This window comes from Choloepus didactylus, chromosome 1 (genome assembly GCF_015220235.1).
Source record: "Choloepus didactylus isolate mChoDid1 chromosome 1, mChoDid1.pri, whole genome shotgun sequence".
In the NCBI taxonomy this organism is placed as follows: domain Eukaryota; kingdom Metazoa; phylum Chordata; class Mammalia; order Pilosa; family Megalonychidae; genus Choloepus; species Choloepus didactylus.
The window spans coordinates 194,638,643-194,705,657 of NC_051307.1; the positions used below are offsets into that span (position 1 = coordinate 194,638,643).

At 42.5% G+C, this 67,015-nt stretch overlaps 1 protein-coding gene and 1 pseudogene across 3 annotated transcripts; one reads left to right on the forward strand and one right to left on the reverse strand.

The window, feature by feature from the left end:
* Positions 1-35,449: 35,449 nt before the first annotated feature.
* Positions 35,450-53,912, reverse strand: LYZL4 (lysozyme like 4). 3 transcript variants are annotated; one of them, XM_037828858.1, is made up of 6 exons: positions 53,817-53,912; positions 50,569-50,655; positions 44,202-44,421; positions 43,938-44,087; positions 40,927-41,005; positions 35,450-35,692 (listed from the first exon to the last, which is right to left on the reverse strand). In XM_037828858.1, exons 3-6 carry the CDS (start codon positions 44,338-44,340, stop codon positions 35,623-35,625), a joined length of 438 nt encoding a protein of 145 aa, XP_037684786.1. In that variant the 5' UTR covers positions 44,341-44,421; positions 50,569-50,655; positions 53,817-53,912; the 3' UTR covers positions 35,450-35,622. The 3 variants fall into 3 exon arrangements, with proteins under 3 accessions (XP_037684786.1, XP_037684788.1, XP_037684787.1); XM_037828860.1 differs by lacking the exons at positions 50,569-50,655; positions 53,817-53,912 and adding an exon at positions 46,079-46,189; XM_037828859.1 differs by lacking the exons at positions 50,569-50,655; positions 53,817-53,912 and adding an exon at positions 45,805-46,040.
* Positions 48,932-49,409, forward strand: LOC119526622 (annotated as a pseudogene).
* Positions 53,913-67,015: the final 13,103 nt, after the last annotated feature.

Here is a 67,015-nt window from a genome sequence, read left to right on the forward strand (position 1 = left end):
GAAAGTACAAATGCTGGAGGGGATGTGGAGAAATTGGGACTCTTATTCATTGTTGGTGGGACTGTATAATGGTTCAGCCACTCTGGAAGTCAGTCTGGCAGTTCCTTAGAAAACTAGATATAGAGCTACCATTCGATCCAGCGATTGCACTTCTCGGTATATACCCGGAAGATCGGAAAGCAGTGACAAGAACAGATATCTGCACGCCAATGTTCATAGCAGCATTATTCACAATTGCCAAGAGATGGAAACAACCCAAATGTCCTTCAACAGATGAGTGGATAAATAAAATGTGGTATATACACACGATGGAATACTACGCGGCAGTAAGAAGGAACGATCTCGTGAAACATATGACAACATGGATGAACCTTGAAGACATAATGCTGAGCGAAATAAGCCAGGCACAAAAAGAGAAATATTATATGCTACCACTAATGTGAACTTTGAAAAATGTAAAACAAATGGCTTATAATGTAGAATGTAGGGGAACTAGCAATAGAGAGCAATTAAGGAAGGGGGAACAATAATCCAAGAAGAACAGATAAGCTATTTAACGTTCTGGGGATGCCCAGGAATGACTATAGTCTGTTAATTTCTGATGGATATAGTAGGAGCAAGTTCACAGAAATGTTGCTATATTAGGTAACTTTCTTGGGGTAAAGTAGGAACATGTTGGAAGTTAAGCAGTTATCTTAGGTTAGTTGTCTTTTTCTTACTCCCTTGTTATGGTCTCTTTGAAATGTTCTTTTATTGTATGTTTGTTTTCTTTTTAACTTTTTTTTCATACAGTTGATTTAAAAAAGAAGGGAAGGTTAAAAAAAAAAAGAAAAACAAAAAGAAAAACAAAAAAAAAACAAAAAAAAACAAAAAAAAAAAAGAAAAGGAATGATAAACCATTTCACAATTCCGAATGTAATAACCATTATTCTCGGATGTTTAAACCGTTAGATGAAAGGCTGTTAGAGAACACGTATTCACACAGTGCCAAAGAATCACTCCATAGATTACTTACTACTCACAGAGGAAACATGTACTTGTACAAGGGGAGAATCTGATAGTCACAAACTTAACTAAGTGATCAACTGTAGCATTTCTTTCATGGGACCACCTGACATTATGTGTCTCCTGAAAAGATGCGAAACAAAGGATACAGCACACCCATGAATGCCCAAATGTTTAACTTGAACCCAACCAAGCATCTGGACAAAATTTCAATCCAGAGGAAATCCAGGGAGGTAGAAGAACAAGTAAGCCATGAAGAAGCAATCAGACTAATCCAGGATGTGAGACATTCAACTAGACAGCTAGCCTAGTCTCCTCAAAAATCAATGCTTTGAGAAAAAAGTAAAGGATTATTCTAGATTAAACTAGAGACATAGACAAATGTAATACGTGAAATCTGATTTCTAATTTAAAAAAACAGTTATTAAAGGCATTTTGGAAATTGAATTGGGACCAAATATTGTATGACTTTAGGGATTATTGTTAATTATTTTAGGGCATTGTGTTTATGTAGCAAAATATCCTTATTCTTAGGATATGAATGCTGAAATAATTAGGGGTTAAATGGCATCAAATCTACAATTTACTTTCAGCAAAAATAAAATAACTATACACAGAGATAAAGCAAATACAGTAAAAGTTGACAGTTGTTAAATCTGAGTGGTGGGTATAGGAGTATTGATAGTACTATTCTTCCAACTTTTTTGTATATTTGAAAATTGTCATAATAAAAAGTTGAAAAGTGCAGTTGTGAAAATCAAGCATTTATCCCACATTTTCAGTAGGAACTTTATTTCAGAAGAACCAAAGAGCCTCGGTTGCTGAGGGAAAGCTCTACATCACAGAAGAATGCCAGCTAGCAGATGTAGGAGTGGCAGATGGAAAATCACCACTTTGCCAGTGCTATTAAAGTGGTTGATTCAGGCACGCATTATTGCTATTTCAATCATCAGATGAACGGTTGACAGGAAACGGACATTCATAGAATGCCTTAGGACTGTCTTGCAGATTATTTCAGTGGAAGCTTCAGATCATCATCACCCTCATTCAACAAAGTAGGACCACTCGAGAGGGCTTAGGGACAGCTCCACCATGGTGCCATGGAGAGCCTTCTGTGTCCACACAGCCAAAGGCTTGATCCGTAGCTAATTTGAGTCTCGGCAGAGTGGTGAGACCCTCCCAGAACACAAGAGGCTGGGATGCTTGCAAGTCGCTGCTCTGAGGCCGGCTCCCACTCACCTCCCTGCGTCCCCTGGGAGCCTGTCATGAAAGAGTTTCTCATGGCCTCCCTGATTCTGACAAGGGATGGGACTTCCTCCTCCATTCCACATCCCTACCTCCACCTCAGAATAGAGTTGCAGAGTATAAAACCACTTAGCCACAGCCTAAGTGGGGCCCCATGTCAGTGACTTACAGTGCTGTCATCTGGACCCTTTTGTTCCAGAGTCATCGTTTTTGACACGTGGCAAGTATCATGAGAAACATCACCTTTGACTTCTTTTTACTGTCTAGGTAAGTAATCAGCTGTCTAAATCTAAAAATGGCCCATTGTATCTTTACTGGTAAAATTGATCAGGCCTTAGCCTTGGCCATGCCTTGTCTTCTATGTGAGAGCTTGACAGAGGGTCATCCAGACATTACAGGCTTCCAAGTGATGAACTATGAAGCATATAGCATCATCTCTGATGTGATGTAGCCAGTGTCATACAAAAGGAGACTACACTAGATTAAAAGAGATTTAAGGACATAACCAGATACAATGTAAGATCCTTGGTTGGAAACTAGTTAGAACAAATCAGCTGTAAAGGATATTTTTGGGTCAATTTTTGTAATATTGAAAATCACTGACTGAAAAAAACTGTACAGTGTGATTTTCATTTGCTTTTTAAAAAAACCATGTACAGCAAATGCTCTTGAGGAGTGTATCAGCCATCTATTGACACAATAATGCTGTGTAACAATATAATCCCAAAATTCAATGGCATGCAACAATAACCATTTATTTCTTGCTCTCTCATATTCAGATCAGCTGGAGTTTCAGGTGTGTGGCCTGGGCTTGTCTGGGCTGCAGGTTGGACCCAGGTTGGCTCCATGGGTCTCCCATCCTCCTTGGACCAGCACCTAACTGAGGCATGTTCTCCTCTTTGCAAGTGGGCGGGCCCAACCTGGTGAGCACAATCCAAGCCTCTGCTTGCATCACATCTGCCAAACTTGCATCAGCCAAAGTGTGTCACATAGACAGACCTGAAATCAAAGAGCAGTGTGGTTTAGTCCACCCACTATGAGGTCATGACAAGGTGTGGGTATAAACTACTACTACAGAGGACCAATAATTTAATCCATCACAAAGGGTGCACTCTAGACCAGAGTTAAAATAGTAATCTTTAAGTGGTAGAAATGTGATGTTTTTAGTTTTCTGTTTCTATTTGTGATATGTTCTGATTTTCTAAAATATACATAAACTGTGGGTTGAAATAATGAAAAAGTTAATTCAAAAATAGTAATAAGCAAACAAATACTCAGAAATCTCACTCTACCCCTCCAGTCTACCACGACTACCCCTCGCCCACCTCCAATTTCTGTGTCAGCTAGAAAGGTTTCATTCCATTTAATTTTTAAAAATCTTCTCTTTTGGAGGCTGTCCTGTGCCATGCACTTGGGGGAGTAGATGCATTGTGAGAGAGTGGAAGAGGAGGAATAAAGGAAGGAGATTCAGCAACTTTCTCTGTCTCCAAGCTCCTTGGTCAAGGGTCCCGTTTGTCCACACTGGGAGGGGCGATGGGAGGAATGATGCCCCCTTCCCTGGGGGCTTGACTCAGGACCTGGAGGAAGTGCTTCTGAACTGGGGGCCCACATGTGTGTCTCACCCTTTTCAAATCCACCTTGTGAGATTCCAGCCTTGGAAGCCACTGTCATTTGCCCTGACTCGGTGAGCAGAGCAGCAAGCCCTGAGCCAGCCTGGGGTGGTCTCTGCTACCAGGAACTCCCCGAGTAGGGGGTGGTGGGGGCGACCCCAGGCAGAGGCTCGGCTCTCGCTGCTCTGGGTCTCTCTCTCCTCAACAGGCCTGACACTCCGTGACTTTGTTCATGCTGTTCCCACTGCCGTGACCCTTCTCTTCCTCCTTAAGTGTCAGTCTCCAGGTGGAATACTCTCCAATACCCTTCAGCCAAACTGGCCCTTCTGGGCTCTCCCTGCTCCCCAAGCCCATGTGGTTCACACCTCCATCCCAGCAGCCACAGGGACTGTGCAAGAGCCTGTCTCCCCCAAGGGGCTCAGACCTCCCCTGCTGATCCTCCTGCTTCTAGCTCCCGGTGCAGGGCTGTATTTACAGTAGGTGCTTGCTCATCAGTGGCTGAGTAAACAAGTGACTGGGCAATGGCATGTTGTGCATAACTTGAGTGTGTGTATAATGGCCTTGCGGCCTTGGACTCATTGTGTCAGCCTCTTCTATTTAGCTGTTCACTCTCAAAATAGTCATTGCTGAAGCCCCGACTGCCTCAGTAACCCCAAAGGTGCCCTCTCACACACCCCTCGGGGGCGGCCAGCTGCCCACCTGAACCCTTTCCGGGACCCCTGACCTTCTGACAAAGGTGGTGTAAGCTGAGTGTTCAACTCCATTCCCAAGGAATGTAATAAGAACAGTTGTTAAGCCCCATGAAGCAGATGTTCAGGTCAGCAAGCATTCATTAAGCACCCCCCGAAGGTCAGGGACCCGGGAAAGCAGGATGAAACTCATGCAGCTTTTGCCCCCAGGAAGCACGCAGTCTGGGTGGGTGGGCCAGGGAGGGGACAGTGAGCAGATTCAGAAATGGAACACTTCAGGAAGTAAAGTAGAGGCTATCGTGGGAGTGTGGTAGGCAGAACAATGCCTTCCCGTCCCCCATGGATACCCACATCCTACTCCCCCGAGCCTGTGGAATATGTTCTGATCCATGGCAAAGGGGAATTAACGTGGCTAAGCAGCTGATCGTAAACAGAGAGCTTATCCTGGATTATCTGGGTGAGCCCAATGTAATTAAAGAGGTCTTTATAAAGTGAAAGAGGGAGGCAGGAGAGACCAAGTCAGAGGGATAAGATGTGAGAGAGACTTGAATGGCCATTGCTGGTTTTGAAGCCAATTTTATCATTCCAAGTTTTCTCTCTTCAACTCTTGTAATGCTCTTTACCTCCAAGTCTGCCTTGCCTGTGACTGGTACAGCAGCACAGCTTTCTTTCACTTAGTTTCGACACAGTGCCTCTTGCTATACTCTTTTACTTTCACCCTCTCTGAAGGGAGGTGAGCCACCAGCCAAGAAATGCAGGCAGCCTCTGGAAGCTGAAAAAGCAAGAAAACGGATTCTCCCCTTAAGCCTCCAGAAGGCACACAGCCTTGGTTTTGGCCCAGGAGAGACCCATTTCGACTTCTGGCCAAATAGGCATGTAAGATAATGAATTTGTGTTGTTTAAACCACTAAGTTTGTGGTAATTTGTTTCAGGAGTGATAAGAAAGTATTACGGGGTGGGGGAGGATGGGAACACAGAGTTCAGCCCCCTACCTCAGCAAGATTTGGGAGGGGGCACAAGAAGTCTGGAACAGGGCCTGAGACTAACTGGGCAAAGGAGGGGGAGGGGTGCGCCCACAGAGGTGACAGCCTGAGCAAACAATAATAATAAAAGAAAGTGAAACATGTTTATTGCCTACTATTTAGAAAATGCAGGAGAGCATAAGTTAAAAATAAGTCACCTACAGTTCCCTGCAGAAGTTAGCCATGATTAATCTCTGCTGAGCTAACTCTAAGAGCCAGGCACAAGGTGTTTCACTGGCCTCACAAGAACCCTAAGAGGTAGGTGCTAGTATTATCCCCATTTTATAGATGAGGAAACTGAGGCACAGAGAAGATAAACAGTTTGTACAGGGTCGCTCTTTAGGATGTGAGAGAGTCCACATTCAAACACAGGCAGACTGGTTCCAGAACCTCTTTCTTAACCACTGTCACCGTTTTGGTTTATGGCTGTTGTACTGGTTTGAATCTGTTATGTACCCCAGATAAGAATATGTTCTTTTAATCCGATCTTATGGGGGCAGATCTGTTGTGGGTGGGGACTTTTGATTAGGTTGTTTCCATGGAGATGTGACCCCACCCATTCAAGGTGGGTCTTAGTCCCCTTGCTGGAGTCTTCTATGAGAGGATAAAAGGCAGAGACATTGTGAAGAGCCTTGAGAGAAGTTAAGTATTCCAGAGTTTGCCCTTGGGAGAAGTTAAGAGAGAAGCTAAGACAGAAGCCCAGAGACATTTTGGAGAAAACCACAGAAACCAGAAGATAAACCCGGGAGAGGCCCAGCAGACTCTGGCCATGTGCCTTCCCATGTGACAGAGGAACCCCAGATGCCATTGGCCTTTCTTCAGAGAAGGTGTTGTCCTGTTGCCTTAATTTGGACATTTTCATGGCCTTAGAACTGTAAATTTGTAACCCAATAAATTTCCATTGGAAAAGCCAATCCATTTCTGATATATTATATTTCGGCAGCTTTAGCAAACCAAAACAGCTGTGATTCCCAAATCATAGTGCCACCGTGTCCCCATAGGCTGCAGTAAACTCTGAGGGACACAATGGGGTATTTTAGATATTCAGTGGAAACAGAGCAATGTCTGTTGAACACGGTGCAAACTACTTCTATTAAGTTGTTTGGACCTAGCTACTTAATAAACAAAACTGTTGGATTTTTTTTGGGGGGGGAGAGGGGCTAGGGGCTCCGTGAAAAATTATTGAGATATAAGGGTTCTATGAACCAAGAAAGTTTGGGAACCTCTAGTTTATGGTCTCTGTGCAGGAATATACAATTTTTCTTTTTGTTTTATAAAAATGTATTCATAGTGTATATGTAATTTTGTAACCTGCTTTTTTCCTTTCACAACCTTGAGAATACTTTTGCATAAAAATCAAATGATTTTTTAACTTAATACCCTATTGTTGGATAGGCAGTTTTCAAATTTCTCTCTTTTTATAAATAATCCTGCATAACTGTCTTTGTAAATAAGGGTACCACATTGCTGGGCCAAAAAGTGTGCTTATTTTTAACTTCCAATATGTGGCCAAATTGCTTTCCAGAAAAGTCTTCAACTGCTCTCCAACCTGTATCAAAATAGCAGATTCACTGTATATACCCCTACCCTGTGTATTATCATTTATAAAATAGTATTATAATGCTTGCTGTTAAAAATTCTTTCTCATTATTGTTTTAATGTATTTCCTCAGTTGCTCATGGGTTTGCAAGTTTTTTTATTTGTTTATCAGCCATTTGTGGTTCTTTTGTGAACTACCAATTCATATTCTTTACTCATTTTTCACTTGGACTGTTTGTCTATTTCTTATTGATTTGCAAGAGTCTCTATCCAATTTTAATGAAAAGTTTAAATCCCTGGTGCAGCTGTCAGAAATGCTGATGGCTGCAGTTCTCTGCTGGTCTAATTGTTTTATGTTCAGCTAATGACTCAGGCTAATGAAGGTGTAGATCTGATTGATGGAGCTTAGAAAAGCGATGTAATTAGAAGTTTCCTCTCCCAATCAAAAGAGCCAACTATATTTATCAATTCCACTTCCTTCTTTTTTTTCCTATTTTGAAAAATACATTCAAATATATTTCACTGGTCCTGGCAGAGTGGTGGGGAGGACATTAGAACCATGTCTGGTTGTTATATAACTCCCCAATTAATCTAGGGTTTCACTTCTTCTTTTAGTTTTCATATTTTATCTTTAAAGTGGAAGCTTCAGATCTCTTTGGTTCATTTCTGCCTCGGCTGCCTCCAGAATCAGGAGTGAGGATGTCACCTAGCAACCAGGGCTCTGCTAATAGAAGCAGAAGTCTCGGCCCAGGCCAAGAGAGGAAAATCACCAGTTGGAATGAAAATTTTTAGCTTTGAACTAGAGCGCAGCCAAAGGAACAAAACCTAATGAGATGCAGTAGGCAAGTCTGCCCTCCCAGGGAAAGCTAGGCTCGCAGAACCCCAGATTTGTGGTTGGGTAGAGCTGGCTTCAGGTTCAACCTTTGGAATCTTTGCCCCTCACCCTGAGAAATGATGAGAAGTTGAGTGCTTTAAACTTGGACCTGGAAAAGAGGCTCTAACTCCCCAACTCCTCAACCTATGGGTGACCTGAGATGGGTGGTTTGCTCTCTTGCATAACGGAGGTCAGTACTGGAGGAGGGTGTCACAGTATTCAGTCCTCACCCAAGAAGACTGCTCCCTGGGAGTTCAGCTTTAAACTCTGGGTCTGAAGAAGAATTTGTAAAACCACTTGAGGAACTCGCACCCTGTGAGGACCCACCCAGGTCTGCTTCCATCAGAAGGGAGTTCTCCATAGCCAGAAATGGGGAAAAGCTGGGGTAAATTCGAGGCAGAGGAGAGGGTCCTGGTTAGCGGGCTTCAAGCACTGCAATCCAACTGGCAAGACTGGCCCTGTTTATAAGTGCAGCATGTTTCCCTGAAACAATCCCTCCCCCCGTTTTCATGGACACCCCCCTTCTCTATTATTCCTTCTCTTTCTTCATGGGACTTGCTCTAGACAATGAGATGTTACTGGCCATGACAAGCAGAGGCCTTCAATGTTCTGTGGTTTGGCCTGCTCTCTTGCTCTTTAGCTCTTTGTTACAAGACAAGCCCCAGGTAGCCACTGGTCCAAGGAGCATGAGGAGACAGATACTGCAGATCTGAACTTAGTTTAGCCTGAAGCAGAGCTGTCCCAGACAACCCACACGAGCAAGAAAAATGAAAAGTTTTTGTTGTAAGTCACTGAGATTTGGGGTCTGTTTTTTAAACAGCTTTATTGCAGCAATACTTGACTAATACACTCTTCATTTCTCTGTAACATTATTTCCCTTTGGAAGTCTTGGTTCCTGTGTTTTCTGAGGCCTAGTTAGTCAGTTTTTTCCTTCAATTCTGTGATTTTTTATCATATCCTTTTATGAATCCCTCTCTTTGCTAGAGTTAGTGGAATTCATTTCTGTTGCTTATAACTCAGAACCCTGACTGTAGAGCTTGTCTACCAAATCCCTTCTACAGAATTACCTACTTCTTGAATTTAGAATCTTCTTCATATGATCAGAACACTCATTTTCGGCTTTTTCCCTCCTCTTCATTTCTCTTCAGGTAGCCTCTGCCACATTCAACTGAAACAATTGATCCCCTGAAACAGGTTCCCCTGGTCCCTGCCTGGGGGACTTTGCAAACATTTGTTTTGCCTAGAACATCCTTTCCCCATCTCCAACTGCTGAAGTCCTGTGCACCCTTCAAGGAACCACTGAAATGTCACCTCCTCCTTGAAGTCTTTCCTGATTTCCCCTGGGTTTCCCCTCTCTCCTGTGCAATGCAGGAAGCAGTTACCACTAGTCTGATGGTGGTTACCTTCCTCTACAGAGCTGCTTGTGGTTTATTCCTCTACTTGAGGGGAACTCATTGAGTCTGTTACTACAGAGAGGCAGAGAGAGTCCAAGTCCTCTTCAACCAACTCATTCCTCTTAAGCACTTTCCAGTGGCATTTCCAAACCCTTGGAATCAAGAGCCCTGAATCATCTACTTTTGTATCCATAGTGCCAAGCTGAGGTGTACTGTAAAGGGCTGCTGGCTATTTCAATGTGGGAATTAACAAATGGTATCTCTTCTGGAACCTCAGGCTAGAATAAGACATAATAGAAATACTTCTCTGGGCAGTGACACGTTTCTTTTGATCCTGAGATGGGACATGGCTATCATATTTCTTACCCTGTCTAAGGATGAGATGGAGTCTGGGGTCAGTCACAGTCCAAACATGATTGGAAACCACCCTAATGGAGAACCCCACAGTTAAAATTCACTCAGCCCTTCCTGCTGCGGTTGATGAGACTATGTTGACCTCTAGCCTCAGGTTTGGTGCCTGTAATCCATGAAATTGAGGCCCAGTCTGGAGAAGCAGTAAGCCAAAGTTCACACAGATAATCGAGGGAAGAATGGGAATTAGAAGCCAGACCTCCAGATTGCAGGGAGTAGAACGTTTCATGGAAAAGCGGACCAGAGATCCTCCAAGCCAGGTTTTTCCGCTGGGTCTTCCCACACAGTGTGTTGATAGGGAGGGCATCACCATCCCTGTGCCAACCTCCACAGCCACAAAGGCTGCTATTCCATGCCCAGGAGGATTCTTAAAATAATAGTCCTGCCTGTCTCCGTGGGCTGGAGCCAGCTGTCTCAGTACACTTGGTTCCTGGATTGCAATTTTCTGCTCTTTACTTGAGGTGATAATTGGTGTCACTGTAACCGGTCAGCCGCATCTACTTCTAACCTGGTAGCCAGAGCTTGATCAGGCAGAGGAGAGGCCCAGGGAACCAGGTGAGTGTCATGGGATGGGGCAGGCAGGACTTTTGGAGCCAAAAAGATCTGAGTTCAAGTCCTGGCTCCTCTACTTGCTGGCTCTGTTGCCTCTGTTTTCGTAGCTGTAAATTGGGAGTAATGGCAGCGCCCACCTCAGACAGTCAGAGTTAGGTGAATACTGGGCTTGACACACAAAGGAGGTTAGTGAATGTTATCACTTTCTACATACAAAAAGGAAGAGGGCTGTCAGGATGGGCTCTCCCAGAAACAGACCCTGGGGCAAGCTGTTGAATGCAAGTTTCTTTGGGAGGTGATTCTAGGAATACTAGTATGAGCATGGGGAAGGGAAAGAGAGAAGGGAAGGAAGCCAATTCAAGGTGCGTTAATGTATAGGTTACCCCTCTGGGCAACTGGAGCTCAGTCTCATTGGGGACTTCTGGGAGATCAAGTGGAGCACACCTCAGAGCTATACACCCCCACCCCCACCCCCAGGCAGTGAGCTAGATTGGGGTATTTACCATCAACTCCCATCCACCATTGGTTGATGGCTGCTGGGGGGCAAGACTTAATGTTCCAGCACTGCCTGCTCCTTGCACCAGCTCAGTGAGCGTGGGCAGCCAGAGAAAGCCTTCAGGCAGCAAGTCGCAGCTTCTGGGGATTGGACATCACTCGACACATGTGCACGGGAACGGTCAGGCGGAGCCCCCACAGCATCTGCTATGAAGGATCAAAGCTCGTCTGGAAAAGCCAGATGTGCCAAGCGTGAGCTTGGTCTAGAACAAAGACACAAAACCCCAAAGTCAGGAGTGATTCTGGAATGAGGTAAAGGATCCTGGACACTTGTCTTGAGCTGTCCTGGAAGCCCCAAACCCTGACCACAGTGTGTGGCAGGTCAGCTTGGGTTAAGGGGTAAAGGTATACTAGCCTAAGTGGTTTGTTGGGGCCCTCAGACAAGTAGGTGTTTGGGCACCTCTGGCTGCTTTCTCTGAGTGGGCATCATTAGAGCAATTTGGGATTCTTTTGAGAGACTTTCTCACTCCTTTCCAAACACAAGGGTCCCTCTGTCACATGCATACTCTTACCCAGCACTTAGTACATGCATTGTAGCTTCAGCCTTAGCATGGGAGTGGAGAAGGGTGTGCATGTGTATTTATAAATTTATGTATTGACCATCATCATCATCATCATAATAACTATAATTATTGCTATTTTAGCGAGTACCATTTCTTGAGCACCTCCTATCTGCCAGTCATCTTGCTTCTCATGTATTACTTCACTGAAATGTCACAATAATTCAGTGTGATAGGAATTATTCTTCTTAATAATTTACAGATGAGGAAACAAAGGCACCAAGAGGTTAACTGATTTGCAAGGTTACTCAGGAGGCAAATGAGTTGGAATTCAGCATCAGATTTCTCAGGTTCTAAAGCCTGCCGTTTAAATTCCTTACTTTGTGACCCTGTATAAAAGGGCCATGTGCTGGGCAATATATTTGAAATTGATTTATTCTTGGTAATAAAATGTTATTCTTGTAAGTATTGAGGTTGTTTCATGATTTGTCTGCCTTCATCACAGCCAGAATTTACCAGACCCCTTCCCATCCACTAACACATGGGGCCCCCATGCTTTTGACTCAGTTTCTAGATTTGGTGATAGTTTCATGCTAACCAGCTCTCCAGGTTGCAAGTTTATAGACCAGGTCCAGTATGTAAACTTGTAGATAGACCTACCCAATGTTTAAAGTTAATTCGAAGTTCCATTGACAACTGGGGGATTTGATATCAAAATCAAGATTTCCAGCTCTTTTTGAAAAATCAGAGGCTCAATAACACTGTGTGATGACTTCCCCCTCAGTTCACCACAGCCCCCACCTGTCCCTATCACATCCCTATCACTGATGCCTAGTGATGGGAACCACGTAGCATCACACTTTGCAATATTTTTCCTAGAGCAGATTAGATGTTTTTAAGTCCTTTATTTTGTCAGTTATTTTCACTTCTTCCCAGCCTCTTCAGGCATTTGAGTTTTTGGTGGTTGAAAATCAACTTCCCCCAATCAGTCCTTGAGATAGGCCAGCATACATGTATACAGAATACATGGTATATAAAGTATATACAGTACAGATACAGCCATAAAATCCTGAATTTTATTCTATCCTCTCTTGTGATCTTATGCTGCTCAATGGCACAAAGAGATCAACTCAATTTCAGACTGACTTCAATTTTTAAACTCATGGATCCAACCCTTGCTATTGTGACCTCAGGCACCCCCCTCACCCTCTGTAGCCTCGGTTCCTCATCTGGAAAATTACTTCATGTCACTTTACCTAAAGACAAGTAGCCAAAGGTCAAGCCAAACGGCTAGTTCCCCTAAAATGTGGAGAGACCACCTGTCAAGTGAGCAAGTCACCAAATCATGTGATGCTTTTAAGTGTTCTGTTTTCATTGACCAGATTTCATTTTGCCTCCATTATAGGATTTTATAGAATGTCAGCTCACATCTGTCCTAGCTCTCTGCTGCTGCAGTTGGAGACAGAAGGGCCAAGAGAGGGGGGACTGAGGGGAAGAGATGGGGGGCCAGGGGACCAAAGAGGAGCAGGCTGGGGGTGGGCCATAAGGAGAATACAGTCATGAGAATGTGTTCTTTAACATGAAGACTAATAAATATGCTAGCCTAATAAATATGCTAGCCTTATGAATGAAGAATATGTTCATAAGAATGCTCCTTATTAAAAAATACATTGCAGTGGAGCTTTCCCTCGGTCTCCCTCCTCTCCACTCTTAGGCTCTAGCAACAGCAGCAATGGGAACAAAGCATGCCGAATGTTCTTTTAAAATGCTGTTAGAAAGACAAAGTGAAAACTGGTCAATTATAACTACATAATTAAGCAAAACCAGTACACTTATCAAATCGGCCATTCAGCCAATCAGGAAATTCACCAATACTTTGCTCATAGGATTGCTGGGAGGATTAAATAAGTTACTGCTTGTGAGGGCCATAGCACAGTACTCCAGAAACAGGAACTCTTATTATTCCTGCTACTCAGAATGGCCCACCTGTCCAACCAGTCACCCAAATCTACAATCAGAATCAACTTTAACCCCTCCGTCCTGCCCACATTCAAGTTCAGTCCAAACCAAGTTTCCACCTGCATGAGGATGACCAAAAAGGAACTGCTAAGAGTAGTGGAAAATAAAGCGTTAAGTATGTTTTGAGTTAAGCCATGAAACAGCTCTCAGCAGAGTGAAGAAGTACAGAGAAGTACAGAGATTGAAGAACATGTTCCCTGACGTTGGGGCCAGATTTGATGATGGAATCAACCCTTAGGAGGGAGAATGGGTCCATGGGAAGAAGGTTGACAAACCAGAGAATAAGGAGAGGCAGAGATCACAAATAGGCTGGGTCTGTTCAACCTCTGCCCAAGGGGGGGCTGGTGATTTCATAAGTTCAGAGGATGCAATGATAGCATTATGAGTTCAAGTTCACCAAGCCACCATCGGAAAACTTGGCTTTCCAAGAAGCAGTGCCTCCAGGGAGAAAATGTGCTCACTCTACCAATGTGAAAATCCAAGCAGCTTGAAATTAGTAAACTTTCTTTCTGGTTTGTTCTCAAGTCCCTCATCAACTCTGTTTACTCAAGGTTCCAATAACTTCTGGGACTTAAGGGATAGAATTTCTGAGCTTACATGACTAAAGGCCAGACCCCGATGAGCAACAAGGAAGTTATTCTCCAAGGTCAATGTCTCGTGGGGGTCACTCTTTGAACAGCCAGTGCCCAGACCCCACGGCAGCTGTGAGCTCTTCCCACTAACCACCTCTACCCCTGAATGAGACACCAGCCCTGGGACAGTAGGTAGGACGCAGAGAACTGGGATTAAAACTCCCCATGAGGCACCAGCAAATTTTATTCTTGATCAGAATTCATGGCCTTTCCTAATATTGTCAGAGAGGAAGAGAGAAAATTCCTCTCCTGTTAGTCTTAGAATCTAATTGAGGAAAATTCTGTTGCCTAGACGATGGCATATTAAATTGCTCAGTAAAAGCAAGGAGTTATAAAAACTCTCTGATCTATAGAATTAGAGAAAGTAATAATAAATCTCCCAGCATTTTTAGCCATTCTTACTGTATATAATGTTCAGAAATTGCATTAGGCATGTAAATGAGGTGGGCAGAGGGCAATAGGACAATACTCAGAGCTGTCTGGCCTCTTGTGGAAACACTGGGTCTCCAGAGCATGCATCCAAGAAGAGGAGAGGGCGAAATGGAAATTAGGTATGTGCTGTGCCTACTGAGGTCCTACCCCGTCCAGACATCTGGCTGATTGCCTTGACCATGTCACCTCCTTTAACCCTCCTTGTGGGCCCATGGGGTAGTTTGCTTCCTTTCAATTTCCATTATATTTTGTTTCTTTGTGGGCAAATGAGAGGACCCTGTTCTGGCTAACAAAAAGCAGCATTTATTAAGCCAGATACGAAAGGACAGATACTGTATGATTTCACTTTATATGAAATAACTAGAATATGCAAATTTGTAGACTCAATAATCTAGTTGCAATGAGAACTGCTGCGATCATGCACGTAAAGTATTTAGCACAATTCCCAGTGCAGTGAGTGGTGCTCAGTGTTGCCTATGCACAGTCTTTTTCTAGTAGCAATAACTAAAATTATTGACCACTTCTATGGATAGGCTGGGCAATGTCCAATGGCTGATCCATTTCTCTCATCCTTGTTCAGCAAGGTTTTAGAAAGTCATGCCATAATCACTGATTAAGGCAATATGAACCAGAAAGAATTTGTATGCATGTTTGTGTGTAATGTGTGTATGTGTGCAATTTTGACAAACTTTGTTCCAGGAAAAAGATGACCTTGGACAAATCATTCATCACCAGGCCATCACTCTATTCAGGATTATACATCATAATGATATTTAATTATCAAGAAAACTATTATTGTTATTGTGGTAGTCTGAAGCTGTTTATGTCCCTAGAAAAGATTGTGCCTTTTTTTTTTTTTGGTTCCAATAATTTTTAAATTCAGTTTTTTATTGAGATATATTCACATACCATACAATCATCCATGGTGTACAATCAATTGTTCACAGTACCATCAATAGTTGTGCATTCATCACCCCAATTTATTTTGAACATTTTCATTAATCCAAAAAAAAAAAAAAAACACACACACAAATAAGAATAAAAATAAAAGTAAAAAAGAACACCCAAAACATCTCATACCCCTCCTCCCATTATTCATTTAATTTTTTTTCCTCGTTTTTCTACTCATCTGTCTATGCACTGGATAAAGGGAGTGGGAGCCACAAATTTTTCACAAAAACATGGTCATACAGTGTCAGCTATATAGTTATACAATTGTCTTCAAGAATCAAGGCTACTGGGTTGCATTTCAACAATTTCAGGTATTTCCTTCTAGCTATTCCAATACACTAAAAATTAAAAAGGGATGTCTATATAGTGCATAAGAATAATCTCCAGAATGACCTCTTGACTTCATTTGAAATCTCTCAGCCACTGAAACTTTATTTTGTTTCATTTCTCTTCTCCCTTTTGGTCAAGAAGGCTTTCTCGATCCCACAATGCCAGGTCCAGGCTCATCCCCTGGAGTCATTTCCCACATAGTGGGGAGGGCAGTGAATTTACCTGCTGAGTTAAGGTCAAGCTCTTTCAATCCATTCCTGTGGGTGTAGATCTATTGTAGGTATGACCTTTTGATTAGGTTATTTCAATTGAGATGTGACCTGCCTCATTCCAGATGGGTGTTGATCCTTTTGCTGGAGTCTTTATTAGAGGACAAAACACCTACAGAAGAAAGAAAGAGACAAAATTAAGAGAAGCACATAGATAAGAGCACCAGAGAAGCTGGGAGAGGGAGCCCCTGAAGCAGAAGCTGAAAGCAACAAAACCCAGGAGAGAAGGACCAGCAGATGCCGCCATGTGCCTTGCCATGTGACAGAGGAACCCCAGATGCTGGCAGCCTGTCTTTGAATCCAGGTATCGTCATATTGATGCCTTGAGTTGGACATTTTCATGGCCTAAGAACTGTATATTGTAAGTTAATAAATCCTTATTGTTACAGCCAACCCATGTCTGGTATATTGCATTCTGGTAGCGTTAGCACACCAAAACAGTTATCATCAAAATAATAATAGCTATTATTGACTAGTATGTACACACTGTGTGCATGTTATATAATCCTTATAAAGCCCCAATTATGTATGAATTTCCCAAATTTTATAGTTCAGAAAACTGAGGCTCAGAAAAGTGACCAACTTTCTGGGACACCCCCCCCCCCCCCCAGAACTCATACGTTCTAGAGCTGGAACTTGAACTCAGATCCACTGAATCCCAAGGCCCCTGCTCTAAACTACTTCCCTAAACTGCCTCCACTAAAAGGAAAGAGTAATAGAAACTCTGTTTTTACATTCCCACTTTCATACATGAGATTTGTTTTCCAGGTAAGAATCACAACCCTGAACATTATTTCCATCCTAATGAAGGTGATTTGGGTTCAGTGAACCTGTTGAGACCCAGAGGAATGGGCGACGGGTGATGAGAGGGAAGGCATGGATTAATCCACAGTGGATCCCAAGGACAGGACTTCAGCCCTCACCTCTGTGAGCAGGAAACTCTCCAGATCATTCCCTCTCTCCAGTTATTGGCTGCCGTGCTCTGCTGTCAGATTTTCATGGCCAACATAGGACTATTGCCCTGGAAGAAGCAGTCAGAGGGATTACAATACAAAAAAACATTAAATGGAACTATTTTAAAGAGTTTAAAGAAAAAAGGAGAGTTGGAGACTTTGGGGGAAAGAAGAATATTGAATGCATACAATTACTTGAGCTTCCATCCAAGACCCCCTAAAACAACAGGAAAGACATTTAAAAAAAAAAATACATAAACTTTCAAGGACAAGCAGAAAAGCAAAGGAGATAACTTGGCAGCACGTTAGAAGGAAGATAGCAGGTGGATGCTACGCAGCTGCCTTTGCAGAACTCAGAAAGCTGATTCTTGACCAGCAGCAGAAAAGGCAGACAACCTGAGTGACCCCTTGGAGCCCTCAAAGTCAATTATTCTGTCAGTGTGGGTGAAAGGCAGAAAGTCTACTTAAGAAGCAGCTAGACCCCAACTCTCTTCCCCCACTCCACAAAGCCAGATGCCTGCCCCTTGCCCACTCCAGCAGAACTGTCATTCTGTTATCTGGAGAGGGCAAAGCCAGGGGTCTCTGGTCTAGAGATTTCAGGTGGGGGTTACCACATTGAGAATAGGGGGTTTAATGTAATGTTTACACACTAGAAAGCTGAGACCCAACCAGTGCCTCCCTAGCCTTCTATCCAAACTGGCTCTAAGAATTGGACAACCAAGCCTATAACCTCCAGGAAGGAGGCTACTGGAGACTTCTCTGGGAAGGTGATCAGCCTAGGAGGACAGACTTAAAGACACTGACGTCAATGGAGCCTGTGAGGAAACTGCCCAACCAGATCATCCTACAGTGAACTCCAGTGAGGGTGAACCCTGCCCCCATCTACAATAAAAATCCACCCACAACCTCAGGGCCCCCAGTCAGCCACTAGTGCCACACTCTCAAACAAAAACCACAAGCAGGGATATGCGGAAAGACCCTGAATGAAATAAACAACCAGAAATAAAGAAAATAAAAATTTTAAAGAAAGACCGTGCTGCAAGGAGAAGCTAACAACAAGAACTGATCATGGAAAGAAAAAGCATAGTCCATCTTCAAAACAAGAACAGAGAGCTTTAGAAAGGAAAGAAAAGATTTCAGAGGACAAAGAAAGCCCTTAGAAGTTAAAAAGCACTAGTAGAAATAAAACATCAATGGAAGATTTGGGAGAAAAAATTGAGGACATTTCTGAACTACTAGAGGGGAAAATCAGAAATAGAAAAGTAGAGAGAAAATCATATTTATATACAAACATACATACAAATAAATGGCAGATCCAAGATGCACAGCACCCAAAATAATAGCAGTGCCAAACAGAGAAAACAGGCAAATCAGAAAACAAGAAATTATCAATAAAGTAATTCAAAAGAATTGCCCAGAACTGAATATAGGTTATCAGATTGAAAAGTCCCGGTAAAACAGAAGAAAGAGACCCACATCAAGGCAATTCATTGTGAAATTTCAGAACATGAGGGACAATCCTACAACCATCCAGATAGAAAAGACAGGTCACGCAAAAAGACTCAGAATTAGAATGGCTTCAGACTAACCAAGAGCAACACTGAAAGCAAATATCAAGGTTCTAAAGGAAAATTATCTCTGATCTGGAAGTCTACACCCAAAGAAAATATCAACCAAGTGCCAGGAAGGAATAAAGGCATTTTCAAACATACGAAGTCTAAAAAAGAATTTGCATCCCATGTCCCCTAACTAAGGAAGCTCATGGAGGATGTGCTCCACCAAAACAAGGGAGTAAACTCAAAAAGAGGAAGAAGTGGGCTCTAGGAACAAGGGAACTAATCTAAGAAAGAGGGAAAAGCGATGATGGTGAAGGGAGACCCCGGAATGACAGCTGTGCATGAGGTGAAGAGATTGGTGAAGACTGAAGTAGTCAGAAGACAACAGGAGAGAAATTTCTTCAAGAAGATGAACTGAAAGAAAACCTGATGACTCTAAACACCCCAAGAGGAAAACTGGACAATTGGAGAAAAGTTTGGGGTTGGATTAGTGATAAGTGCGTACATATGAAATGAAGTAAGCAAACAAGCAATCTCAGACCATGGGTCACTAAAGATGGGAAAAGGAAAGAAGCAATCATAAAGCAAGTGCTCCATGGGTCAGCTGAGAAAGCATTTTCATAGCCATGGTGAAGACCAAATGTGATAACCCAAATCATGGTTGGACTCTGTAAGTAGGATGTGGGCTATGAGGAGTCTGGTGTGTGGTGGGGACAAAGAGCAAAAGAGAGCTGAATCTCCATCTTCTGAGTGGAACGCAGCCCCCAATATTACACAAACCAAGTAGAATAATAGCATATTTTTTAGAAAATTGGAAGTAAATACCAAAAGCATAAGCTGAAAGGATTGAATGTGGGGTTTCTCTTTTTGTTGTTTTATTTTGCTTTTGAGAAGGGGAAAGTGAGAGAGAGGAGAATGAAGGAGAGCTGATTTTCATAACAAACCTTATTTGACTCTTTATGAGCTTATATAACTTGATGTAAAAATTAATAATTAAAAAGAACAATTAAACAGCTTTAACTTAAATGTTTTTCACTGCAATAAGTACTTAACAAATTGTCCTAGTTAAATCAGAGCTCTCAGGATTTCAATAGTCCTTTTTGTCTCTTTTCAAATGAATGAATCCCCTGCCAAGGAAGAGATCGTGTGTTCACTCAGCACCGTGGGACCATAGAGAGCCTGGATTGGAGTCCTACCCCCCACTTTCTAGCTGGATGGACTCAGTTACATTATTGAAACCCTCTGAGCCTTAGTTTCCCCATCTGTACAATGGTGAAAATATCTACCTGCTCCTGAAGGATTATAATGTCAAGTACCTCTCCAGTGTCTAGGACAGAGACAGCACTGGATCACTAAGAGAAATTGTGAAGTAATGTCACTGGAAACCAATGGATTGCATTAGTTTCCTACTGCTACCATCATACATTACCACCAATTTATTGGCTTAAAACAATGCAAGTTTATGATCTTACAGTTCTGGAGGTCAGAAGTCTGGAATGAAGATGTTGGCAGGACTGCATCCCCCCCGCCCCAGAGGCTTCTAGAGGCTTCCAGAGGCTGCCCGCATCTCTCGGCTCGTGGGTGCATCATGCTGATCCCTGCTTCCATTGCCACATGTCCTTCTCTGACTCTCTCTTCTCCCTCCCTCTTATAAGGACCCTTGTGATAATCTTCCCATCCCATGAGCCCGAACCACATCTTTAAGTCCCATTTTGCCATTTATGGGTGTCAGGGATTAGGACATGGTCATCTTTGAGGAAAGAGGGGCATTATTCTGCCAACCACAGGATTAAATTGACTTCTAGAAAAAGTAAAAAGAAATTACATAATTTTCCCATTCTCTCTTTTTGAAAATTTGTCTTTAAAATTGGAACACTGAAGTTTGTTGAGTTTAAGGATTATTTTTTTTTAGATGTGATAATGGCTTTACTAATTTTTCAGAGATAGATACTGAAATATTAACAGATGGAATGCTATGTTGTCTTGGATTTGCTTCAAAATAGCCTTGCATTGAAGGAAGGGGTGAGGATGTAGAAGGAACAAAACTGGCAACAAGTTGGTAATAGAGGAGGCTGAGTGAGAGGTCCATGGGGCTACACTGGGCTTTGTCTCTATATGTTTAAAATTTTCCATAATAAAAAGATTTTTAAAAATTTGCTTTTATATTTGCACATTCTCTATACTAACTTCCTTTACCCCAAGCCTTAATCTTACTCCATTCCCCTATTTTACTTTACCACCATTCCATGTTTTATTTCATCAGTTCCTCATCTGGGGATATAAAAAATAATGACAATAATAAACTGTAACATATTTCATTGAATCCTAACAGCAACCCAACAAAGCATTACTATTATCTATTGTTATCCCCATTTTACAGATGAAGGAAATGGGTCTTAGTGAGGTTAAGTGTCTTGCCCCAGGTCAGGAATTTGTGGAGCTGAAATCCAATCCCTACTCCCTAAATGGGAGATTTAGTGAGGTAATCCATGTAATCCACCTAGCACAGGCCTCATACAAACAGAAAATTCAGCATTTCTTACCATCATGAAAGAGATGATGAGGAAATAGGAAACACGCTGCTCCTCCTCAGGGCATGACTTCCCCGGTTAAAGGAAGGCATGGGTCTCATCAGGGGCCCACAAGACAGTGGGGGAGAGCCCCAGGGATTGGCGTCCTGGGTCTCACACCCATCGTCCCTGGTTCTTCTCCCCCTCCCCCTCTCAACTCCCAGCACCGTGCCCCTCACCACCGTGAGCTCTCGGAGTCCCTCCCGGGGCCCAGGCGCTGTGTTGGACCTCACAGCATCACAGGAATCGAGCAAACCTGGACTTTTATTCTGGCCTTAAAAGTGAAACAGGCAATAGCAACAATATCACTGAGAAGACAGGCGATCTGGGCAGTGCCCACGGCTGGTCGGGGTGGCACTGGCCACTGGTCAGTAGGGCAGCTCAACCCACGCTCCTTCCACCAGCCTCTGGGTTATTCAGGAGCTCTGTTTCCCCAGACGTGCATCAAGTATGCATTGGCTGTCTCCGGAGGGCGAATGGAACGCACTGAGGCCTTCGTCAGAGAGCCACGAGGAGCGAATGCCAGTAGACTTGAATACTTCTTGAGAGAAAGCTTCCAAGGGACCTGGATACAAACTGCTACCAGCAAAATTTTAATAATTTTCTGAAAAACTCTTCAGGATTGCTATGCTAGTGTGAGTCCTTATTTGTAATGGGAGTCTACGTAGATAGGATGTCTTACAAAAATGATAATTGGTCCTGCTGAGGCTATTTTCTAAACCTAACCGAAAATCCCATCTTCCTTAAGTATGGATGACTTATAAATAATAAAACCACTCTGTGATGACAGGTACCCTGACTGGGAATGGAGATGAGTTAGGGGCAAAGGGGAAAGGGAGAGAAGGTAGAAGACATGGAGAGTGAGGTGATGGTGAGGCATCCAGGAGCCCCATTAAGGAGGGCTCTGTGTGCCTACTGAGAAGTCTGAGGTTTATCCCAGAACAACTAAGGGACCGAAAGCCACATAATTGTGTCTAGACAAAACAATCCCATTATTCATTCATTTCAAAATGCAACTGGCTAAGATATTGTCTACTGACACAGCTCTACTTGTACAGGCTTCTATGCCCTCCCCTGGGATGGAGGAGCTGGAGGCCTGAGAGGTGATAACAGAGTTCCCGACACAGAACAGAGTGTCACTGGGAATGGAGTGCAAGGAGCACTGTTTCAATGCTGAGATACATTCGTGGAGTTTTAGAAACAGCAGGGAGGTAATGGGCATTCTCCTTCACCCAGGAGAGACCGGTGTATATCTAGACTTGACAGGCCAGAGTTCTTGCAGCAGGATCTGTCCACCCTGCTGCTCACCTGGCTCAAGGCTACAGAGTTGTTGGGAAGTTATAAACAGTTTCCTGCAGTTTCCAGACATCCAGGCAGCAGCAGCAACTGAGTCCTTGCATGGCAGACCTGGAGGAGGCTGACTTTTGCTCCTTTAGCTCTTCCAACAATTTTACCAGCAACTAATGCAATAGAGCCTCCAAAAAAAAACTGACAGGAGAATCACAGCATAGTGCCCTAGAGCTCTGAAGCAAAGCCATGCCCTATTCCAGAAATAACAATCCTCCTTTTAGAAGCTGTTACAGCTGACTATAGACAGCAAGTGACTGTATGATCTGAGCTGCCCAGCATGAATTAGATGTTTTCTGGTTGTCCAACCCATAAAGGTGGATAGGCACAGAGGCATGCCATCATCAAGTGAAAGTGATAGATATTATCTTAGGCTCAAGTAGGTTCTGAAGGCAAACTAAGTTGCATAAGCAGGTGGCTCAGACTCCTTTAGCAACTGTGCTCCCTCAACCCTCACCTATGGCTTATGGGGAGCTCTTTATGACCAGTTGACTAAGGAAGAAAAAACTCAGGCCTAGTTCATGGACAGATCTACACAAGGTGTTGCGCCAACTGTAGCTGTAGCATTATACAGACAGTGGGAAGGGAAATCTCCCCTATTGGTGGAACTTTAAACAATACAGCCTGGAAAGAAAGTTGATCAGAGGTAGATTTTGGGGAAGTGGCTAAGGGTTTGGCTGAATGATCAGAGACTTAGAAGAAGCAAAATAGAAGGGTTGGTTACAAAGAGGTCTGGGAAGAGCTTTCCAGAGGGACCTTTTGGAATGGGAACAGCCTATGAGGATGTCCATGCCCCGGGTAAATGCCCACCATAGGGCACCCGTTGCAAAGGAGGTTTTCAAGAATCAGCTAGACAAGATGACTTGTGGATATCAGCAGTCTCTCTCCTCAACCTTCCTTTACAAGCAAACAATGTGGCTATGTTGGCAGAGATGGAGTCGATGCATGTCCTCAACAACATGGATTTCTCTTCACCAAGGCTGACCTGACCACTCTACCAATAGCAGAATCCACCGCTGACACCCCCGATGCCATCCCCAGAGGAAATAGCCAGCCATTTGGGGGCAGGTTGGTTACATTGAACCCCTTCTATCATAGAGGGACTAGCTATTTGTCTTCACTGGAATAGGCACCTAAGATTTTGCCTGCCCTCCTACAATGCTTCTGCCAGCCCCACTATCCATGGGCTTAGAGATTGCTTTATTTACTGTCAGGTATCCGCATAACACATATTACTCTCAGACAGTATGAGAGTTATGCAGTTCTGACTGCAGGTTTATCTCTAGAGCAGATGACCCTTGGCAAATGCTATGGAATGTATTAAATAAAAATGTTTTGTTCCCATGGGTCAGTAAGTTGCTTTGGGACAAGATTTATTGGCCTGTCAGCATTGTTTAGTGACAATAATTGAACTTATGGTTTGCCCCTGGTTTTGGTGGATACTGGGGAGGAGGATTTCAATGGTTGAGGCTGGTCATCAGCTAAAATGTTCTATGTGACCAGCTTACTATAAGATACCTGCACCACAAGCAGGCTTCCGAGGCCCAAGGTGCTTCGCAAACATACTGATGGTGTGTGAGACCTACAGATAACGTGTGTTCTGAGCAATTCAGCAATGCAAGGACAAAAAGCTTGAGCCCATAATCTCACTTCCATTACCATTCATATCCTTTTCCTGTACTGTATGTGAAGATGTCTATTAGGCAGCCAAGTGGAGATAGAACAGGCATTTTTAGATACGAATTTGGAGTTTGAGGGGAATTTTGGGAAAGAAATATAAATATAAATATATATATGGATGTATATATATGTGTGTATGTGTGTGTGTGTATATATATATATATCACAAACATACTGTTGTTATTTAAAGTCAGGGGTGTTCTGATTTGCTAATGCTGCCATTTTGCAAAATACCGAAAGTGGATTGGTTTTTATAAAGGGGGTTTGTTCGGTTATGAAGATACAGTCTGAAGGCCATAAAGTGTCCAAGGTAAGGCATCAACAATGGGTACCTTCACTGGAGAAAGGCCATTGGCATCCAGAAAACCTCTGTTAGCTGGGAAGGCATGTGGCTGGCATCCACTTGCTCTCAGGTTGCGTTTCAAAACGGCGTTCTCCAAAATGTCGCTCTTGGGGCATTTTGTCCTCTCTTAGCTGCAGCTGCTCTTCAAAATGTCACTCTCATTTGATCTCCAAAATGTCACTCACAGCTGCTCTGCATCTGGGCCTGTGAGGCAGTTTTTAAAGACCCACCCTGAATGGGTGGGACAACACCTCTATTGAAATAATCCAATGAAAGATCTCGCCCACAGTTGCTTGAGTCAATCTCCACGGAAACACTGAACCAATAGGTTCCAACCTAATCAACACTAATAAGTCTGCCCTTACAAGATTACATCAAAGATAAATGGCATTTTGGGGGACATAATACATCCAAACCGGCACACAGGGCAGTAGATATGAACAGGGAAGAGACCTGTGGACTGAGCCTGGGTCCCTCAAAGACTGACCAGGAAGGAGATGAGTAGTCATTGGTGGGATGGGGAAGACACCAGCAACATACATGTCCCAGAAAACAAATAAACTGAGGTTTTAAGGGGAAGGAGTAATCAACTGTGCCAAATGTTGCTGAGTAAGAGTAAGATGTGAACTGAGAATTGATCATTGGATTTGGCAGCATGAAGCTCTCTGTTGACCTTAATAAGAGTGTTTTCAATGGACTGGATCCAAGAGAGAATGGAAGAGAAGGCAGGGGATACAAAGGACTCAGATATGTTTGTTGAGGAATTTTGCTATAAATAAGAGCAGAGAAATGGTGGGAAATGTGACGTCAAGGGAGGGACTTTTTTTTAATGGTTGATACTATATGTTTTTATGATGTTGTAAGCAATCAAGTAGGGAAGAAAAAAGTGATAATGCATTATAAGTTGTCTTTTGTAAAGTCTGAGAGTAGGTAAGAAGTTATGGGATCCAGGACACAAGTGGAGAGCTGCCTTAGACAGAAGCATCAACAGTTCATAATAACAGGAGGGAAGGCAGAGCGTGAGTGAATGGTTAGACAGTGTCTCATCTGACAGCTTCTATTCCTTAGTGAAATAGGAAACATCACTGGATAAAAGAAGGGATAGGGGAGGAGCTGTTGGAAATTTGGAGAGAGAGGATAAAGTATGAAATAATCATCCAAGAGACTGGAAGAGTAAGGGCCAACTTGATGATGGTTGTCATGAATTTAAAATGAAACCGGTCATCACGGTTTTGCGTTTCTCTTCTCCAAACACATTCAGTTACTTGAATGCAAATGCAGAATAGGGGGGAGTTGGATTTAACCAGAGTTTGGTTTTGGCTGGGTGAGTATGTCAGAGACAGAGAGAGAGAGGGAGAAAGGGCAAAGGGAGATAAGGGTATGCATGACATCATTATAATGATGGTTCCAGAATATAAGCCAGAGAGGGAGAGGAGTGAGGGTATGAGGGAGGTGAAGGACAGTGCAAAGGTGATAGGATCAATCAGTTGAGATCTGGTGGAGGCAAAAAGTTGTTGAAGCTAGAAAATCATTAGAGGGAGTTCAATGGAAAGATACAAGATAGGGAATGCTGAGACTTGAGATTTTGGAGAGGATGGAATTATTGGAGATGACAAGGCTAAGGCGTGGCCGTGGGAGTGGGTGGCTGAGGTGAGATAGAGAATAAGATCCTTGTAGGCAATGCTCTCGAGGACGTGAGATGCCAGAGTGCTGAAGCCACTGAGAATGATGATTCCAGGAGTGGTGGGAAAACAGTGAGCCAGGAGCCAAAGAGCCAAAACCTTCAGTGAATGAGGGGCTGGGACCAGAAGAATGCAAGGGAAGCCCTTGCTTCAAAGGAGCTAGAAAACTTTGAGGAGGCATGAGGAGCAGGGCCCACTGGCTCACCTCTAGTCCCAGAGGTATGTAGGATTTGAGATTCAAAACAGAAACCACCACTTGAGGTGGATTCTGGGAAGTAGTGTCTTGAGGGTGAGCAAGATACAACCTTCTCCCTCCAGTAACTGACTTGGCCAAGCTGCTCTGCAGGACACAAGAGGCATGACCCAGACCCTCCTAATGGCAGAACTGTGGCAGCATCTCTACTCATCAAGAAAGTCAACATGGTGCTGGGAAGCAAGTAAAGGACTCAGGAATCAGAAGACACCCTCACTTCATGGACCCGCTCCCCTTTTAAATCTGTGGCTGACTCAGCCAGGTTGTTTGCTTCCATCTACAGAAAGGAAAAATAAGGTGCAGAGAATGAGGTGGTTCAAGAGTAAGTGGCAGAGCCAGGACTAATCCCTGTGACTTCTGACTCATCCCAACCCCATGCTCTTTCCACCAAACTCTCCCAAGTTTCCCAGAGGTCAGATTTATTTGGAGGCATTTAAAAATATATATACAGGTTCACAACCCAAACCCACCCCCATGCAGGATACTTGGATTCAGAAGGTGTGGTATGGCCCTGGAGTCTGCAGTTTAACAGCACCAAAGGTAATTTTTATCATGACAGAAGCTTGTAAATGCTTCAGGTTTCCACACTGCCTTCCCTACTGATTTATTTTATGCAGTTGAGAAATTTTCCAGCCTTTGAATTGGGCACCATGACAGTGACCTATTGTTCTGAGCTAGATGCTAAACACCTCTCCCAATACAGAGTCCTAGTTAAAAAGCCAGAGACTCTTATGGTATCCGGCTTTGGAGGAGGCCATGTGGGGGGCTAGAGGTATTGAGGGACGACCCACCCATCTCCATCACTCACCAGGTTGGAGTAAAGCCAAACTATTTCTCTCCTCCACCTGTAATATGGTTAAAACTCATACCTACCTTACAAAGTTGTGCAAAGCTCAAAAAATATTATATGTAAAGGTCTATATGTAATACCTGTAAAATTGGAGTCAATATGGTAGTTGCTAGTAATAGAAGTAATAATAATAGGAGTCATTGTTGCTGAGATTTCCTTCTCCAGCTTTGATCATTCCATAAAATAGACAGGGAGATCTGGCCTCAGAATGATTGCTCATTGTAATTCCCATCTTCAGTGAATTTGAGAGCGTGATGCCAGGAGCTGATGTTAGGAAACCTTAGAGAGGCTGTTTCAATCAATACACGAACATCTGCTTGGTCCTCAAGCCTCATGCCCATGTTGACCCAAGTGGCCATTAGAGGACGATGAGCCATGGCAGAAGTAATGGGCTGGAACAGGCGGCAGCATGCTGGGTTTGGCACTTGAGGAGATAGTGTTTTAATCAATTGTGGGTTGTCATTAATGTCTGGGCTAAGATCGGGATGAGGTCAGGTGCATTATCACATTCGGGTCCACTCATGCAAAGAGCTCATGGTTCCCAGCTCCATGAGAAGTTGCTCTCAAGGTCTCCAAAGCTTCTCATTGAATCAACCACAAGAACCACCACCAGCAGGAATTTTACTGTGCAATCCATACATTTTTCTCTAAAGAGGAGGAAAAGTCCACGCAAAATCACCCTAGCTGCTCCACCATCGATGAACCTAAGTAAAATTTCTGTCCCTGAAATTCTCCTTTTTAACTATTTTTTCTCCTTTCTGAAAATGATCAAACACAAACAAAAAGAAGAGCTGACTTCATGTAGGTCCTTCCTGCCTCTAAGGGGGTGCATGCTTACTCAAAGCATTTGCTTTATCTTTGGAGTAGAGAGAGTGACAATAGAGGGTATGCCTATTACAGTTTATCCATATAATGGGATACTGCTGTGCAGTTGTTAAAATAGTGCCGGGATTCCTGTCACAGACCTGGAAAAATCAGGACACAAAATATTAAGTGAAGACACAAAACTGTATATACAGTAGCAGTCCCTGTTTGTAAGGGGGAAAATGTGCACACAACACACTGACGTAAGGGAGGAAACGGCACAATATGAACTAATCATCCCTAGCTTGGGCTCTTTCAACTCTGGCTCTGCAGCAGCGATGAAAACTTCTGCTGCCAGTGAGTGCGTGGTGGCTATTTTAAATGTCCTTCTTTATAACTGTCTGTACCCTGCAAGTTTTCTTCACTAAATATATATTACTTGTATAATTTTTAGTGTAAAAAAAGTCAAGGGGGCAGTCAAAAACGGACGCTACAACATTCTTCATAATGGCTACAAAAAAATGGCAACACCTAAAAATCTAACAGCAGGGAAAAAGTTAAATAAAATATGGTACATTCATATAGTGAAATATAACCATCACTAAAATTTCATTTTGAGGAATCTATAACACCATGGTGAAGTAGAGGTTGTACAGGGGCTGTCTTGACAGCACTCCAGGCTTTTCCTTCCTGCACAAGGGCTGAAAGGCTGAGGACTGTTTTCCAAACCCCATGATGGCTTTGGTTTCTGCAGATGTCCTGGCTTCTCCCAGGGGCAGAGACCTCTGGGACTTCTTCTGCTCCCAGACACATAGAGAACGTTTCACCCAGCAGCAGCAGAGCCCATTCTTCTTGAGTGCACACGGCTCATTCTCTGAGATAGACCATAGGTCACACAACAAATCAAAATAAATTTTAAAATATTCAAATCATATACTGCCTGTTTCGCATACCATAAGTTTTGGTATGTTGCATTTTCATTTTCATTCACCTCAAGATATTTCCTAATTTCCCTTGTGCTTTCTACTTTGACTCATTGCTTGTTTAAGACTGCATTGTTTAATTTCCACGTTTGTGAATTTTCCATTTCTTCCTCTGTTATTGTTTTCTAGCTTCATTCCATTATGGTTGGGTATGATACATTACATGATTTCAATATTTTTAAATTAATTGAGACTTGTTTTGTGGCCTAACAAATGGTTTATCTTGGAGAATGATCCATGTGCACTAGAGAAGAATGTGTTTCTGCTGCTGTTGAGTGAAGTGTTCTATAAATGTCTGTTAGATCTAGTTGGTTTAGAGTATTGTTAGTTTTGTGTTTCCTTCTTGATTTTATGTCTACATGCTCTATCCATTATCAAAATTGGTGTATTAATGTCTCATACTATTAATATAGAACCATGAATTTCTTCCTTCAAATCTATATTTCTTTCATGTATTTGGGGCTCTCCTGTTGGGTGAACATATCTAATTGTTATATCTTCTTGTTGAATTGATCCCTTTATCAGTATGTAATGACCATCTTTGTCCCTTGTAACTGTTTTTTACTTAAAGTCTGTCTTATCTGATATTAGCATAGCTACCCCAGCTCTCTTTTGGTTACTACTTGCATGGCATATTTTTTTCTCATCCTATTTCTGTCTTTGAATTTAAGGTGCATCTCTTCTAGACAGCATATAGCTGGATCATGCTTTTTTTTATCCATTCTGCCAATCTTTGCCTTTGACTGGAGAGTTGAATCCATTTACATTTAAAGTCACTACTAATAATGTAGAACTTTCTTCTGCCATTTTGCTGTTAGTGTTTATAAGTTTTATACCTCTTTCGTCCCTTAATTCTTCTGTTAAGGCCTACTTTCATATTTATTTGATTTTTTTGTTTTGTACCATATTGAGTGCCTTCTTGTTTCTATCTGGTTATATTTTTTCATATATTTTCCTTCTGGTTACCATGGGGTTAAAATTTAACATCCTAAATATATAATAGTCATATTTTATTTGATACCAACTTGACTTCAATAGCATACACATACACTGTTCCTATACCCCTCACCCCACCTTTTTTTTACTTGTTAAAAATTACATCATTGTACATTGTATGTCCCAAACCATAGATTTATCATTACTTTTTAAGCATTTGCATTTTAGCACTTGTAAGAAATAAGAAGTGGAGTTACATACCAAACAATTCGATGCTGGCATTTATAATTACCCAAATGGTTACCTTTACTGCAGATTTTTAACTCTTTATGCTGCTTTGAACCACTGTCTGGTGTCCTTGTCTTTCAGTCTGAAGAACCTCTTTGGCATAGCTTGTAGAGTAGGTCTAGTGGTGATGAACTCCTTCAGCTTTTTTGTTTATCTGGTGATGTCTAAATATCTCCCTCATTTTTGAAATAAAGTCTTGCCAGATATAAAATTCTTGGTTGGCAGTTGTTTTCTTTCAGCACTTTAAGTATTTCAACCCACTGCTTGCTTGCCTCCCTGGTTTCTGATGAGAAATCAGCCTTAATCCAATTGGGACTCCCTTGTACAAAACTCGTTGCTTTTCTTTTGCAGCTTTCAGAACTCTCCTTGTCTTTGTTCTTGACAGGTTGATTAATATGGGATGGGGCATTTTTTTCTTCAAGTTTATCTTATTTGATGTTCTCTGGGTTTCTGGGATGTGCATATTCACAACTTTTGCTAAGTTTGGGATATTTTCTGTCAGTACTTCTTTGAATATTCCTTCTGCCCCTTTCTTTTTTTTCTTATCCTTCTGGGATCCACATAATGCATATATTTGTACATTTGATGGCGCCCCAGATGTCTCTTAGGCTCTTTTTGCTTTTTATAATTCTTTTTTCTTTTTACTCCTTGGCCTGACTCATTTCAATTGTCTTGTCTTCGCCTTAGTTGATTGTTTTGTCTGCCTGCTCCCATCTGCTGTTGAAACCCTCCTGGGAATGTTTCATTTCAGTTATTGTAGTCTTCAACTCCAGTAGTTTTGATTGTTTCCTTTTTAAATTTTCTTTCTCTAATAAGATTCTCATATTCTTCATTCATTGTTTTCCTGATATCCTTTAGTTCTTTATATTTCCCTTTGTTTTCTTGCACATTTTGAAGATCATTTTTTAAAGTGTTTGTCTGGGATGTCCACAGTCTTGTCACCTTCATTGATGCTTTCTGGGTTTTTATCCTCTTCCTTTGGATGGGCCATCATTTCCTGTTTCTTTGTTGTCTTATAATCTTTCTGTGAACACTGTACATTGTAATATTTTAAAATGTTAACTCTGGGATTTATCCCTGAGATGTCTATTTCTTGAGCTAGTTACCAGCTTGTGACAGGACAGAGATTTTCTTGAGTGTTGGCCCTCCTACCAGGAAGGTCCACCCTGGGCAAATGCACAGTGCAGGGTCCTTCCTGTCTTTTCTGGACTTGTGTCTTGTCCTGGGAGTTCCCCTGTTTACAGGAGTCTGAATGCCCCTTCTACTTCCCAGGAGATAGACCTACTCCCTCTCCTGGGTGCTCCACTGCAGGATTTAAAGCAGGTAAGCCTTTGCCCCAGGCTCCTCTTCAATTGTCTATTACACTTTCATTGTCTCAAGCTGCTGTTGCCTGAAGGGCAAATTCTGGGAGCGGGGCACACCAGAGAGGAATTTCCCAAGTCAGTCTTTCCCAGAAAGAAAAAGGCCAGGGATCCACAAAGGGAGCACCAGCTAGCTCCAAACTGCCCTGGAGAGGGGGTGAAGAGGGAGCAGGAAAGGTGCCAGGAGCTTCTTCCACAGCTCCCCAAAGCTGCACTTTCTTGATCTGCCCAGCAGCTGTCCTCCACAGCTCTCAGGAAGCGTACTGTCTTTGAGTCTCCTCTGCTACCGTTGTCCAGGTGGCTTGGAACAACAGCCACCCTCGGAGCCAGGTTCCTAGCAATCCAAAGTAGCAACCCAAAAGCCATGATCAACAGTCAGCCCATGCACACCCTGGGTCTTGGGGAAGTGGATTTTTATGTCCCTTTCTGGCACCAGCAAGCTATGCCAGGAGCCAGACCCCACTGCTGCCTGCAGCAAGATTGGGATCTGGGTGACAGTAACAGCCATGTGGAGATGGCAGTTTACTGGTAATTACCATAATTCACCAGCCTCTTCCTCCCACTCTTCCCTGGATGCTGCACAGTGTTCTACTGGACCCTGGATTTTGAAATAGTTGATTAGACAGTTCTTGCGTATTTAACAGTTATTATGTTGGAATGACTGATTTCTGGAGCTTCCTGCTCTGCCATCTTTTTACAATCTGCCAGTTGATTTTTTTTTTTTTACAGGTTACCAAGCTGACATTGCTTTTATTCATTTTATTATTTTTTAGGCAATTTTATAAGGATATATTCACATACCAGATGATCATTCAAAGTGTACAATCAATGGTTCACAGTATCTTCATATAGTTGTACATTTATCATCACAATCAATTTTCGACATTTTCATTGCTCCAAAAAAGTAACTAAATAAAAACATCCAAAACATCCCATAACCCTTATCCCCCCTATTATTTATTTATGTTTTGCTTTTGTTTTCTTACTCATCTGTCTATATACTGGATAAAGGGAGTGTGAGTCATAAGGTTTTCACAATTACACAGTCACACCATAAAACCTATACAATTATGCAGTCATCTTCAAGAATCAAGGCTACTGGGTTGCAGTTCAACAGTTTCAGGTATTACCTTCTAGTTATTCCAGTACACTAAAAACATTTAAAGGAATATCTGTATAATGCATAAGAATAACCTCTAGAATGACCTCTCAACTCTATTTGAATCTCTCAGCCACTAAAACTCCATTTTATTTCATTTCTCTTCCCACTTTTGGTCCAAGAAGGCTTTCTCAATCTGACTCGCTGGGTCCAGGCTCATCCATGGGCATCATGTCCTATGTTGCCAGGGAGATTTATACCCCTGAGAGTCATGTCCCACATAGTGAGGAGGTCAGTGTGTTTACCTGCAGAGTTGGCTTAGAGGGAGAGGCCACATCTGAGCAACAAAAGAGGTTCTCTGGGGGTGACTTTTAGGCATAATTATAAGTAGGCTTAGTTTCTCCTTTGTGGGAATAAATTTCATAAGGGCAGGCCCCAAGATCGAGGGCTCAGCCTATTAAATTGGTAGTCCCCAATGCATGCGAGAATATCAGGAATTCCCCAGTTGGGGAAGTTTCCAGATTTTCCCACAGTCTCTCAAGGGGCTTTGCAAATACTTTTTTATTCTCTGCCCAAATTACTATGAAATGTATTGGCTGCCAATTTATTTTTTACAAGGGTATCAAGTCCACTCAATGGGGAAAGTGTAGCTACTGCAACAAATGTGCGAAAAACTGGATATCCATATGCAGAAGAATGAAGGTGGACCACTACTCACGTCATATATAAAAAATAACTCAAACTGGATCAAAGACCTAAATATAAAAACCGGAGCTATAAAACTCCCAGAAGAAAACATAGGGAAGCATCTTCAGAACCTTGCATTAGGCAATAGTTTCTTAGACTTTACACCAAAAGAACAAGCAACAACAATAAAAAAATAGATTAATGGAACTTCATCTAAATTTAAAACTTTTCTGCATCAAAGGACTACATCATAATAGCAAAAAGACAACCTACAGAAAGGGAGAAAATATTGGAAACAACATATCTGATAAGTGTTCAATATCCAGAATATATAAAGAAATCCTACAACTCAAGACAAAAAGACAAAAAACCCAATTAAAAAACGGGTGAAAAAAATTTGAATAGACATTTGTCCAAAGAAGATATATGGCCAAAATGCACATGAAAAGATGTTCAACATTATTAGCCTTTAGGTAAATGCAAATCAAAACCACAATGAGACATGATTTTGCACCCAGTACAATGGCTGTTTAAAAAATGGAAAATTACAAGTGTTGGGAGGACATTGAGAAATGGTAACACTTGTTGTGGGAATGTAAAATGATGCAGCCATTGTGGAAGACAGTTTGGTGGTTTCTCAGAAAGTTGATTATAGAATTATTATATTACCCAGCAAGCCCATGTATATACCCAAAAGAAGTGAAAGCAGGGACTTGAACAGATATTTGCTCACCAGTGTTCCTAGTGGCATTATTCACAATTGCCAAAAGATAGAAGCAGCCCAAGTGTCCATCAACAGATGAATGGGTGAACAAGATGCAATTTATACACACAATGGAATATTATTTAGCCATAAACAGAAATTATGTCATGATACGTGCAACAAGATGGATGAACCTTGAAAACATCATGTTGAATCAAATAGGCTAGACACAAAAGGAGAAATATTGTATGATCTCATTGATAGGAAGTAATTAAAATAAGCAAATTCATAGAGTCAGAAACTAGTATACAGGTTACCATGGGCCAGAGTGGGAGTAGGGAGAAGGGAGTTAATGCTTAATTGGTGAAGTTTCTGTTTGGGGTGATGGAAGGCTTATGGCAATGGACGGTGGTGATTGTAGCACATTATCAATGTAATTGATGCTACTGAGATGTATATTTGAATGTTAATGTTGTATATTCAGTGTTAAAAGGGGGAAATTTTAGGTTATATATTTTACCAGAATAAAAAAATTTTAAAAGCATGGAGTCATACAACTTCTCTAATAAAAAAATTATTAAAAAATACACATAAGGGACAGGTTTATTACCATGGGTCATTTTTTCCTTTCTAAAAATCAAGGTTAAAATCTCTACAACATTATTACAGCAGTTTGGAAAAAGAATAAAAAACCCTATACAGAAAAAAAACTAGACAGAAATATAACAGCGCTTGTCTTTCGGTTCTGAGATCAGGGGATGACTCTTCTTTTTTACATTTCTATATTAGTTTAAATTTCCTCAATGCAAGTATGTAAATATCCAGTTGCAGGCCATTAGAAATCCTGTTTAGCCAGCCCCACCCCTCAGCAGGGCAGGCCTCCGTGGGTCTTCTAAGGTAGAGGGTCCCACCATTGAAGAAGGGGCTGTGGACCCTGATCGCTCATAGTTATAGAGCAGCAGGGAAGGCACACAACTTTTTAAACAAAAGAGCACTGTCACTTGATTCTCTCCACAAAAATGCAAAGAGGCCTGTGCATCTCCTCACTTGTACCTGTGTGTCCCTGCGTGGACACACCTTGGGGACGGAAGGCCTTACCTGTGGCCAGACTCTTCGTCTCTTCTTTACTCATCTTTTCTTCCATCATATCTTTTCTTTCTTTTCCTGGTTAACATTGACGTTCATGGACATTTTGTTTTCCAGAGAGTTTCCTTCTTGCAGGTCCTCCCCACAACTGAGATTAAATACTAATAAGTCATGACACGAATGGTAATAATGGTAACAAGCGCAGTATAATAACACAAATGGAGACCTTCAGCCCGGGTTGAGTAACTAGCTGGTTTATTCCACACGCCTGGACAATGCAAACTTTTGTCCTTTTCCATTTGGAGCTGTCAAGCAGTGAAATCATCAACAGGACTGAACCAAGGAAGCTAACAGGAGAGCATCTTCGTTCAGAGGACGCAACTGGTGAGTGTCGTGGGGGGCGCCCAGGCGTCTACAGCTTGCATCCATCCAACCACCGCGACAGAGTGTCAGAGAACTGGCAGTTCAGGGTCCAGGAGGGCCTGCGAACAGGAAGTCCCGGGAGAGTGAATGGGAGGGGGCCCTGCAGTGGAGCCCGGGATACGCGGGGATCTACAGCCCCTCCTGGCCTCTTTACACCCCCTGCCTGGTCCCCAGAGCACGTGCATTTGCCATCCCTGCTGTGGCCACCTTGTTGAAGAACTTTGTGCATCTGGAGCACATCTCTCTTGCTGGTGATGCTCCCCATATTCTTGTGCTTCCCCTTCCACCCCCACTCCTCTTTCCATAAACCCCACACTATAAGATAGGGAGACTCAGCTGTGAAATCCTCCCCCAACTAGGCAAGGTGAATATTAATAACTGAAGTGAGCTTCCGAGTAATCCTGTGATTGCCCAAGGTCACAGAGTGAATCCTTGACAGACCTAGACCCAGGCCAGGGCCCCTTTTACCTTTCCATGTGCCTCCCTCACCCATCACCTTCCAAAATTCCTCCCCACTCCTAGTCAGCTGGACCAAGAAGTTTCTCCAACCTTTTCTCCTGGAGGGCCTAAAAGTGAGCCGCCTGTTCCAAGTCCCCAGGCTGGCACCCGGACCCCACGTGGGAGTCTCCAGGCCAGTTGCAGGCCATTAGAAATCCTGTTTAGCCAGCCCCACCCCTCAGCAGGGCAGGCCTCCGTGGGTCTTCTAGGGTAGAGGGTCCCTCCATTGAAGAAGGGGCTGTGGCCCCCTGATCGCTCATAGTTATAGAGCAGCAGGGAAGGCACACACACATGTATTTTCAGAAATCCCAAGGACCTGGGCAGACATTGCAGAAGGGGCTCCTGTGATCATGTGAGGGCTTGGCCTTCTTTTCTGCCTGCCCAGACTCTGCTGGAAAATCTGATCTGAACTTGGGAAAAGACACTGCTGCCTATTAGTAAAAGAGCTCACTTTACTGAGACTTCTGAGCAAGTAGAAAGGCCTTGGTCAGCCTGGCCCAGTGTATCTCTATACAGGGCTGTGCAATAAAGATGATTTTAGTTCATTAGTGCTTAGGCTAAAAAGGTCAGCCAAGTTTCCAGTTAATTGGAAAGTCGAGACCATGTATGAAAGAGATTTCAAATACTCAGGAGGCAGTTAACATGAATAAGGGGACTTCCACTTGAAAATGCATTCTACTAAATTAGTGGGAAAATGGGCTAATTAATAAGTGGTGTTGAGACCACTGACTAGCCATTTGAGAAATATAAAGCCAGATACCTCACTTTTTATACCAAAATAAATTCTAAGAGGGCCAAAAAAATTTAAATGTAAAAACATGAAACCATAAAAATTCTCTTCTCTAATTTATTTAACAAAACTTATTATCAGGCTTATTTTGTGCCAGACTTTGTTCTAATCTGGAAGACAATGTGGCTTAATTCCTTTACAATCATGGAGTAGAGAAGACCTTTCTAGTAAGATTTCATATGAACATGGAAACCACAAATGAAAAGATTGAGGAGTTTGGTTCCATAAAACTGTAAAACTCCTGAATGATGAAAATATCATCAACAGTCAAAATACAAATAAAAATCTGAAAAATAATTTACATGGAAATGATGAACAAAGGTCTAATAAACCTAATTTTTAAAGAAAACATTGTCAACCTAATAGAAAAATGGGCAAAGATTAAGATAAGCAGGTCCCAGGAAAATGGCCAGTAAACACATGAAAAGATGCTTAACTTCTTTGTAGTTTAAAAATGGAAGGCAAAATGGAACGGTGTCATTTTCCACATCTAAATTTCCAAAAACTGCATGAGTTTTTAACACCCCAGTCTGACGAACTGGTCTGCATATGGGCCCTCTCCAAAAGGCAATGGAGCAGTGTCTCTCCAACTTTTAAATGTCCCCAATAGTCTCAGCAAATCTGCTGCAAGAGATTTCCCTAAAGATACACTTGAAATAACACACGAAGTTCTAATAGCAAGATGCTTATTGTAGAATTTTTTGAAACAACAGCTGCAATGAAAATGGAAACCACTTAAAAGGTCATCAGTAGTGGATTGGCAGATAAATTGCCCTTTAACACCCATATGGCAGGATACTTGGCAGCCGTTACAGAGATGGGAGAGACCAAGATTCCCAAGCTCTATTAATAAGTGAACAAAAGCAAGAGACAGGTCAGTGTGTACAGGGGAATTTTATGTATTTTTAAAATATTTGTGCATTCATTTTTCTCTCATTTATAGGACATTAACAGATTTGTTCTAATCTGGAAGACAATGTGGCTTAGGAACACCCACCCCTGCTTTCCCTAGTGACAGTGAGCCACCTGCAGCTCTGAAGATGATTTTTAACTCTCCCACTGTCTGACTCTTTGGAAACCCTCCATCTGTGCCTGTAGGAGAACAGGACCCCGTCCTTTGGCTGCCTTCTACACAGCCACAGCATAGATCTCCTGTGCCAACCATCCCCAGCTCTTTGAGTAGCCTGGGTTTTCAAAAACTTAGGTTTGGACAAGCACTGGTCCAGGATAAATCCTATAGCTAGGGCACTGGGTAAATTATTTTATCTCTCTGTAATACCATTTCTTCATATTCAAAATGGGGTTAAGAATACTCGCTGCAGAGGGATTCATGAGAATTCATGAACACACAAAGCCCACATGCTAAGCAGTCAAGAAATGGTAGCTATTATTACAGTATTTCCACTATTGTAAGATGTCTTCTATTGTAAGATGCATCAGTGATTTGATAACAACTTGGAAGAGGACATATTGATTGCAAGCTGAACTCTAATTTCAGAAATATGAAAATGTTAAAAATTGCCTAATCTAGAACTGAGGAAATAAAGCATTGCTCCTAGACCTATCTGGAGACCACAACCCCAGAATCAACCAGGCAGCCAACTGTGAGATGTGGAATGAAGAGTGGGAAGGCAGGAAGGCAGGTGAAGGTGGGTTTCGGTGGTGGCGCCAATGCATGGTGTAGACCTGCCACCATAAGTGACATAGATGAGGTGGTAACAGCACAAACTGAAAATAGAAGGTTTTTGTGTGAGCCTCTGGTTCAGCCTATCAGATGGTTTCAGACACCCATACCAGAAAAATCCCCAAATTGGAAATTGAGTCAGGAGACATGCACACCAATCTATCCCCAAATGAACATCTGAGAAGGGGGTATGACTATCATCCATGTAAAGTGAGCAGAGACAAGAAAAAGCTACACAAACCTTCTATTGGCAAACACTGAATAGGGGTAAATCTGTCCTCTTTCAAGGAAGGATAAAGAGGATAAAACTAACATTGAGTCTAGGGGGAATATTACAAGAAGAAAAGGGGTGCCATCACAAAATTCAGAGGAATATTCTTCAGAAAACAATATACTGTAGGATCCAGAAGTAAATTTCATAAAACTGGCATCCTCAATAAGATGCAAACAAACATGGCCTCTGGAGAAAGCCATGGGAAAGAGCAGAGATTAAAAAGACAATACTTTGAATTAAAAAATGAAAGATTGATAAGCTAACACAGACATGAAAAGAAACTAAAATTGCAATAACCAAAATTCAATCCCATTCATGAGGAAGACGTCCAACAAACCAACAATAAAGAGTCTCTCAGAATACTTACGGAAACATCACGCTTAGTGATAAAACATTGAAATTATTACCTGTGAGACTGGGAATGAGACAAGGATGCCACTTCTATTCGACATTTACTACAGGTCCTAGCCAATGCAATAAAGCAAGAAAAAAAAAAAAACCAAAAAGATATTATAGACCCAAATGTGAAAGGTAAAACAATAAAACTTGTAGAAAAAAAAATAAAGAATATTCTCATGACCTAAGAAAAGATAATTTTTTTTAAATAACCAAAAATAACTATAAAGGGAAAGTGATGATAAATTAGACTATATTAAGACTAAGAACTGTTTATCAAGACACCATTAAGAATGTGAAAAGGTAACCCACAGAATGAAAGAAGATATTTGCAATAAATATATCTAACAAAAAATTCTTATCCAGAATATATAAATAACTCCTAACAAATTAATGAGGAAAAGGTAACACAGTAGAAAAAACAAGAGAGAACAGACACTTCACCAAAAAAAAAAAAGGATATCTAAATGGCCAACAAACATTTGAATTGGTGCTCAACCTCATGGATTATCAGGGAAATGAAAAGTAAAACCACAACACATTACCACTACACACCTATGAGCATTAACTAGAAAATATCAAGCATGGGTGGAAATGTGGAGCAATGGAAACCCATAACTGTGGCTGGAGTATAAATTGAATAGTCTCTTTAGAGACTGTTTGGCAAAGTATAACCGAGTCTGAAAATATACGTACCCTAAGACCAGCAATTCTATTCCTAGGTATAACCAATAGATATCTGTACATATATTCACCAAAAGATAAGTACAGAATATTTATAGCAGCACTTAAAAAAACAGAAACTACCCAAATTCACCTCAACAGAAGACCTGATAAATACACACAAACAATATGAACAAACCTTACAAATATAATGTTGAGTGAAAGAAATCAGACACAGACCCAACCACTTGTAAAGTTTATAAATTTGGGAATACTTTCCTAAGCAAATATCTGCTTAAAGAGGAAATCAGAATTGCAGTTATTTTTGGCAACAAATATACAAAACAAATATTAATATATACAATATATAAAGAGCTCTTTCAAACCAATATGATGACCTAAATTTTAAAAAACAAGGCAAAGGACAGGGACAGGAAAAAAACACAGAAGAATATAAATATATAAGAAGCATGGGGGAAGACACCCTCATGAGGTAGTGTAAAATGCAAAGGAACATAAGACAAAATTGTTATTCACCTGTCAAATGGCAATGGTTTTGTAATAAGATTGGTGAGGGTATAGTAAATAGGCATTTTACTAAACTCAATATAAGTGTAGATTTGTATAAACTTGTTGGAGAGTCATTTTACAACATGCATCAAGAACCTTCTAAGCATTCAAACCCTTGTAGAAATTCATATGAAAGAAAAAATCACAGAGATACACAGAGATTTATTTACAAGAACGCTTATTCTAGCATCCTATAGAAGTCCAAACAAGATTTGGTGGTGGCAGGACAAATGTTCAACTTAAGGCAACTTGTCTGATAATTATTTCCTTCTTTCTGTGGCCTTGGGGTTGTAGAATTCCATAGTGTTCTGCTGAATCAGTTTGGGATTTGGAGGTGTGCAGTGACCAAGATTAGAATTCCATTAAAGATAATGGGTGAAAATTTTTAATACAGATCATTTAAAGATGTATCACTTACCATGATCGCATCGCATCTTTCCCTCGTACAATTTTCTTGGCACATGCAATTGTCTTCTTTAAATTTGGATTCAGTAAATCTGTGGAGAAAGTAAAGTGGAACAATACGATGCCACCATGTGGCAGCTGAGTCACTGAATGGTGTCAGGGAAGGTACAGGGTACTTACAGAGAGGCTTCAGTGTGATCCCAAGAATAAATCTATCTCTAGATTTTTCTCAGACCACACTAGAAGATAACACGATGTGGACGTATTTTACAAAATTCATTTTTTCTCGTATTTCTAAATATTTTTTTTCATTTAAAAATATATACATATTGAATTTTTTTTCTCTGTAAGGCACTATATGAAGCAGGAGATTATAATTCAAGGGTCACCTGGAATGATGGGATGAATACAATGTGATGTAGGAGCATTTAGAAGGGGCACCTAATTCAGACGTGAAAGGTCAGGTAAGAGTTATTGGACCGAGTGACATCTAAAGGTGTAGGAAAGAGAGTTGAGGGAGTCACAGGAGGAAAATTTTTCCAGGTAAAGGGAACAGCATGTGAGAAGGTCCTACGGGATCCAACTAACATGTCGTGCACTCATCTTTTCTCTTTCATTCCCTCTTTGGAATGCAGAAACCAAGACCTCACATTTGAGACTATTGTGACACTTCTCCTTGCCTACACTGCAATCTCCCCATTCCCTAATCTGGTCTGATTGCTTTTCCTTAAAGCATCACCTCAGTGATGTTCAAGACGTACTGGTGGAGGGAGGTGGGTAAAAGATGGTGTCCACTCGAAACATGGGTCCTCCGCCCATGACATCCACAGCTTAGGGATCATATGCTTTTTTTCTCATCCCCCAATCTGGGATCTGCTCACCGAAGAGCACAGTCTTTAAATGTCTGTCACTGACCACCTAGCCCAGTATGCTCTCTCTTCCCCACTCTGAATTCTTTTTAGGCCACTTTGATCCAGTACTTACCTTTTATATACAGACATACATACATGCATCATAATCCCTGATTATCTTGTAAATCCTTTGAGTGAGGGAAAGTTGTATTTATCAACCACCAGGCAGTATAGCTGGCATGATGCTCAGCCCTTTACATACACAGTTAGCACTGAAAACTGTGAGGAAGATACTATTATCTCCATTTTACAGATAAGAAAACTAAGACTCAAATTACCCAACTAGTAAGAGGGGGAGCCAAGATTCTGTCTGGCCTCAAAGTCTGTGATCTTTCTGTTTTCCCACCCTGCCTGGCAGGGGAAGTATATGATTTCTCTGTCCTGCCCACACTACTTACTACAAGGTCTAGTACCTTTTACTCATGGTGCTTTGCTTCCCTGTTAATCCTATTGGTTTGTGGTTCTAAAATCTCAGGGAAGATAATCTTCCCTCTCAAAATTCTTTACTCTCTGGATTTTTTAGTTCACCCCTTTCACTGATGGTGTAGTACTTGGGGTCTCAGCCTTCTGTGGAGCTCTCCACTGCACCTCCTTACCTTGCTCAAGCCCTGTCTACACAGTGACCATTAAACCTGTGCATTTCATTCTTGCACTTTACTTAATGGAGGGTTTTTCAGGATATCTAGTTTAGTCTACATAGTCTAGCCTATAAACAAATTTGTTCTTATACGTCATGAGCTCCTGTGTTTCCTTTTTTTTTTTTTTTTTTTTTTTTTTGCCTTGGCTAGCAGGAAGCTCAGGGTGACATTGAATATTCCATTACAGTAATTAAAATTGTGTTCTTAATGTGTTTGTTTACCCTCCTAGACCATGATCTTTGTAACTCACTATGGGCCCTGAACAGCATTTTACATACATTATCCCATCTAATGCTCACAGAAATCCTAAGCAGTTAATGTTGTCCCTACTTCACAGATGAGGAAGCCTTAGAAAGTGACTTGCACAAGCTCAATCAACTTGTAACTGGAGCAGCTGGGATTCCCACTGGGTTCCTGTATGGTTTCCATGTCTGCCTGTCTTACTTTGCGTTCCTGCCTCTCCTTCTATCTGGGAACTCTCTTACTTCTGGGTCCCCAAAGCCAAGCATGGAGCCCAACCCAAGGCAAGTGCTCCCCAGGCCAGGGAAGAAGACTGCAAGCCTTTGTCATGACCTTTCCACTCTGTCCCCTAAAGATCCACAGGCTCTGGAATGTTTCTTGCCCATCAGAGTGGAGGGAGGTTTGCTCATTGGGGAGCCCCTGAGGATGCTGCAGAATGGCAGGCCCAGGTACAGTGGAGAGTGCTCCTTGGCTGTGCAACCTCATGGTTAAGCCCTGACTTGGGAGCCACACTGCTTGGGTTTGCTTCCAGCTCTACCATTCACCAGCTATGAGGCTGCTGGGACTCAGTTTCCCCATTTACAGAATAAAGAATTGGGATAATAATAGTATCTACCTCATGGGGGTTGTGAAAATTAGATGAATTAACACCTGTGAAAGGCTTGAAAGCACAGCTGGCAGTTAGCAAGCACTCGAATGTCAACTCCATGAGGGCAGGGGCTTCTGTTAGTTTTATTCACTGATGTATCCCCAGCACAGAGCGGTGCCTGAGTGACTCCTGAGCAACTGTCTCATTATCATGGATACTTGGGACCCCCCTAAAAGTTGCAGGGCAAGCTGCCCTTGGGATGGGCCTGCCCATCCCCTCTTCTGCCTATCAGTGGCAGCATCTATTCCCCTTGAAGAAGGGTGTGGTGGCTGAGTGTGGGTGCAATCAGGCCCAGTTGAGCCCTCTGCTAACCCCACTTTGGGCTTACCAACTGGCATTGCCTACAGCCTCCTGTCAACATCCTGACCCCTTCTCTGCCCATTTGAACATGGGTCCATTGCTCCAGTCTCAGGCTGCCATGCCCAATGCACCACCGTCCTTTCTTACTGTCCATGCTGGCTGCGGACCTTGATGCAGTTCAGCCCAGCTCCTACCAGGCCCTCCCTCTCCCTTCTCCAAACCCTGTAAACTCTAGCCACATGAAGGCAGCCCCGCAGACCCCAGCAGCCTGCATGGAACGACCTACCGGAGCAGGCCATGTGGCAGCGGTTCCTGCCATGGTCACACCAGTCATCGTTCCGGATCTGAAAGAGTCCATAACCAGTGTAGTTCTCCTGAGAGTTATCGTAGACAGCCGTGGGGTTGAACTTGCTCTCAAAATAAGCCAGGCACACCCCTAAGACAGAACAGGAGGGGTGCAGCTCTGAAGAAAGCTGGAGTTGGGGATGCCTGGGCAGGGGATGGAAGGCAAGGAGGTAAGGAGAGACGTGGGTGAGAAGGGACTACTCACAGTTTGCAAGGCTGTAGCCCTCATAATAATCCATGCCTCCTTCCTGGAGCTTTTTAGCCACAACGCAGCGCCCTAAGATGTGAGCACCACTTGGCACCATCAGGTAGCCGATGAGGGAGAGGACCACAGACACCTTCATCTTCTCAAGGATCCTGGCAGCTCAGGAGAGCAGGCAGACTCACAGCTACTTCCTTCCAAGATCACAGAGACACGGGTTCCTCTAAAGGAAAAGAAGTGTTGGGGTGTGGGGGTTTAGGGGTGTTGAATTCAGTGTGTTCAGAAAAATGGGAGTCCCACCTGGCTCACCCATGATAACTGGTCCCATCCAAATTCTCTGCTTCAGGTCAACTGCAAACCTGGATTGCCTGAGACCCCTCCTCTCTTTCTTTTCTTTCTCTAGGGAAATTGCGTTCTTAAAGTCACCCTCACCCATTATTTCCCTCCAGCAAAACCCAATGGCCCTGTTTTGTGGGTTTGTATCTCATTTGTTTCTCTTTAGCTTTAGATATAAACGCTCAATTTTCTCTTCCCTTTTATTGTGCAGGCTGTACTTGCTCTTTAAATACATTTTAGGGAGAGAAAGAAGCAAAAACACTGTCACAATCCTACCACTTACACACAACACTTGTCTGTGGAATTATTGCCAACCACTGCTTTTTATCCTGGAATATATTCAGAGTTGTGTCCTTACCCTTTATGCAATCTTATCCCCAGATACCACACTCCACTGGGCTTTTCCCTTGCCCTTTACACAGGGAGACAAACCCAGATCCAGTCCAGAACTGCACCTTATTAGCTGAGCAAAACCAGAAAAGTCACTTAGCCTCACAGTGCTTCAGCTTCCTCATCTGTCAAGGGGGGATAACTCGTGGGGTGCTCTGGAGGACTAAATGAGATTCACAGGTAGTGATTATGGTCCATCCAAGCTATGGCTGCTGGCAAGATCTCACTACATGCTAGCCCTTGGATTTTCTACCACGTATAAAAATTGTTTTTAATGACTGCATCGTATCATGTTGTTTGGTTTATTGAACTAATGCACTTCCTCCTGGACATTTATTTACATTTGTTTTCAATTCTTGCTATTTTAAGTGATGAACATCATATCATAATCTTTGATTATTTCTAAAGGTAGACTCTAGAACTGGAATTACTATATCAAAACACATGAATGGTATGAGTCCTCTTGACTCATATTTTGTCTGCTTTCTAAAGGATCACAATAATCTAATGTCCCATGGGCAAGGAGTACACGTGCCCCTTCCAGGGACACCGGCTTGCTACTAATTAGTTTTACCATTAAAAAAAAAAAAATCTTTGCTATTTTAGTGGGTTATAAAAGCCAAATTCTGTCCCTTGAGTGCACCGTACTGGCTCTCATCCCACCTCACTGGGGCTCCTCTCCTGCTTCCTCTTTGGTCCCTCTACCCCTGGACCCCTTTTGCCCATTTCTCTCTCCATCTTCACTCTCTTGAAGGGCACATGCTCTGGGTTCCAACTCCACAGGAGATCCTGCAGCCCCACCTCCAGCCCGGCCATCCCACTGCCCTTCAGCCCAGTGGATTCCCTCAACGGCTCCCACCATTCCTCAAGCACAGCTCACCCAGAATAGGATTCCCCAGACTCTGGGCTGGAGAACAGATGATTTAGCAGGAGGCCACCTGCATTTCTTAGACAAGTGTCCCAGCTTCAGTTTCCTTGTATGTTAATTGTGGATCCCTGACATCATGGGGTTGGTCAAGGATAAGCTTGTACTAATGCATGTGGATGCCCAGGTAGACATCTTCATGGATGCTCAGGTACATACTCATTCTTCATTTCTGTTAGTGATCTCACTGCCACTCTAAGCATGGAGAGGGGAGATGAAAGACACTCACATTTACTCATACTGTCTCCATGCTGAGCTGGGTGATAGGTGCAAAACTCTGCTGGGTGAACCCTCAAACTCAGTGAAGGTTCTGTTGTCCCCATGTCAAAGATATGGAAATCTGCAGTTCAGAGAGGTTAATTGAGTTGGCTAAGGCCTCACATGAGCTAAGACATGGAACCAGAAGCTGGACCAAACTCTTTCTACACAGCCACAAAACTGAGGGACTATCTTTGACTCCCCTGTATTCCTCATCCTTTTCAGACAACCTGCCTCTCAGACCTTGGGATCCTCTCTTTGAATTGACTCTTGACTTGGCCCTTCTCCCTTTCTGCTGCTATCACTTAAACTCTTCTCATCACCAAAAGCTGAGTCACAGCCCAGCCTCCTGGTCTCCACCCCTCCGGGCAGACTCCTTGAGGTGGTGTTTTTTATGATTGAGGAATGTCCCCCAGCAGGTTCAACTTTGTGAACACTGCTAGTAGCCTACTCCCTACCATGGCAAACCCACACTCAGTTTTCCAAGCCAACCATAATCTGGCCTTACACTGCCCTCCCACCATCAGGAGAAACCAGTTCAGTCAACTCTGAATTCTCCCAGTGCTCCCACTCTGTGCCTCTCTGCCCCTCCCCACTCCGCACCCCGGCACCCATGCACCTGCTAATGCTTGCCTTGGTGCCTTCACACATGGTTCTTCCCCATCCGCAGGACCCTCCAAGCCTTGCTCACCCAAATGTCGCTCCACCTTCAGGCCTCCACCCCAGATGCCACCTCCTTGAAGCCTGACACAGTCCCCCAGGAGCAACCTCCCTCTGAGGCCTGTTGCCCTCTCTTTCATGACACCTGGCCAGTTATTATTCTGTTCTATGCTATTTCAAATGTCCATTCTCAAGACCAGAATGGGTAATCGTAAATTACAACCCAGCTTCTCCACAGCCCCAAACACTGCATAAATACATATCGATTGAGCAACACAATTGCACCTACCTGTTTGTCACCATTCACAAGTGTGTGCATTTCCCCTGACTTATACTCACCTGCATCAGGTTCCTCAACCTCAGCCTATTGGCATGGCGGGGGGCTGTCCTGTGCACTGTGGGATGTGCAGCAGCAGCCGGCCCTCTCCCCACTAGGTGCCAGCAGCACCCGGTTGTGACAACCAAAAATGTCTCCAGACTTTGCCAAGTGCTCCCTGGGAGACAGAATCACCACCCCTCCCCCATTGAGAGCCACAGCCTGCATTAAATGTCTAACTTGGGCAAAATTATACACATAAATAAGCATATTAATGGAGAAAAGTGCACTTGTAACCATTTGTTTAAACTGTCAGACTGCACAATTGGTTACAGACATGACCATTACACACAACTACCGAATCTAGAGCCTAACATTGGATGTCAGATTGTCTGTGTCTGCGTCCAAATCCCAGCCTTTCCCCTCGGTAGCTCTGTGATTTTAGGCAAGTTATTTAAACTCTCTGTGCTAGGTTCCTCATCTAAAATAGAGATTGAAATAGTACTCATCTAATCGAATTGTGTTGATTTGACTAGTAAGTAACTTAAATACACAAAGCACTTAGTACAGTACCTGGCACATGACAAGTGCTACAGCAGTGTGAACTATTATTATTGGTAAGTGGGTGTAGCAAACATGAGATTTGACCTTGTGGTTTGGAGTTGTGTACCCCAGAAAAACATGTTGATCTTAATCCATTCCTGAGGGTGTGAAACCATCGTAAATAGGAACTTTTGATGAGTTGCTTCAGTTAAGGTGTAGCCAACTGAATCAGAATGGGTCTTAATGCTATTACTGGAGGGTTCATAGAGAAGGCATGGAGACAGAAAGAAGCCACAGGAGCAGCCAGAAGTTGGAAGTCAAAAGAACCCAGAAGAGAAAGAAGAAGATGCCACCATGTGCATTGCCATGTGATAGAAGAGCCAAGGAACCCCAAATATTGCCAGCCAGTGACAAGATACTAACCCTGGTGGAAGCAAGTCTTCTAGCCTCTGAAACTGTGAGCCAATAAATTCCTGCTTTAAGCTAACCTGTTGTATGGCATTTGTTTTAGCAACTGGGAAACTAAAACAGAGGCTCCCTGACAATGCAGGCAGTGAGCTAAAAGACAAAGTGGTGCATAAAACAAGGGACCAAGACATGGAGCCAAAGCCCCCAGGAAGCTGGGAGCAGCAGTGACCTGTGGATCAGACAGGGAGAGCAGGCAGTACAGATGGACAGTCAGGGTGGTTCTGGATGAATTCCAGCCTCCAAAATACCTCCCCCATGGAGTTTGGTGGGCTCATGATAAGTGAAACAGATGCTCATCCTCCAGCCTTCGCCCCTCTTGTCCACCTTCCTTTTCACTGATCTGCCCCCAGCCATTCCTCCCACAGCCCTCTCCAGAAAGCCTCTCTACCTTCTTAGACCAACTCCCTAGTAGACATTTGCTTTTCTGAGCTCTGGTTGCACCCCACACCCTTAGCTTGAAAACTGAATTTCAATGCATAAGGGGAAAAGTCCACTTTTGCATTTCCCAACAGAGCAAACAATATTTTCAGGCAATGCTGCCATCTCAGCTCATAAAAGGCATCCTGAGTCCTCTCTCCTTCCTTCTTCTCCAGCAGCCCATTCATCAGAGAGCTTTGACACTGTTTCTCCAAAACCTGTGCACCTCTCACTATCTCTCTGCCACCATCTTAGTCCAAACAACCATTTTCTCTTACTTGGACTTCTGCAGAGTTTTCCTAACTATCCTCCATACTCCTCTCTTGTTCCCCTAAATCCATTTTCCACACAGCAGCTAGAAAGTCCTTTTTAAAAACATGTATACAGCTTTTTTCTGATGGAACCACAATCTTGCGATAATTTGCCAAAGTGATGTACATAAAGGGAAAGAGAAGAGGTACCACTACGTTTTCTATGCCTTTTAGGAAGCATGGAGTTGTTCCTTTGGCCACATACATGTGAATCCACAAGAAAGATGATATCGTAGACATCAAGGGAATGGGCTCCCATTCAAAAAGGAATGCCCCCAAATGTTTCCATGCCAAAACTGGAAGGATGCTGTTGGCATCATTGTACACAAAATAAGTGAAGGACAAGAGTCTTGCCAAGAGAATTCATGTGTGTATTGAGCATATTAAGCACTCTAAGAGCCAGGATAGCTTCCTGAAACATGTGAAGGAAAATGATCAGGAAAAAAGGAGGCCAAAGAGAAAGGTACCTGGGTTCACCTGAAGTGCCAGACTGCTCCACCCAGAAAAGCACACTTTGTAAGAATCAGTGGAAATGACCTGAGCTACTGGAGCCTGTTCCCTATAAATTCATGGCAGAAGAGGTATAAAAAATAAAATATATTTGTGAATTGTAAAAATGGTAGGTCTTTGATTTTCTCTTGAGTAGAAGTGTTGTATCCCCTCCCCAAAAGAAAAAATATTTAAAGTCAAATCTGTCCTAATTCATTGGGTAAGAAATGATTTTACTATTTAAAAAACAAAAAAAACATGTATCCAGTCACATCACTCATCACCCCCAATAGAGTCCCCTTACACTTTAAATAAGATATCAATTCCTCATCCTGGATGACAAGTCCCTTCCAATCTACCCCAGCCTACCTGTTGTTCTTTTTTGCATCACTCTCTTCCCTGTCTACCCTTAATGCACCACATTTGCCTTTTCTTTTCCTGAAACATGCCAGTCTCATTCCCACCCCAGGTCCTTTGCACCAGCTGTTGCCTAAACACAGCATAGCTTGTTCTTTCTTGTCATTTTCTCAGCTTGAATGAGCTCACCACCTCAAAGAGGATTTCCTGATCATTGCCCCATCACAGAAGATGGTTTTTATTTTCTTCATTGCATAAGTCAATATCAGAAACTGCCATGTTCATTTATTCATTCACTTGCTTTTTTGCCTATTTCCCTACTAGAATGTAAGCACCAGGAGCACAGAGGCCTTGACTGTTTTGTTCTCTGTTTTATCCTCAGAGTTTAGAACAAGGTCTAGTGCACAGTCGGTGCTCAGTAAAGCTTTGTTGAATGAATGAGTGAAAACCGATTCTTCCCAATAGGACTGTCATCAGATGTGCAATAAGGAAATCTGTCAATGAGTGTCTCCTGCAGCTGGATACCCTCACACCTGTTCCTGCCCACCGTATACTCACTTATCAGTCCTTCCACAGGTCCTCCGATGTCTCCTTGGAATGCAGCCACTGTGGCAGCTTTGAAAAGACTTGCAGAAAAGTTGCTCTATCTATACTGATCCCCTGGATTTTTCAGATGCTACTTCCTTAATAACCCGCATGCCTTCACCCAAGAGCTTCTAAACCACTAGACCTTCTCCATGACCTGCTCTTCTAGAATCTTTTCTGTGACATCAGTTGCTATGCACCGGTATATTCTGAAACAGGGAGGGGGTCTGTTGCCATTGCATTCATATTAGTTTTCTATTGTTGCAGTAACAAATTACCACAAATTTAGCAGTTTATATAATACAAATGCATTACCTTACAGTTGGTAGGTCAGAAGTCAGACACAGTTTTCCTCAAGCTCACGTCAAGGAGTCAGTCCGACTGCCTTCCTTTCTGGAGGCTCTAGAGAAAATTCAGGTTGTTGCAGAATTCAGCTCTTTGCAACTGCAGAACTAAAGTCCCATTTCTTTTCTGACTGGCAGCTGAGGGCCGTTCCCAGCTTCCAGGGGCCATCTGCATTCTCCAGGACCCCCTTCCTCTATCTTCAATTCAACAAGGCATCTTTTGATTCTTTCCTGCCTCCTCTTCCATTGTCCTTTCTTTCTGACCTGCACTACTGCCCACCTCTTTCACTTTTAAGGACTCGTGTGATTACATTTGTCACCCACCCTGACTATCCAGGATAATCTCCCCATCTCAAGGTCCTTAACTTTCTCCACACCTGCCACGTCCCTTTTGCCATGCCAAGGCACATGTTCACAGGTTCCGGAGGTCAGGCATGGACGACTAGAGTGGGGGCATCTTTCTGCCCACCACAGCAACCTTCTGGTCCCTCCTAGCACTGCCTTCCAGTGGGAGAAACCCTTGTTTAGTGTCTCTGCTCCCAGGGGAGCCACGGGAAAGGACGTCCTCTCTTGGAACCTGGGCAACTTAATTTATGACATAGGAATCAGACTGCATTGTCTTCAAGATCCCTTCCAGCCACAAAAAGTTTGAGAGATATTGAAATAACTGAGGGTAAGTTGGCCTTCTGAAAACACAGAAGTTCTTCTGGCTGATTCTATTGCAACAGGTAATTAGTTGATTAATTGAAAGTCTGACAGTGTGGATATATTCATAAAAAATACTCATCTGTGTCCTAAACAATGAAACTTAAACCCATAAGTGCACAACATTCTCTAGTGATGGTCTTTTCTTAGATATGAGTCACTAACCAGAGTACTAATTAATCATTTCCTGGTGTAAATCATAGTGTGCTATATTCCATTTTTAGTTTCTGAATCTTTAAAGTGAAACAAGAACATAAAGACATAGGCAATGTAGTGCCAGTGAAGAATCTTTCTAGATTTTCAAGATTTTTTAAACTGTCTTATCACTAATCTGTAATGTGTATGCGTATAAGCTTAAGGCAGGAGAACAATCACCCTGGACAAACCGGGGCGGTTTGGTCACCTTAGCTGAAGGTGATGACCCAAAATAAGTTGCGTGCTTTGAAAAACTTGATAAAGGAAAATTATTAAAAAGCATTTCAGAATAGGAAAAAGTGTGGGTAATGGAACTAAGTCACTTTCCTCTGGGATGCTTTCCAGTTTCTCATTGTCTTGACTGAGCAGAGCACAACCCCTTCAGTTCAGATCAAGGGAGTGGGAAGTTTCATTAATAAGTCCGCATTTCCTTCAATGTGAACCCTGGGATGAGAAGTAAAACTTCTCATCCCAGTGTGATGTCAAAATAGGTGTGAGAACTTCAGCATGACTTTGTTTATCCACATCAGACTAAATCAATTTGCCCATTTTTGATCAAAACATGCTCAGGGTTTGTTTTGATTTTGTTTGATTTGGGTTTGGTTTGGTTTTGTTTTGTTTTCTAAAGGAAGGAAATGGAGTATCAAGACCTCTAGTAATATAAATTCATAAACAGACCCAAAAAGCATAACAAAACAGGACAGTGGTATAGGAATTAGGTAGGAAGACCAGAGACTCATCTACTGGTGGGGACATCTGAGACAGGGTTGGGGCAGGGGGCAGGTTAGGGGAAGCTGAGCTGAGAGATCAACATAATTCCTGCCAAAGCAATGCAAGTGGGTTCTCAAAAAAATGCATCATGAAGGCAGCTTCTTGGATGCAGCAACTACCATGTTTGTGATGAACCCCAAAGTATACTGTACCTTCTATCCATCACACAGCCATCATCTCAGACACACAGCCGCCATCTCTCTAGTGGGTTCGGTGAAGGAATGGGGGGAGGGTAGTGGCAACTGTGTACAGAAAAGAACCCTGTTCCCCCACCAAGTCTACTTTTCTGCACTGCAGCTGCCCCAGCCAGCCAGGAAGCCCCACGGAATTCTTATGCAGCCAACAAACCTCTAGTCAAGGTAGAGTATGTCTCTTCTCTCAGAGCCAGGAGAGGGCCATTCTTGTGCAAAGACTGCAGAGGATTCACTGGAACAAGGACTGTGGGCCACTGGGGTGTGTTGGAAAGCAGACGTATGTTGTTATTGGGGATGGGGCAGGATATCATGTAATAGTTTAGGGTGGAAGTTGGCACACTACAACCACAGTCCAAATCTGGCTCACTGATTGTTTTCTAGGTAGTTTTATTGGAACACAGCCATGCCCATCCATTTATGTATTGTCTGTGGCTACTTTTGCACTACAATGGCAGTGTTGAGTAGCTGTGACAGAGACAGAAGGGTCTGAAAAAACTAAAATATCTACTATTGAGCCTTTTATAGCAAAAGTTTGCCAACTCCTGGTTTATAGCATGGACTTGATACAGTACAGACCTGGCTCTGGATTTGAATCCTGATTTTTCCACTAACTATTGTGTGACCAGGGGAAGGTTACTTCTCCTCTCTCTGCCTCAGTTCCTCATCTATAAGATGGGTTGCGAGACTAAAATGTGACCATGAGCATAAACCTCAGAGCCAGTAGGGAGTAAGCCTTGGCAAAAGGGTGTTGTTAGGACTGTGCTGGTTTGGGTGGGGGTCAAACCTTAACTACAGAGCTCAATTCTAATAATTTAGGGTAAAGCTATTAGCTGGTTCCAAGGTAGAGGTCCTCCAAAGAGAACATTCAAAGCCTTCATGATTGAAAGGATAAAGCCTTTATGAAAGGATAACTGAAAACAGACATGAGCAGAGAGTTCACAGAAAAGGAAATGCAAATGATTCTCAAACATGAAAATGTGCTTAAGTCCACTCATAGTAAAAGATGGGCAGCTCAGAACCACAGTGAGATACCATTTATGCCAAATTGGAATGGCAAAATCCAAGTGTGATAATACACTGTACTGGCAAAGCTGTAAGGAAACAGGCATTCTCACATGTTACTGGAGTGCAAATGGGTATAATAACCCCTAAGAAGGCCAGTTTGACAATATCTACAAAAATTACAAGAAAACTACAAAATTACAAATGCATATTCCATGTAACCCAGCAACTCTACTTTTATACATCTGTCCTAAAGTTCATTCATATATGTGCATAATAACATATGTACAAGGATATTCATTGAAGCAGGGAAGCATTTGGTTAAAATAGGAAAAGATCTGAAACAACTTACATTTCCATCGGTAAAGAGTTGATTTCATAAGTTATAAAGAAATTTCATTCTATGGAATTCTTTACAGTCTTGAAATCAATGAGGCAGCTCTCCACATAATAATATGGAAAGACAATGAAGAAATATTAAATGAGAAGAGGGATATTCAGATCAGTATCTCAGTACATTATCATTTGTGCAAAATGCAATAACATTCCTATATATTTGCTTGTTATATATAAGGAAGAATAAGCAAGAAACTTGGGACAATAACTGTAATTATCAAAACAAGTAATTGAATTATGTATTCAAAATTAAAGTATTCAAAGGTTTCAATGATAGAGCAGAAAGAAGGAAATTTTTAATAAGTGCTCTCATGCTGGGAGTCTTACACACACACACTCACACATGCTCACACACTGTCCCCACCAGTTTTTAGGAACTTGGCAGCATGATCTAATTAGAACTTTCTAAAACTAGCTTGTTTTAAAAATTAGGAAAACATACTTACACCTGTCCAAAAAACCAAATGGTTAATCTGCCAAACTAGACAATGATCATAGCCAGACACTGCTCGCCATCCCCCATCAAATCTGTGTCTTTCATCATTCAATCAGTCATTAAAAGAACAGAGATTAGCCACAGACAGGGTACTGTGTCCAGGCGGGGCTTCAATGAGGAACCAGACACAGCCCCTGCCCTAAAAGGATCTGCCAAGCTGACAGAGAAGAGAAACGTGAAAAGCAAAATGGGATGACTCAAGGGGAAGAGGAAGTGAAAGCTTAGTGTGCACAGAAAATGGACCAGACAGAACCAGCCCAAAATCTAGTGTTAAGGACAAGGATTCTGTCACTTATTTTGTTTCCCCTGCATCTCCTGGGCACAAGCCGGTCCCTGTCACTACGGAGACTGCTCCCAACCCGTGAGGTAGAAGTCCCCACTTTACTCCACTAGGGAACACCCCAGATTTTCTGGAGAGCCCATCCCTCTAGAGGAGGCTCCACCCACGACTCCAGGGAGGAGCACATGACCAGGCCTAAGCCAATCAGCACATCTCTTTCTTCTGGATGCAGTGATTGGTTCAGATATGATCAGATGAGCTAGGCTGGACCCATCATAGAGGAGGTTAAGATTTTGGTGAAACTACCAGTAAAGAGTCATACCCACTCTGCCTTAGATCTGTGAGGTACAGATTCAAGCTCGAGACACTGGTGTCACCATGTTGGTCAAGTGGGCAATTGCCACAGGCCACCAGGAGGAGCCAAAGAATGAGGACAACTCCATGGCAGGCAGAGACAAGAGACAAAGATAAGCCAAGCCTGGTGACATTGTTTGAGCTCCGAATCTGTTTGTGCAATAAGCCAGTCCTACTCCTGGACTTTTCTGTTCCTCTTTTCTGCTGCCAGTTTGAGAAAAGCTTAAGACTTCCAAGCTTGGCATATAGCAGAGCCCATGCTTCAGGATCTTCCCTTCCATCTTAAATTCCCATGAGAGTCAAGGACTATGGCACCCCGTAGCCTGAGCAAAACAGGCCTGCAGATCTTTGGTGCACAGCAGTCTGCATGACCTAGGCAGCTAAATGTTTAACCTATTGTCTTTCTAAGCCAGTAAAGAATAAAAGGGTAAACTGACCTTAAAGTGTAACTTTATGCAAACAGGCAAGAAGTGAGAGGCTCTTAGTCAAAAAAAGAGCAAAATGTAACTGTTCAAGTGTTATTCTAGTCCTTCCTGTACCACCCCCAAGGTCAGAATGACCTATTCCTGCATCTATGCTCCCCCCACCCTTAGAAAGGCCTTTGTCTTAAACCCATATAAAAGGCTTTCTGCCCTTTTTGCATTGCTTGGTCATCGTCCTTGCGACTGCGATGCCTGCCCGGCCTGAGAGAGCTGTCATGATCTCTCCACAACGTCTCACCCTGTATGTAAGCCCTGAATAAAAGTTCATGTATCAGAAAATGCTTGTTGTCTTCTTTGGCCTCTGGACTGGCATGGCCCTCTTGGGCTGTGACAATTGGTGAGCCAGCCAGGAAAATTAAATAGCCGCCAGCCAGAGACTAAGGAGATCCCGGGCACTGATGACATGAACTTGGGGAGGGGAAAGGAGAAGGCCCTGGGTGGGATACTGGGGAGGCCTGCGATGTCTATGTGGAGAGGGCTGCCCACCCTCCCAGTGGAATGGATGTCTATGTGGGGAGGGGTGGCTACCCTCCTAGATAAGTGGAATCTGCCGAGGGAGTATGGAATGTTTATAACTCTCTGGCTGGACAAATAGCTGTCCTGTATCAGGCCAAGGACCACCGGAGATTCAGAAAGAAAAAAAGGGCTGCCAGATTGTGGCTGCAGTGGGCTGGCCATTGTTAGAGGCTGTATGCACCACTACTGAGGAAGCTTTAGCAGCTAAGGTGGCCATAAGCCACCTGGGAGGTAAATTAAAGCTAGAAAAAAATATGAGCCTAGCACAAGCAGAATTGAAAGATGCTCTGGATAAAAATTTAGAAATATTGGCATACCAGCACACTAGAGTAAGAGGGCAAAAGCTGCCCAAAGGGCAAGTTAGGTGTATCCTGGCTTCCCCTGTCTGGGACCATAAAGTGTGGGACCCTGCTGATTCCTCATCAAAAGATGATGAGCCCCTGTCTGACTGGGAAATTAATACTAAGGAAAGTAGGCATACTCAACCTCTGTTCCAACAAAGGGTTAAAGCAGAGGAAGTTCAGCACCCTGATCCCCCATGGAGGGAGGAAGATGGGGCAGTGGCAACAGCTTCTGATCAGAGGGTGCTCATTTCATCCTGGGAGTTTTCCCCAGGGGAATTAGGAGATATTAGTAATCAATATTGACAAAAACCTAGAGAGCCATTAGCAAACTGGTTGCTCCTGTTTCATTTTGTGTTAAACCTTGCTAATATGTTATTTAGAATATTTTTAGATTTTTTCCAGTCAACCTGTGTTAGGCTTCATGTGGGGAAAACAACAATGGACATTTGCTGTGCGTCCACAAGGATACCTTCAAATGTGGGAACCTCCAGAGGAGCCTGACTACTCTATCAAGTTCTTGGGTATTGTCTGGTTGGGTAAAACTAAGGCTATTCCTTCAGCTCTTGTTAAAATGCAAAGTTATCCCACATTGCCTACTTCTGAACAGTTGATGGCTTTTCTTACTTTGTTGAGTTATTGGAAAGTGTTTATACTCCATTTAGTATGAATTTTAAAACCTTTGTATACCCTAATTAGAAAAGGAAAAGTGTGGGAATGGGATTTTCCACCGCAGGCTGTGTTTAAAAAGACTAAGTGAACTATTTTGCAAGCACAGGATTTAAGGGAGGTGGAACTCAATATACCCTGTGATTTGGATGTGGTCAGTGCCAATATTGGCTTTGGGTAGAGTTTGTGGCAACCGCAACAAGCTAAATGTGTACCTGTTAGATTCTGGTCTCCACTATGGAAGGGCACAGACCTCAGATATAGCCCTTTAAAAGAACAGTTGTGCACAGTTTGCAATCCTCTGTTGTGAGTGTTGGAGGGCTATCCCAGATGCCCAGTGACCTTACAGAAGACCATACCCATACAGGTATGCAGATATGGGACACTATATATAAGCCTCACTTGGGGAGTGCTCAGGCAAGCACACTGACAAAACAGAAAGTCTACCTCCTATGGTGTGGCATCTTTCACAACAGCTCTTTAAAAACAGAGATGCATGAAATTTTAGGACCAGCCTCCTATGTGAAAGAGCAGCATACCCTGCTTCCTGTTGATACTCCCGAGGTGGCTCTTCCCATGCCCACCATTGATGGACAAGAAAATACACCTGACTCTGCATGGATTGGCACATGGGCAACCTGCTACCTGGACAGCCATGACTGTCCAGCCCAGTACTGACACCATCTGGTGGGAAGACATCTGGACTGCCTACCACAAATGTAGGGTAACCGTTTGTGCCAGTTTGAATGTATTGTGTCCCCCAAACACCATTATCTTTGATGTAGTCTTGTGGGGCAGATTGATCTTTGGTGCTGATTAGATTTGCTTGGAATGTGCCCCACCCAGCTGTGGGTGATGACTCTGATGAGATATTCCCATGGAGGCGTGGCCCCGCCCATTCAGGGTGGGCCTTGATCAGTGGAGCCATGTAAATGAGCTGACTCAAAGAGAAGGAACTCAGTGCAGCTGTGAGTGATGTTTTGAAGAGGAGCAAGCTTGCTAGAGAGGAACGTCCTGGGAGAAAGACATTTTGAAACCAGAACATTGGAGCAGATGCCAGCCACGTGCCTTCCCAGCTAACAGAGGTTTTCCGGATGCCATTGGCCTTCCTCCAGTGAAGGTACCCAATTGCTGATGTGTTACCTTCGACACTTTATGGCCTTAAGACTGTAACTGTGTAGCCAAATAAACCCCCTTTTTATAAAAGCCAATCCATCTCTGGTGTTTTGCATTCCACAGCATTAGCAAACTAGAACACCGTTTTTCATGTCACTTCCTGTAACACCAATTCATTACCAGGTAACATAGAAGTGAATGCCCTAGTGAAATTCCACAGCCTAACACCAACAACGCATGAAGTGGTTGAATGGCTGTGCCAGAAGACTGGGCACTGAGGACACCAGATTCCTGTCACCTGGTGGCAAGTAAACTATATTTGCCCCTTTCCTCTGTCCAAAGGGGCAAAATATGCCTTCACCACCATGGATACGGCTAAACACTTAAAGGATGATAGAAACAATGGACTCGAGGACTGTATCAGCATTAACTCCAGATAAAGGGGCCAGCTGCCTTCAATCCACAACAGGGCAATGCTAATAACTTTCTCTTGCCTGTGCCACAAACACTAGAAACTGGGGAAAATAAGGTCAGTTGGCTCTGGTTCTGGCCCATGCAGCCGTGCTAGTTGAAAATCCTAAGCCCATGGGTATTACAATTACATAGAAAACTAACTGCAGTTCTGACACTGAAGGGCTCCCTGCAGGGGGAGGAAACATGGTATTTAAAACCCCCCCTCACCTGGAACCCTTTATCTACTATGAAGACTCAGTTTATATATATTGTTAAACCACTCAGCTGTCCAATTTAATGCTTACATGTGTTGTTAATTCTTGTTAAAAAAAGTGTTACTATTTCAATAATGCAATGACTAAAATTTTTTCAGTATTTAGCCCTCTAACAAGTGTAATGTTATTGGTAATAATATGTTGTGAAATGCTTAAGAAAAATTTCCAGAATTATTCTGATGACTTGAATGTAGAGGGAATGAGGGATGTCTTTATTTTTATTGAAGGAAAAGAAAGTCATTTTTTCCTAAATGACTGGTTGTATCAGAATAAAAATAGGGGATATAGAACAAAACCTGAATGAATATAGAAAGTTGTAGAAAGGTGGTGGAAAGGGAAATTTATTTCTGTGATCAAGGTTGAAAAAATGGTAAAAACTAGATATAAAATAAAGCAGAATGCCTGGTAGTGCTATCCTTTAGCTATTTTAGCCCAGGCAGTACTTGTGCTAAATGGTAAAACTCATTAACCTGGCCATAGCACCACTTGCTAATAGGTTTATCATCTCTGTGTACCAATGTATTGTTACCATGTTGTTTATTGTATTGTTGTCATGAATTATAGATGTAAAGTAGGTCCTATGGTCAATGCAAACTGTTGTGCAGGGGTGGATTCTGGCAACCCATGGCCTGAGCAAAACAGGCTTGCAGATCTTTGGTGCACAGCAGTCTGCATGACCTAGGCAGCTAAATGTTTAACCTATTGTCTTTCTAAGCCAGTAAAGAAAAAAAGGGTAAATTGACCTTAAAGTGTAACTTTATGCAAACAGAAAGGAAGTGAAAGGCTCTTAGTCTCACAAAAAGAGCAAAATGTAACTGTTCAAGTGTTATTCTAGTCCTTCCTGTACCACCCCCCAGATCAGAATGACCTATTCCTGCATCTATGCTCCCCTCACCCTTAGAAAGGCCTTTGTCTTAAACCCATATAAAAGGTTTTCTGCCCTTTTTGAATTGCTTGGTCATCTTCCCTGCAAATGTGATGCCTGCCTGGCCTGAGAGAGCTGTCATGATCTCTCCATGACTTCTCACCCTGTAAGTAAGCCCTGAATAAAAGTTCATGTGTCAGAAAATGCTTGTTGTCTTCTTTGGCCTCTGGACTGGCATGGCCCTCTTAGGCTGCAACAAGAACCTTCTCTGTTTATGTATGTATTTTTAATTTCATTATTCCTGTGTGTCAATTATAAGACTTCATTTATCTTTCAGCTGACATTTAGGAATCCCACAATACCCTTGGTTGTCTTATCCTAAAGTTGAAGGTAACTGAATCATTATTGATTTACTACTTGATATTCTTTGCACCCAGAATCCATCTCAAAGACCAGATTGCAATTTATGTTGTTCAGAGTTTACCCCAAAAAAGCTTCTGCCTGCCAGGGTCTGGACTGGTGGGGTAAGTGCATGTCAATTTCTCTTACGGGGCAGCTGTGTTCCTGCTGCTGGGACATCTCTGGTTTTCCAAAGGAGTGGCCCCAGTTGGCTCCTGTGGTTCCTGGAAGCTCTGGTACCTTATGGCACCCTAGAAATGATGGATATACATCAATTCCTCATGGCCATGATCTAAACCTGATGTCCATAAGGAGAGGAAGTTGTGGCCTTGGAATCAACACTGTATGTACTTCTTGCTACCTTGACATTGCATGTTCTAAAAGTGGAAGGGGATGTCCTTGTTCTGAGGAATGTGCAGTGTTGAAAAACCTTCTCTCCTGAAGTCCTGCAGCTCCTACCATGTCCCAGTTCCCACAGGCTCTTGAGTCTCCCAGGCCCCTCTGACACTCGAAGAGGAACCCACTTTAAACCATCTTCCCCAAGCAAGTCCTGGACAAAGAAATCACTGCTCACCACTGTCTCTGCCTCTTGAGCTCTCTGGGAAGGTGCTAATGTGATCTCATCTCTCCCTTCCTTAAGGTGTAGCTGTCATTCAGTGGACTGACATGTGGTGGGAAGGCACCTCCCTTGGCTTTCTGTGAGAGGGTCCTTTCCTTTCCTTGTTCAGGGGCCTGGAGGGTCCTTGGGCTGGGGCTCATTCCTGATGAGAACCCAGCATCTGCACTCTCTGGGATATTTTAGAGACCTCACATGTAGGTGGGGCATAAGAGAAGTGACAGCTCAAAAATGGATTCAGGGTCTGGAGTCTAGTCAAGATAAGAAGGACCACCCAGTTGACCCATAGATTTGTGAACAATAAGAAATAATTCTTGTTTTATGCCACAAAGTTATTTGGTAAGTGGGGAGTTTGTTGTACAGCAATAGATTACTGACACATCCCCTCAGCTCTGTACTCTTTCCTTGGCCCAAGTCTCAAAACAATGACCCTAGCATGGAGGCCATCTGCTCCAGCTGCCTATTGACAGACCACACTATTGTATGTTTTTACAGAATTGACTAGTCAAGCTAACATTGCAATCATACAACCTCCAGCAAGGGTTTAATTTCCAGAAGAAAGAGAATTTCCATTTCTTCCTGATATAACAACATTTACCTTACAGAATAATTGATCAGGAAGTCTTCATGATAAGGAGATCTCCTCAGGCAAAGGCACCAAAGGCACCCCTCATTTGCCCTAATATTGAGTCATTGGGTACAGCCAGATGGAATTGGTTTTGGGCTACCAATGTGGTTTAATGCAGTGGCTGTGTGCAGTGGGTAAACTAGATGGAATCCTCTCTTTCTTGGGGCAATGGTTTCTGGGTCTGTGAACATTCACTCACCTACAAATACTTAATAAATAGTTATTAGGCACTATTATGTGCCAGAAACTGTGCCAAGTGCTGGGGATACCAAGATGAATTAAGTGCATGGTGGGTTAAAAAATAATAATCTGCAGCACTCTGATAAGTGCCATAATAGATGTTCATTAAAAGTTCTTTGGGAAGGGGCAAGATGGTGGCATACAGAGGAGTGGAATTTAGTTAGTCCACTGGAGCAACTAATAAACAACCAGAAACAACTAGTAAATAATCTGGAACAACTGCTGGGGGACAACCGTGACTGTTCACACATCGTAAACCAGCCTGGAATGGGTGGAATGTCTGAGATCTCAGCATAAAATCTGTAAGTAAAAACTGTGGAACTGCACCAGGAGCCCCCTCCCCCCACGGCAGACTGTGCTGCAAAAACTCACTGTAGGAGAAAGCAGCAGTCCCAGACTGGAGCAAGTGAATGTAGCTCAGCCCAGCTCCAACTGGGGTTTTAATTAACAAATGTGGACTGCTGAATACAAGCTACAAACATAGACAACCCTCTAACAAACAGACAGAAGCTTTTAGAGATGACTGACCTTAAAGAGACAGAAAATTCCTGTGCCCCAGGAAAGGGAGCCCAGAAGACCAATTGCTCTCTCTGATCTATGGGTGAAACGGGGGGCCATGGACTGGCTCTGAAAGGGGAACTTCTTTCCCTTTTTCTCTCTCTCAACTTGAGTGGCTCAGTGGAGAGAGCCTTAGTCACTTTCAGCTCACAGCTGTCTGACTCAGACAGGGGTGGAGATAACAGAGTCAGAGAGACAAAAGAGCAACTCAAATGCAGAAGATAACTCCCTAGGGGGTATAACTTCCCTAAGAGGAAGGAGGTGGGGCCCAGCTCTACTGTCAGCCTTCCCTTCAGAACTCAGACCCCAGAGCCTGGGGGAAAACAACCAAAACAGAAACTAAAGGGGCCACACCTCCTTACACCAGTTAGGAGCAACAGGCTGACAGGCACCACCTGCTGGACAGGTTGGGAAAAGCACAGTGGCTACAGTCCTCACATGAAAGTCTTTCAATCTCTAAGACACATCCTCAGGGAGATTTGAAACTGAATATAACCCCACTCTGAGATCTGAACCTGTTCTGGTCTGGGAAAATCAGATTGGGGTAACCAAGGAAACCAGATGCCTAGACAACAGAAAGCTACAAATTACACTAGAAAAAATGAAGATATGGCCCAGTCAAAGGAACAAACTCACACCTCAATTAAGATGGAGTTGAGATATTGTTTCACTTTAGTGAAACAATCAATTAAAGATTTTCAAAGAAATATGCTAAATCAAATTAAAAACAATATCAGTGAGTTCAGGGAAGATATGGCAAAAGAGATGAAGGATATAAAGAAAACACTGGGTGAACATGAGGTAGAAATCAAAAGTTTGAAAAAACAACTGGCAGAATCTATGGAAATGAAAGGCACAACATAAGAGATGAAAAACATAATGGAGACATACAACAGCAGATCTCAAGAGACAGTAGAAAACACTTGGGAACTGGAGAACAAGACATCTGAAATCCTGCACACAAAAGAACAGATAGGGAAAAGAATGGAAAAATATGAGCAACATCTCAGGGAATTGAATGACAACATGAAGCACATGGGTGTACATGTCATGGGTGTCACAGAAGAAGAGAAGGGAAAAGGGGCAGAAGTAATAATAGAGGAAATACTCAATGAAAATTTCCCATCTCCTATGAAAGACACAAAATTACAAGTCCAAGAAGCACAGTGTACACCGAACAGAATAGATCTGAATAGACCTATCCCAAGACACTTAATAATCAAATTATCAAACATCAAAGACAAAGAGAGAATCCTGAAAGCAGCAAGAGAAAAGAAATCCATCACATACAAGGGAAGCTTGATAAGACTATGTGTGGATGTCTCAGTAGAAACCATGGAGGCAAGAAGGAAGTGGTGTGATATATTTAAGATACTGAAAGAGAAAACTGCCAACCAAGAATCTTATATCCAGCAAAACTGTCCTTCAAATATAAGGGAGAGCTTAAAATATTCTCTGACAAACAGACAATGACAGAGTTTGTGAACAAGATACCTGGTCTATATGAAATACTAAAGGGGGAACTACAGACAGATAGGAAAAGACAGAAGTGAGAGGTTTGGAACACAATTTTGGATGCTGGTAGCACAGTAATGTAAGCACACCGAACAAAAATGACTGTGAGTATGGTTGAAAAAGGAAGGTTAGGAGCATGTGGGACACCAGAAGGAAAGAGGAAAGATAAAGACTAGGACTATATAACTCAGTGGACCCTAGAGTGCTCAACAATTGTGATAAAATGTACAAATATGTTTTTACAAGAGGGAGAACAAATGAGTGTCAACCTTGCAAGGTGTTAAAAATGGGATTGTATTGGGGAAAAAATTATAATCAATGAAAACTAGAAACTATAGTTAACAGAAACATTACATTGTGCTTCCTTTAATGTAACAAAGGCAATATATGAAAGCTAAATGCCTGTAAGAGGGGGACATAAGGGAGGGGTATGGGACTCTCAGCATTGGTGATGTTGTCTGACTCTTTTATTGTACTTTAGTTTAATTCTATCTTTCCTTTCATTGCTTTTTACCTGTCATTTTTTTCTTTCTTTTTCTTTTTCTTTTCCTTTTGTCTCTCTACCTTCTTTGCATCTTCTTCCTTCTTTGTGGGAGAAATGGAGATGTCCTTATATAGATAGTGCTGATGGTGGTGAAGGCATAAATACATGATTATACAGGGAAGCATCAATTGTTTACTTAGGGCAGAATGTATGGTGGGTGAACAAAACTGCCTTTAAAAAATGGGTTGATGAAGAAAACTTGAGGGCACTGTATCGAGGGAAGTAAGTCAGACACAAAAGGACAAATATTGTAAGGTCTCATTGATATGAACTAATTATAACATGTAAACCCATAGACATGAAATATAGGTTACCAGGATACAGAATGAGGCTAAAGAATGGGGAGCGATTTCTTATTATGAGCAGGATGTTTAACTGGGTTGAACTTAAACATTTGGGAATGGACAGAGGTGATGGTAGCACATTATTGTGAGAGTAACTAACAATGCTGAATGGTGTGTGAATGTGGTGGAAAGGGGAAGCTTAGAGTCACATATGTCACCAGAAGAAAAGTTGGAGGTTAAAATATAGGAATGCATAAAACAGTGAATCTTGTGGTGAACAATGTCTGTGATTAACTGTACAAATGCTAGAAATCTCTTTCATGAACTAGAACAAATGTATGACACTATAACTAGAAGTTAATAATAGAGGGGCATATAGGGAAAAAATATACCTATTGCAAACTATGTACTACAGTTAGTAGTATTTTAACATTTTTTCATCAAGAGTAACAAATGTACTATACCAATACTATGAGTCAGTAATTGGAGGCGGGGGGGGAGTTGTTAGGGATATGGGAGGATTCAAGTTTTCTTTTTCACCTTTATTTCTTTTCTGGAGTAATGACAATCTTATAAAAATTGAAAAAAATATTGTGGTAATGGCTGCACAGCTCTATGATGGTACCATGGGCAATCGATTGTACACTTTGGATCTTTGGATGATTGTATGGTATGTGAACAATCCCAATAAAATTTTTAAAAAAATAATAAAAAAAATAAAGCTACTGAATTAAAAAAACAAAATCTTTGGGGGCAAAGAGAAGAGAGCCTAACCTGCTTGGGGTGGGATGGGATGGAGATAAGGAAGGTGACACTGAGGAAGAGATGTGGAAACTGAGTCTTAGAGGGTAGGCAGTAGTTGCCAACAAGACAGGGGTGGAGTGAGCTTGAAACCTGACTCTGTTCCTCTTTTGTTGTCTCTCTGCCCTTCCCACCAGCACTCCATGCTGAAAAGCCTGTTGACATATCAAAACTCACACTCCTCTAAAAGAGTAGCTGGCATTTTTTGAGTCCTAGGGTGAAAATGTTGAGCACTGGGCTAATGGAATATTATGAATTGGGTTATTTAGGTCATTTAATCCTCACAACCATTCCAACAGTTTATTATTATAAAGATGATAATGGTGATGATGCCCATTTTTTGAGGAAAAAGCTAAGACTTAGGAATGAGCCTTGTCCAAGGTCACCCAGCAGGTAATTGATTAGGCAAGGGCTCCATTCCAAAGCCCAAGTTCTCAGCCACTGAGAACTGTGTTTAGATGTGGGTTTCTTTTTACTTATTCTGCTTGAGATTTGTTGAACTCACTGAATCTGTTGATCAGCAACTTTCATTATTTCTGGAAAATTCTCAGCCACTGTTTCTTCACTCCATCCTCCATGTTACTTAATCTCTCATATTTTCTGTATCTTTGTATCTCTGGGCTATTTTCTGGTTAATTTCTTCAAGCTCACTAATTCTCTCTTCAGATATATTGAATCTGCAGTTAAATCCATGAATTGAGTTTTTCATTTCATTGAGATTTTTCATGTTTAGATGTTCTATTTGGTTCTTTTCATATCTACTTTTTCTTTACTCATGTTTTTAAGCTCACCTTTATTTTCCTGAAACCATATTAAACACACTTATTTTACATTTATATAGCTGTTTTACATTTACATTTCTGATGATGAAGACTTCTCAGAGGAAATGGAAGTTCTTTCTCTCCCTCTCCCTCAGCACCCTGGTTTAAGACAGGCAAGTCTCCTTGCAGTCCCCAGAGTGGGGTGACTTCTTCACCTAACCCTGAGTGTGGAGCTCTTTGGAGCCCCAGCTTCATAGGGGTCTCCTGCTAAGCTCCCCCTTCCAAAGCCCCAAGGTTGTGCCCTCAAGGCAAAAGCCAGCTAGTGCTCCACTTACCCCTTTGGATTCCACCATCACTGAGTTCCTTTTTTTCCTCATGGATGCCTTTTAAAAATCTTTTATTGAGCATTTTTAGTTTTGTTCAACAGAAAGATTCATTTGGTTACTCAGCCCATCATACTGTCAGAAACAGATGAAGCATCTTATTACTTCATAGTAAAGAAACATCATACAAAATTAGTAGTCAACATCTGTTAAGCATTTACTCTATGCTAGATTCTGGGCTGAGTCTTTTCCATGCATAATCTTATTTAATCCTCACAGTAACCTTCTGAGGAAAGACCATTAGAACCTCAGTTTATGGATAAGGAAATAGAGGCTCAGGAAGCTCACATGACTTGCCTAAGGTCACACAGCTATCAGAAATCGGCTTCTCTATTGCAGAGGCTGCATATCATATCCAACAACCCTGCTGCCCTGCTGTGTGGTGCTGTGAATATATTGTTTTGCAGAAAGCTTGCTGCTCTGAGATAATTGGATGTTTCCCCTACTGAGTACCATTTTCTCTTGGCAAACAAACGAATCCATTGTGCCCCTTACTGCTCCATTGCTCGGTTGCTCCCTGTAATTGGAAGTTATTCTCCTCTGACTCTAGCCCAGCATTCCGTGATTGTAACAGTTAGG

What these genes read in the sequence shown, in the direction of transcription:
- LYZL4 (XM_037828858.1), bottom strand. Translation starts at nt 44,340, where the DNA reads ATGAAGGTGTCTGTGGTCCTCTCCCTCATCGGCTACCTGATGGTGCCA. An exon ending in GGGCTACAGCCTTGCAAACT is followed by an intron (nt 44,088 to 44,201) that starts GTGAGTAGTCCC and finishes GTTCTGTCTTAG; the next exon opens with GGGTGTGCCTGGCTTATTTT. An exon ending in CTGCCACATGGCCTGCTCCG is followed by an intron (nt 41,006 to 43,937) that starts GTAGGTCGTTCC and finishes CTTTCTCCACAG; the next exon opens with ATTTACTGAATCCAAATTTA.